This window comes from Neolamprologus brichardi, chromosome 2 (assembly GCF_056152115.1).
Source record: "Neolamprologus brichardi isolate AB-2024 chromosome 2, ASM5615211v1, whole genome shotgun sequence".
In the NCBI taxonomy this organism is placed as follows: domain Eukaryota; kingdom Metazoa; phylum Chordata; class Actinopteri; order Cichliformes; family Cichlidae; genus Neolamprologus; species Neolamprologus brichardi.
This window is the reverse complement of record NC_142105.1, coordinates 25,973,950-26,046,038: the sequence shown is the minus strand read 5'-3', so window position 1 is coordinate 26,046,038 and position 72,089 is coordinate 25,973,950. Positions and strand designations below refer to the sequence as shown.

At 37.4% G+C, this 72,089-nt stretch overlaps 1 protein-coding gene across 6 annotated transcripts; it reads left to right on the top strand.

The window, feature by feature from the left end:
• Positions 1 to 14,956: 14,956 nt before the first annotated feature.
• LOC118454476 (pregnancy-specific beta-1-glycoprotein 4-like) lies at positions 14,957 to 68,183 on the top strand. 6 transcript variants are annotated; one of them, XM_087849491.1, is made up of 8 exons: positions 14,957 to 15,073; positions 16,146 to 16,466; positions 17,815 to 18,135; positions 18,567 to 18,824; positions 26,169 to 26,489; positions 27,837 to 28,094; positions 28,351 to 28,473; positions 28,889 to 29,106. In XM_087849491.1, the coding sequence occupies exons 1-8, from the start codon at positions 15,025 to 15,027 to the stop codon at positions 29,098 to 29,100; spliced, it is 1,863 nt and encodes a 620-aa protein (XP_087705617.1). In that variant the 5' UTR covers positions 14,957 to 15,024; the 3' UTR covers positions 29,101 to 29,106. The 6 variants fall into 6 exon arrangements, with proteins under 6 accessions (XP_087705617.1, XP_087705580.1, XP_087705594.1 ...); XM_087849461.1 differs by lacking the exons at positions 14,957 to 15,073; positions 16,146 to 16,466; positions 17,815 to 18,135; ... (3 more) ...; positions 28,351 to 28,473; positions 28,889 to 29,106 and adding exons at positions 54,773 to 54,827; positions 57,083 to 57,403; positions 57,557 to 57,814; ... (2 more) ...; positions 67,254 to 67,548; positions 67,974 to 68,183; XM_087849454.1 differs by lacking the exons at positions 26,169 to 26,489; positions 27,837 to 28,094; positions 28,351 to 28,473; positions 28,889 to 29,106 and adding exons at positions 17,035 to 17,292; positions 20,161 to 20,405.
• Positions 68,184 to 72,089: the final 3,906 nt, after the last annotated feature.

Genomic DNA, 72,089 nt, shown 5'->3' with positions numbered 1-72,089 from the left:
CTCTTGTCGTTGAAATGAGCATGACAGATGAAGCAAAAGTAAGAGGCCTCTAAAATACACAAAAACTGGGGTTTTTGGATCAGGATATTAGCTGTAATGTACATAACAGATGGATAATACACTACTTTATCTGAAGATGTACCATCTGTACCTGCTAGCACTGCCTCAATTCTGCATGTTTCCACAGACTCCTCTGGGCTCTGTGCACCTAAAGAGAAGGTCACAGGCTAGCAGCACATGTATTTGGGATAATTCTTAATTTACAAACACCGCTGCAAAAAAATGCAATTATTCTCCTCCCATTACTGCTTCTCACTTCAAGAAATTGTCAAAATAAGTCATATGTTGTGACATCAGTGTTGGAAGTTTTTATTTAATAAAGCCTGCAGACAAACGGTGAGCGGCAGCTAACATCCTTTAACCAAAAAAGAACCCAAGCTTGGTGGGAGCAGCCACCAAGAACTACTTGCACAGGGCAAGTAGTTCTAAATTATAACACATAACATTAATTACAATGGGATGTAAAATCTTGTCTGCACAACACACAAACACCCTCTGTCCTTTCATCGTGTGTAATAACATGTTAAGTGAATTACAGTTTGAAGTTCATTTAAACCCAGTACATATGAACATGTTATTCCAAACAAATCTTAGACAACAGGAAGAAGCAAGTCATTAGGGGAACATGTAACATTTAAAATATGTTACTATAACAACTGCACAAATGAAGGAAACCAGACTATCACTTTAATATTGACATGTACATGTCTGTATATATATATATATATATATATATATATATATATATATACACACACACACACATGTCCGAAGTCCCATCATCCCATCATGGAAGGACAGGCCCCTGCACGGTATGTACCACCGGCAGATAGAGAAGGTGGCTGATAAAGACAGCACGGAAGCACTAATCATGGCAGCACAGGAACAAACACTAAGCACAAGATCCATTGAGGCTGGGGTCTATCACACCAGGCAAGACCCCAGGTGCAGGCTGTGTAAAGAGACAATCCAGCACATAACAGCTGGGTGTAAGATGCTAGCAGGCAGGGCATACATGGAACGCCATAACCAAGTGGCCGGCATAGTGTACAGGAACATCTGTGCCGAGTACAACCTGGAAGTCCCGGGGTCAAAATGGGAGATGCCCCCAAGGGTGGTGGAGAATCCTGTGGGACTTCCAGATACAGACGGACAAAATGGTGGTGGCTAACCAACCCGACATGGTGGTAGACAAACATGAGAAGACGGCCGTAGTGATCGATGTAGCGGTTCTGAATGACAGCAACATCAGGAAGAAGGAACACGAGAAGCTCGAGAAATACCAAGGGCTCAGAGAAGAGCTCGAGAAGATGTGGAGGGTGAAGGTGACGATGGTCCCAGTGGTAATCGGAGCACTAGGTGCAGTGACTCCCAAGCTAGGCGAGTGGCTCCAGCAGATCTCAGGAACAACATCGGAGATCTCTGTCCAGAAGAGCGCAGTCCTAGGAGCAGCTAAGATACTGCGCAGGACCCTCAAGCTCCCAGGCCTCTGGTAGAGGACCCGAGCTTGAAGGATTGACCGCCCACAGGGGCGAGTGGGGAATTTTTTTTTTTAATTTTTGGTCAGAGCAGTGAAGAGTGAGAGCAAAGCAGAGGGAGAGAGAGAAAGGGAAAGGCATGCGACAAAAGGCCACAGGTCAAACTTGAATCTAGTTCACCCGCTCATCCCAGTGAACTAAACTGGCACCCTTCTCACATAGTTTTTGACCGTTTGTATACTGTGTATGTACATCATCTAACCATAGGGTACATTTAAGTATGTACTAGATGGTCATATGTTGAGGGAGATTTTTCAGTTTGTGTGCATTAAATGTACATTGTGTGTTTTTATTCCATAAGCAGCTAAACATAGCATCATAACCAGCAGTTTGCCATAAAGAAATAAAACTCAAGCTGGCTTTAAATTGGATATACTTTAATACAGGGGATCAAAAACAATGGCTCACTAAACATCTTTATTATATTTCACTACAGAAAGTAATTTAATCTCAAATGTAAAGGTTTATTTTGAAAAACTGAGTGGTGATGATCAGCACTCTCAACTGGTTTAGGATACATTCCAGTTCTGTTTGTAAAACCCAACAACTATGATCTGTTTACAACTTCTCCAAAAAAGTTACTGTAAAATCAATATTTTTGTCTTTTGAAATATCAGTTTGATTGTGATTAAAGAAACCAGCTTCCCTTTACATTCAGAGCGTCCTCTTCAATGGACTTCTTCCCTTCCCTATGTTCCCTTCTGCAGAAAAGTGCTAAAATACCATCACTCCACGCACTGTACGCAGAAATGATTCCCGACACTGGACTCGAACTATCGTCCCTGTGATGGACCTGAACAGGTAAACAAAACTATTTTTAACTTATTGTTACTGTTTCTTCAAAAAGCTCTATAGTTGACAGTTACTGTGTAGATTTATAATGACTTTCCTGAATTGTCTGCTATGGGTTTGTGACTAGGCTTCTTGGAGGTGAGACATATGTCTCATGTTCAGTGGTTTTACCTGCTTCTAACACCTGCATCACCCCACGGAGATCTCTGATGATGACTCAAACTACATGGTAAAATTTAATACTGCCTTCACAAAGGACCAATCTCGATGTGTAGCTTCAACCGTCTGTTTGTTGAAAAATAGTAACGGACCGCATTTTCTTGTTAGTAACTGTAACGGCGTTGTAACGATAGGAATAGTAATTAGTTAGAGTCATTACTGAAAAAAGTAACGTCGTTAGTAACGCCGTTATTCCCATCACTGTATATAAATGAGTAAAAATGAACTCTGATAAAGGGGACGCATTCATGTATTTTTTTCCCCTTTCTATAAACTATGAGTGAAAACTCTACTGTGACTCTTCTTTCACAGCTCTAACTTGTCATAAACATTTTTGTGTCTAACACAGGTACTTCCTGGTTCATATTTGGTTTGAAAGCTGCTGTGGTAATTCTGTCATTAAGTGGGATTTGGATCTGGTTCACTTGGAAGAAAAAAACAATATTGGAAGGCCCTGCTGTCCCAGAAAAGGTGGAATCTCCAGATAACTCTGTTTTCATGATTGAAATGAGTCCTTACTCCAACACCTAGTGTCACCTTTCACCTGCTGTACATTTGTCACGTATCCGTGTAGGTGTGGAAATAAGGATTAGAGTGTTTTTCTTTTCCTTTTCATTCATTCCACATTTTTTTTCACAAGATAACAACTGTGTATAAATTTCCATAAAAATGTGGTTCTTCTTGTAATTTCTGCAATTTTATATTTAGGTCCTCTTAAATATAATCATCATCATATAAAAACTCTCTGTCCTTCATACTTTTTATTTTGCGTTTACATTTCAACTGTAGTGTTGAAGGACACATTTGTGTACAGATGTTTTCGCCATTTGTTGTTTGTTGCTGCATTTTTAAATAATCAACCATATAGCTTACAATGTGATGTCAGTGTGTGAATAAAGTGCCAATAAAAGAGTTTATTTCTGGTAACCATGCAGGAAGAGTCAAAGAAAAGAGACCATGGAGAACACAGAAGTAAGAACTTGGTGCTTTAGATTAAAAGAGAAAAAAAAGAACAAAAGTTAAACTTAAACATTGAAGTTAAAAGTGGATATCTTTTTCTCTATGTGGTAGTTAAGTAAAATTAACTTATTTAGCACTTTTCACATATAAAAAATCACAAAGTGATTCACAAAATGGTTTGGTGTGGAGCCACTCTGCTACCCCTTTTGTCGCTGTGGTGCTCCTCCTGTGAGCTAAGAACAGGAAATTGAAGACACAGACTGGAAGGGCTCATTAAAATACTGAAGATCTGGTGACTGTTAAGGCTGTCAGCAGATCTCAGTTTCTCCACCACTATCTTTGGGATGTGGTGGATTGAGAAATTCGTATCTTTGCAAATTTTTTAAAAGCAATATATTGTCGATTTGCAGGCCCAGTTGGCCTATACAGAAAGTTTGGTTCAGCTCTTTGTTGAAAATGTTTTAATCTCTGATCCTTTGAGGCTTATGATTCCTATCTTATGGAGTAGCTATTCTGACCTCACTAGGTGTAAAGTTGTGTTCTAGCTTGGAAGCTAGCATCACATTTGAAGAAAATGATAAGTAGAATTTATGATACAGTAGACAACAACAAGTTGCCTGCTTGACCCCTTCTGATGCAGCAGAAAACAGGATTTTGAGTTAGATTTCCATGTTAATAGATTAGAAAGAATTATACACTATGAATCACGACAAGTCTTTCTATAGCGATAAACACCAATTCTAATGCCCTTTGACAGTCTGACTTTTCATTTTCATAACTTGTCGTTTAAAGATATTAGTTATACATAGTCCTAGTACTGAACAAATAATCTTCAATAGAAAATAAATATTAAAAAAATGCTCCTAATCTGCATATATATTGATATCACGTACTTTTACAGCAGATGGATAAATATTAGGAGGGGGACTCGTTTTAAAAAAAAAATTATAAGAAACTATAGGATTTGTAATTAATCTCATTTAATCGCGCAACAAAATTGGCCCCAAAGCACAAATATATATATATATATATATATATATATATATATATATATATATATATTAAATTTGAAAGGGTTTTAGTGGGCAACAGAATCAAATAATAGACATGGACATGAATTGTCACAGGACCGAGTGGTCTGTACTGAACTGAACTCAGGCGCAGAAACCCAGAGCAGAGACAGTAGATGGTTTAACAATATTTTATTAGGCTTAAGCGCTAGAAACGTAGCAAGGACAAAAACAATAAGACGTAGAGTCTGACGTGGCGTGGCTTGGGAAACGTGGCTAGGACGAGGGAACGGGGCCTGAGATGCAGAATGGAGCTGAGCAGGGAACAGTCACACTGACGAGAGAAGACAGCGGAGTTAGGGAGGTAGTGGAGGTAGCTCTGAAGTGGTAAGTAGTAAGAATAGCAATTCTTACTTGCAGTAGGGACACAGAGTGTTGAGAGGCGAGTGACGAGATTCCAGGGGTGTTAGGTTTTGTAATGTTGATTGTCATTTATGCTTAGAAATATTTAACCATATATGCTTAGAGGTGTATAATTAATTGTGTAGTTATAGGATGTGTGATCCTTAATAGTCTGCAAAGGCTTTGTGCGCATTCCAGAGTGTTCTGGCATCCACACCCACACTCTGGGAGCATGGGAAGAGGTCGTACCTTCTCTTATTGTTTTATGGTAGGATAAACGTGGCTATATCTGTTTTAGGCTAAGTGCCTTTTGTTTAGATGAACTACTGGACTTCCAGACCAGCAGGTTTAGGGAAGTCATTTATGGGGTCACACTCTGACCCCACACACACACACACACACCGCACAGGCAAGGTACTCTTTGTTTGTATATAGGCGTCGTATGTTAATGAACCTATGCATATTCATGTAACCTCAATAAAAGAGCAGTGTTACGGGGGAGCGGACGAGAGCAACTGGGGTCAAGCGAAGGAACGGCGTTTGTCCGGTTCTCTCCCGTGCACGAGAAACATGAAGAACTTTGCCTACTTCGTGTCTTGCTTTGCTGTGTAATTATATTGTCTTCAACGTTCCAGCGAATAGGTTCAAGCTACAAACCTATCATTAATTGGTCCTTCGAGAGCCGGAGCCCTGGAGTCGACATTCACCGAGGGGAGAAGAGACACGTTGAAAGACTGACGTCAGCCAGGAAGTTCCTGTAGTAAAGTCCCGAGACGTGAGAAATTGTCATCGGGCAGGTGGATTGGCTGTCTGTCTTTTCTCCTCGATGAATGACGATCGGCGGGATTTGAGGCTACATTACACGCTAAGCAACGCCGAGTAAGTTGAGAGAGCGACTCTATAACCGCAGAAGTTGGTTAGGGTCCCAGAACTGGGTTAGTGTCCCGAAAAAAGAGGTTTTGGTAAAATCGCCCAAGGGCCCAAGCGTCCGGTGAGTGTCCGGTTTTGAAATCGCCCTGGGTTTGTGTCCCGAGCGTCCCTTCATTGGGTTTTGTCGCGCGACTGGGTTAGTGTCCCACAACTGGGTTAGGGTCCCGAAAGACTGGGTTAGGGTCCCGAGCGGTCCGGTGTGAGTCCGGAATAGGCCTATTTTGTGTTGTTGTTGTTGTTGTTGTGTTTGAGTGTGTTTGTGTGAGTGGGTGCGGAGCAGAACACGTGGTCTGTGACACCGGCTGTTGTTGTTATCATGGGTTCCAAAGCAACCAAGAGTGCGTCAGAGGGTGACAGACGTTTATGCTGGACTTTGCTCCTGGCAGCGCAAAGTATTTAAATAAAAGAGAGCGACGGCTCCTTAGCTGCGCGGGTTCACGCGAGCACGGTCGCGCGGGTTTCACGCGGACCTGAGCCGTGCGGTTAATCGCAGGCTTATAAATGGAAGAGATTCAAATGTTAGAAGTTTTCAGAAAACACACCAGCCTTGAAGAGCGTGTGGAGAAGGCCAGCCCACATCAGCAGCACTTAAGATATGCTCTGGTGAATGGCTTTCCCCCACCCCTTGCTGACACAAAATGTTTATTCTTTAGCTTGCCCTGATCGACAACAGCCTGTGCTCCAGACCATAGATTTAATTGAGGTGGATAATTGTTAAAAGAATCTGCATTAAGCTTAGGGTTGTTCAAATTAAGTACAATGACATATGAGATGAAGTGATATAGGCAAATATTTTAACTAATGACGTGCATAGAGGCACTTGACCTGTTTGGTAAAACTGTCATCTTAATATGAGCCATGTTTGAGATATAGAGCACACCTGTGAAAACAACTAATATGCTGAACCCTGTATGAAAGAGCTAAAACTACTTGATGGAGAAGCTGAATATGAAAGTGCAAGTCTTTGCCACTGTGTGGGGCAAAGCACGCAACCACTGTGTGAGGTTGCGTTGCGGTCTCTTCTGAGCTGATGAGCAAGCTACACATTATCAGATCGAGAGCTGTCTGAGAACTCATCAAAGAGAGGGAAACGAAACTATGATAACTGTGATAACTGGAGTGTGCAGTGTTTCCGTGAGCAGTTTTTCTGCATCTTGCATTATGTTTCTGTTTATTTGTTTTGTTGGGTTGAAAATAATTAAATAAACTTGTGATCATATTTATGGATCACCATGACACATGCCATTGGTCAAATGATTTATTTATGCAGATGAAAAAAGTGAGTGTGAATGTGTCTGACGTCACAGTGTTTTTGTGCGCTGTGTAAAAGTAATTGCCTCTGATTGTGAGAGCGGTGATTCTTCAGGTCACCAGCTATTGTAAAGGGGAAAAAAAGGAGTAAAAAAGAGACAAAATTTATATTGTAGATGAAAAATAATCTTAGGAAAAAGGTTTTGTGTTGATCAGCCAAGAACAACTACAATCTCATTTTCTGTGGACTGTTCACAAAAACAGAGAGCGAGAGATGTGTGTTGATTAAGCAGTGATAATAATAATGAAAATGTTTTAGTTTGTCACTTACAGGTGACAAGCAGACCTGAATCAATTTTCCACATGCAGCGGTCGGAAGAAAGTTATAGTTTAACATCATTAGAAACATTCAGGCCAAGTTTCTGGCTAACTTATTTACAGCACCATGTGTCTCTCAAACTCACAAGCGAGCTCTCACTCCTCCCTGAAGACAAGTAATGCAGCTCCAAAGAGCAATAACATGGCAGATAAAGAGACAGCAGCAAAGTCCTGAGCAAAGAGTCCCAGCAAGCAGCAGCAGTGTGGACAAACAGCATCAGAGAAGAAGAGCAAATCCATCATCCTGCCTGATTGGATGAATAGCACTGTGTTTCCAACAAGCTGCAACTTCACTGTGCATGTGACAAGAACATTTGAGGAGAACTGAGGAGACTGTTGGAGTTTGACATTTGCCACCTTTGGAGTAAAATGGCAAGAAGAGACAGTAGAACACAGGACAAAGCTGAAGGAGAACTGCCGGCTGTTGGACTGTTGAAGTGGGAGAGGACAACAGAGTGAGAGGAGTGGTGAGAACACATAGGAATTTTGTTTTTAATATGGGAAATCAAAATTTGGGTTAGCAAACCTGGGGAAAAGAAAACTGACTGCTTAAGTTGGAAAATTGAGAAGGAGTCTAAAACACTGCAAAAAAAGAAACATATACAAAATCACACACACAAGCAGAACATGCATTAACCCTACTAACACAAACACAAGAGAGCTCATGAAGATTAGACAACATCTTAAGCATGTGAGTCTGTTTACCATCTTGTCCAAGTCACTTAGTGTGATGAGAAGTGATGCAAAGACCAGTGGACTCATAGCACATCAGTTACAAAATGATCAAATAATAGCAGAGAAGTGTGTAGGAAAGGCAGCTTTAAGAACATGCCCTGCTGGAGATGCAGCTCCACAGACATTGATTAAACCTGCCTAATAACACAAACACACATGCAATGAAGATCAGCGTGTTGTCTCTCATCAGTGCTAAAATAGTGTCAATATAACAGACACTTGTTATCAAATGCTGAATTTATCCAATGCTGACAATTGACTCTCTAGGTTGCAGGACAACAGTTTAACTTTTGTGGGGGAAAAAAAGATTCTGGTTTGACCACCCAGTGATCAGATAATAAATTTAGTTGTTAATATAGTTAATTGGGAGATGCTTCCTGCTTGATTGATGCAGAACAAATAATTTACTGTATGAGGGAAATTCTATTTTTGTGATAACATTTTGAACATGCATTTCTGTTGTCCTGTCATCTTAGTGGGTTAATAGCTGATATGCAAATTAGTTGATCGTTCTTAGATTGAAGAAAGGTGACTGAATTCTAGCACGAGTGAATGGGATGTGTTGGAGTTTGTTGTGTGTTGAGTGGAGACTCTAAAACACTGAGTTTCCTGTTTTGATGTGCGAGTGAATCCTGTACCTAGATACACAACTCTGAATACGTCAGAACAAACTTCTTTTGTGAAGTGCATGACAACATGTCACATGTTTTATGATGAAGGGAAAAAGGAAAACTGAATAAAATGGGTGTGTGTGGCCTAAATGAGTGAAAAGCACAGACCTGGGGATTAAACTCCTAGCTAATAACATATTAGGCTTATGTTGTGTGTTGTGCAGCTGATGGTTGGTTTGGAGTGAATCTAGCTGATGATTTTTCTTTTGTTGTGAAGTTGAGCCTGCCAATTAGTATGATGGTATGATAAATCATGCTAATGGTATGATTTACCCTCCTGAGATGAGGAGCTTGTGTCATGACTCAACAAGGCCTTTTTATTTTGTTACTTTCACAGTGCACTGAAAGTTTTGTTCGATAATCTCTGTTTGAGCAGATCTGCACGATTAGAACAGAAAGCTCTATACGACACGTCGTCAAGAAAATTGTTACAAGTGAGTTTCTCCACATTAAAATGGGCTTGGGAGAAAGTCACTTATCTGGGACAATTAGAGAGTAAGTTCCTGTCCAAAAAGGATTCAGCGAGGTAATCCGATCTAAAGTTCTCCTTTTTCTTTTTGAAATGACGTCATTTTGCTGAGAGTGGAAACTAAATGCGACGATAGGTTCCACTATCAGCAAAGAAAGAAAGAATGAATGCATGCATGAATGAATGAGTGAAAGAGAAAAAAAAATCTTTTGGTAAAAGCTAACGAGACTTGACCACTACTCAAGGTTAACCTCCACCTAGACAGGACAAAGGGGTGGATGAATCTATGTGTGTTTCTTTTTACAGGAGCAGAATGATGACAGCAACATTCGAGGTTGCGTGATGGTTTAACCTTTTAAATGCCATTTTCTGTGTCTGTGCATCTACCAGGGGTGTTATTCACTACCTTGTGTTGCTCACAGAGGAAACTGTGAGAAAGAGTGTATACATCTGCGCAGCGCTAACATTTGCATTTTCTTTTCTACAGCATTACAGTTCTTCATGTGAATTGATCATGTGATTTATACCAGGACAGCTGGTTGATGTTTTTTCCTACTACAGGATTTCTGGGTTTATGTGTGAAGAAAACTGTGTTTACAGGTTATGAGTGGTGATGCTGTTACACTGTGTTTTTGGGAAAATGTGAAGGTTACTTTGATGATGTGAATAACATTCTTTCCACAGCTATGGATGGCTAACTTTATGGTCTTTTTACAGCACCTCTGGAACCTGTCGACCTGCGCCTGACCACCGGGATTGTCCATGTGTGTTACTAATGTTTGTTTTTCTAAGAATGCATATAGAGGATTCTGCAGAAGCGGACAAGTGACATGAGAAAAACAAATAAGAGATGCATTATTTATGGAATAGTTGAATATGGAGCTCATTAGCTGGCCACTTTTGGGCTCCTAGTGATACATGAGTGGAGTGACTTTGCTTAAGGGAAGTCACCGATTACATTAATGTTAACTGAGCACATGGGATGATCCATGTCTGAGGCAAATTATGGAAATAATTGTAGTTTACTGATTTGAGAAAACCTGCACATGACACTTGTCTTGCTGATGTTGAATGCTTTATTACTCTTATGATATAATTGTTTATAAGTGTGAAGTTTGATTTCACTTCCAGATCTTGTTTTCCAGGCCATGATGGTGTGTATGCAGGCTCCTGGCAGAGCCAGGTGTTAAGCAAACTTAATATGCAAAACACACTAACATCTTTTATTGCAGGGTTACGGAGCTACTCCGGAGGAGACACCCTGATGTTGCCTGGGACGTGATCTAGCTAACCTTTTTCTTTAAGACAGGAATCTAGGTTTGATGAGTTGACTCATGGGAGTATCCATGCGTCAAGAGGAGGGGTCCAGGATTAACATGAAACAATGTTTTCTATTATTGTTGCAGTAATTTGTGTGATTAACAGTTCATTTACAGGTATTAAACCTATGCAAGTGGTGCATTCAGGTTCAGATGAGGCTTTGATGGCCTATAAGTGAAGTTCACTGAACTAAAAAATGTGGTTTGATGATTGTTGACATGCTCTCCAAATAGAGGTTTTTCCTCCTAGCAAGGAAATATAGGTGCAGCAGTCAGAGTATTGCTGGAAGGAATCTCCAGAGGCCCAGTGAGAAACAAGAACCATTCCGGGCATGGCTGACAGTCCAGGCAGTGGTTGAGGTCAAAGGTCGAGCTGTTTGGGGCCCATCATGAGATCAGACTTTGGAGCCACAGCAAGGACCACGAAGCTGCGTTGGAATGAGAACTGTGCCAAGGGGGCTTTCCGGAGGCCAACAGAGGAGATTGTGGACAACAGACGGGCACCTGAAGGATGAGGGGAGCGTGGCAAGCTCCATCGACAGCGCAGAGGGAGTCCAAGGATAACATCATGATTCTGTGAAAAGCACAGGAACCAGAAGCTATGGTGGTGATGACAGCAGTTTCCTATGAACATCACCTAATGCTGTGTCACTGTATAGTGCATATGATGACACTCTGAAGACTGCTGGGATCATAACAGCAGTAAGATAACTGGACCCAGCACCCTTTCCACAGAGGGGTTTTTCTGCAGAGGATGGACAGTAGAAGAGTCATAAGTATCCCCCTCGCCGGACGAAGGCCTGAAGTGAGGTGATGGGGGTTGGTAGAGGCCATAAAACTAGAGTGCTGAAGAGGTCTGCAGCTTTGGAGATAACTGAGACCCATGTTGACAAACAACAAAACCAACTGGTATGTTTGAATTTCTATTCTACATACATTTGGACTCTGGTCCTATGGACAATGATGGAAACAACTGGAAGAGACATTCATGACGCCCTGCCGAACTAAAACCACTCTGCACAGATGATGGGTGATCACCGCAGAGCTGGGATGTTTTTGAAAATCTTACTTTCTTATTTTAACTATTAAATTAACAATTCTTTTGTTTGCTCGTAGGATGCAGTTTGCCATTGGATGAGATCAATGAGGAATGGGATAACTGCTAATACATTTGTTAAACTGTGTACTTTTACAGTAATTTATGGTGATTGACATATGCTGTGTATAAAAATGTTTGCATTGAAACTGTCAGACATGAGGTATTCATAACTGGGAACTTTTCTAGCATAAAGGTCAAAAAGGGGGGAATGTTAGGTTTTGTAATGTTGACTGTCATTTATGCTTAGAAATATTTAACCATATATGCTTAGAGATGTATAATTAATTGTGTAGTTATAGGATGTGTGATCCTTAATAGTCTGCAAAGGCTTTGTGCGCATTCCAGAGTGTTCTGGCATCCACACCCACACTCTGGGAGCATGGGAAGAGGTCGTACCTTCTCTTATTGTTTTATGGTAGGATAAACGTGGCTATATCTGTTTTAGGCTAAGTGCCTTTTGTTTAGATGAACTACTGGACTTCCAGACCAGCAGGTTTAGGGAAGTCATTTATGGGGTCACACTCTGACCCCACACACACACACACACACCGCACAGGCAAGGTACTCTTTGTTTGTATATAGGCGTCGTATATTAATGAACCTATGCATATTCATGTAACCTCAATAAAAGAGTGTTACGGGGGAGCGGACGAGAGCAACTGGGGTCAAGCGAAGGAACGGCGTTTGTCCGGTTCTCTCCCGTGCACGAGAAACATGAAGAACTTTGCCTACTTCGTGTCTTGCTTTGCTGTGTAATTATATTGTCTTCAACGTTCCAGTGAATAGATTCAAGCTACAAACCTATCAGTAAGTAGTAAGTATAGCAGTATAGCAACACAGAGTGTTGAGAGGCGAGTGACGAGATTCCAGGGGAGTTGACTGGCGTGGCAAGGCTGACCTGAGATCCAGGTTCTTCAGATGGAGTGATAACTAATTTTAATCAGTTTAATTAGCTCCATAACTGTTTTATTAATAATAAAATATGATGGAAGATGTACCATTTTTACCATTTTTATTTATTAAATCTATTTAGATTTTGGAAAAGCATTCAGTTATCTACAATGTAAATGTAATTTAAATGCAGTTTTCAGACACAAACAGCAGCAGTCACGGCTGGCAGCCGACGGCAGCAGTCATGTGGTGTTTGTTTGAAAGGACACAAAATGCAGGCACTTGCTGTGATGAGAGGGAGCTTTATTGTAAAAAGTGAAAATAACAAAGGCGAGGACAGAACTAAACATAAACCTAAACTGGGAAAACTAGTAACAAACAAAACCCGAAACCATAACTCACAGAACAACACGCAGGAAAAAACATACGGAGGTTACACAGGGGATGAGGAGCGGAGAATGAAGAGCAGAGAGACACGGATATTCACCAAGCTACACTGATGGAGCGACAACAAGCAAATGCAAACAGACACTATATATACACAGACAGGAGGGTGAGGGAACAAGGAACAGGTTCAATTCAATTCAATTTAATTTTCGAATCCAGAGGCTGAGTCGGAGGTCTAAGTTTGCCCTGGATTCCCAAAGGTGCATGTTTCAGCTCCCACTATGGTCTCATATGAACTTGTGCAGCATGGCTCTGGGCCAGCTGGAGGCTCAGACAAACCCAGCCAGCAGTTTTCATTGTCAGCTATGGGTTTACAATGAAATTTGGGTCTTCCTTCATTTGCTCCTCGCTCCAAGCTGACTGTGACAAGTCTAGGTTTAGCTAGAAAGGAGCAGAATATCACCAAGAACAATCATGGAGAGTCTCTGCATGGTAAAATTTGCATGCACACTTGTTGTTTGTATGGTAAAACTTATTTTGCTTCACTTCCTTCTGTGCAAAATAACTTCTATGGTGAAACTAATTAACACGTAACCTCAACATAAACAACTTCAGAAAACATTTTAAAACCTGTGAACAACAGAACAATCATTGATGTCTATGAATGTGTTTTGAGATTTGAAGTAATTTGTAATTTAAACTTAAATACAAATTGTAATTTTCATCATATCTGTGTTAAACTGGCTTCAAAATACATATTAACCTCCTACCTTTTATTAATTTCAATTTTATTTAGTTATTTTATTTATTTTAGTTGTAAATATTACAGTGTCAGTGAAACTGCATGATTAGCTAAACAAGATAATTACATATTTGGTTTGGAAGTATTAGTATGTCTAAACTGAAAGACAACTTCTCTCTTTTCTCTCTCTTTAGCTTCATTCTAATCACTTCCTGTCTTTGAGTTCACACATTCTTATCTGAAACTGATCACTAATGACAGCTGCTTTCAGTAGTCAGTACTGAAATACTGTGAAAGTAGTCACATTCTAACAGATCTAAATTTACATATTTTGATTTGAAGCTGATAACTAACAGGAAACATGGACAGTGTAAGTTGTGCCTTTTTGCATCTCAGTAAAATAGAGCAGTTTATCTGTGGGTTGCCAGAACGTGAAAGCTTCTATAAAAGTCTGTCATACTGTCATGCTCATAATCATCAGTAATGTAGTCCTATTTTAAATAATTAATTATTGACCGTGTTAATTCAGGTTCCCCTTTGTGGAAAAAATAATGATGATGGAGAAAAACAGCTATTATTAAGAATGCTTCAAGACAATACATTAATAATGAGTAATAGTGTTACTTTTCAGAACTTGCATTGCTATAAATAAAAAGTATTGGCAAAAACAAAAATTCAAACCACTAAATACCATAAATACCAAATCCCTGAACTTAAAATGAACATTTTTAAATGTTTTAAAAGTGTTTTTTTTTCTTCACGGATGTGTGTATCTTTGTATCAGCACCAAAATATGGACTTAAGATGGAATATACATGGGGCTGCTGTTGAATTGAATTAAACTACATGACATTGTGGTAGAAACTGAGTGATCGGCAGGATAGTGTTAGTTTGTTACAGACTAAAAATAGTCCAGTGACAGTGTGAGTAATAATTAAAAAAAATCTGCAAAGTAATGAACATGCTAGTTGTACTTCCTTTTTCACATTTCCACACACAGAGTGAGAACAGTCTTTCTGATCGTTCTTTAAGTATGTTGGTTTTGCTTCCGTTTCTAATGTGAGGAGCTTTTTAAAAGAAGCTGATCAGTAGCAGGAGCCATTTTTAACTGTTAACTGCTGGACATATGTGCATGTATTTAATAAAGAAACACACTGACCAGTGAGGAGACATGGAAGCTGTGCTGGGATTGATGCTGATTCTCCTGGGAGTGTCTCATGGTGAGCTGTTCTTTTTACATGTGGCACTCATTATTTAATACTTTTTTATCCTGTACAAAATATTTGACATCGTCCACAGAGATGTTAAAGCAGCACAAATACTTACACAAAATTACAATATCTGTACTTTGATTTATTTTATTAAATTAATGTAAGAATCTATTGGCTACATCTGCAGTACATGACCATTTGAGTAGAGCTTTAGTTCCTTTTTTTGTCTTTTTACCAGTTTTAGTAGCAGTGGTAAATTTTTAGCCCACTATGCACCTTGGCAGCCTTGTTGCAGTGTGTTTAAGTGAGTTCTGGCTTTTTAAAGGACTTTATTCTTTCCATCCTTATCAGAGACATCAAACTTATTTGTTACTTTGATGGACTGTCTGATTTTGAAGAATGTGTTTCAACTTATTGATTGGCTGTTTCTAGGAATCCATATCTTAAGTTATTTATGTCATGCCGTGACTACTGATATGCTGAAGAATGTATCGGTTGCATTACTTTTTCATTTATAAGGCCACCTTCAGAAATGGACATCTCCGTCCTGTTTGTTTCTTTCCTCTGAAATATGGGTTCCTGTTTTCTTTTTGACAAGCACCCATTTCTTTTCTTTTTTCACATGAAAATACTTTAGTTTTTGCATTCGTCTAAAATGTGGAGAATGTGTCTACCTGTATTTCTTATTTATATATATTAGTATATTAGTAAAGGTTGGACACATTCGTGTGTGATAACTTTGGGATTATAGATGCAGAATTTTGTTCTTGATCCTCTATTACCTACAAATTGCAAAACTGCTATCTACTCTGAGTTAAATATTAAGAGCTGACAGATTTATGGCAGTAGTGCTACTATAAATAATTTGATACCATTCAATTAAAACACTGGGTTATCCAAAACATAATTTGATATTAGGTATAAACATGGTAATACAAAAAATACTTTTTAACAAGTAAAAGTCCTCACATCAGTAAATTTTGGTTTGCTGACAATGTTAATCTATTTTTTATTGTCATTTATTTGGTAGAAACTAACAAATCACAAATGTTTTTCTTTTTTAATGTTTTAAAATTCGAAGGTGTGGAAACTCACTGTGATGGCAGACAGGATGGAGCTCAGTGTTATGGAGCTTTGGGAGGAACTGTGGACATCCAGCTGATGGACAACACCTCAGAAATGTCGAGATTCCAGTTGTTAAAGAATTCATTAATAATACTATATGTGAGAAATAAAAGGATTCTCTCTAATAACATAGAACACAGATCTCTTTTTTCCCCCAGTAATGGAACATTTAGGATCAATAACCTGAGCAGGACAGACAGTGGTGATTATACCCTTAAAACCTTTGATTCAGATGGATATTCATTGGGCGTGCGGACTTTACAGTTGTTTATTCAAGGTAAACATTGGGAAATTCAACCTTTAATTGATGTAAATGTAATATTGTTTTGGATATCTTTATAATATAGTATACATAATTTCAGATACGTATATTTTGTGCATCCCCTGTTTCGAATTAGCATATGAATTAGCCATAAATAATGCTAATGCTAATAACCTACATGATGCACACTACGTTCACCGAAGTATTGGGCCACATCTCTTAATCTTTCAAATCAGCTGGTTTCAGTTCCATTGACACAGATGTATGAAACCAAGCACCTAGCCATGCAGTCTGCCTCTACAGACATTTGTGAGTAAATGAATCAATTCTAAAGAGCTCACTGAATATGTGCATGTTACTGTAACAGGATACTACCTTTGCAGCAAGTTATTTTGAGATATGTCTTCCTTCTTAGATATTCCACGATGTACTGTAAGTCAAATAACTGCAGTGGAAAATTTTAGCTACTATGGAAAATCAGCCACCAAGTTACAGGCCATGTAAAGTTACACAGAAGGAAGCACAGTGTATGAAAGTGCATCTTATTATAGTATCTAAACTCATCTGTGTGTGTTTCTCTCAGCTCCTGTGTCCTCTGTCCTGCTGGTCTCTCGGTGTCTGTCCCAGGGAGAGATGAGGGTGTCCTGCTCCTCTGAGGGAGGGGACAGTCTTCAGTACAGCTGGACTCTGGATGGACGCACACTGACAGATGCTGAGTTCCTTTCTGTAAATAATGAGGATGACATCATTATTCTGAAACAGCACATCTCAGGACATCTGGTCTGCTCAGTCAAGAACAATGTCAATAGTGTCTCCAAAGAACAGAAGATATCTACCTGTGGTGAGTGAGAACATTTTGATAAAACAATATCATGACTTTGTTTATTATGGTCACTTTGTACATTTATTCATGAATTATATGTTTTTATGGATAGGCTTTATTTTCATCAACTGCACCTCAATCAATGGGACACAGGTGTCAGGGTGGGTGTATGAAGCCAATAGAACCTTGTGTATTAAACCAACAAGTGAACCTAGCTTTTTAACCTTACAAAATATCTGACTCGGTCCTCAGGGAAATTAAAGCACCACAAATACAAGAAAGTAAGATTTGTGTACTTTGATTTTTTATTTAATATATTAATGTAAGAATCTATTGGCTACATCTTCAGTACGTGACCATTTGAGCAGAGTTTTCATTCTGTTTTTGTCTTTTTACCAGTGTTAGTGGGAGTGGTAAATTCTTAGCTCACTATGAACCTTGGCAGCCTTGTTGTGGTGTGTTTAAGTGAGTTTGGACTCACTTAAACAGAAACTAATGAATCATATATGTTTTTCTTTTTAATGTTTCAAAATTGTGCAGGTGTGGGAACTTACTGTAATGGCAGACAGGATGGAGCTCAGTGTTATGGAGCTTTGGGAGGAACTGTGGACATCCAGCTGATGGACAGCACCTCTGAAATATCTAGATACCGATTATTAAAGAATTCATTAGTAATACTATTTGTCAGAAATAATAAGGTTATTTCTAATACCATAGTACATAGATATAGCTTTTTTCCCAGAAATGGAAAATTTAGGATCAATAACCTGAGCAGGAACGACAGTGGTGATTATACCCTTCAAACCTTTGATTCTGATGGAAGACCATCAGGTGTGCGGACTTTACAGCTGTTCATTCAAGGTAAACGTTGGGAAATACAGTCTTTAATTGATGTAAATGCAATTGGGTCACATCTCTTAATCTTGGAATTCAGCTGGTTTCAGTTCCATTGACACAGATGTATGAAACCAAACAGCTAGCCATGCACTCTGCCTCTACAGACATTTGTGAATTAATGAATAATTCTAATGAGCTCACTGAGGTTGTGTATGTTACTGTAACAGGATACTACCTTTGCAGCAAGTTATTTTGAGATATTTGTTCTCTCCAAGATATTCCATAACCAACTGTAAGTGAAATTTTTGCAAAGTGGAAGATTTCAGTAGCTACAGAAACTCAGCGCCAAGTGGCAGACCATGTGAGAGATTAGGGGCATCAAGTGCGGAGGCACATAGTGCATGAAAGTGCATCTTATTATGGTATCAAAAGTCATCTTTGTGTTTTTCTCTCAGCTCCTGTGACCTCTGTCTTGATGGTTTCTGAGTGTCTATTTCTGGGACAGAGGAGGGTGTCCTGCTCCTCTGAGGGAGGGGACAGTCCTCAGTACAGCTGGACTCTGGATGGACGCACACTGACAGATGCTGAGATCCTTTCTGTAAATAATGAGAGTAACATCATCACTCTGAAACAGCACGTCTCAGGAAATCTGGTCTGCTCAGTCAGGAACAATGTCAGTGATGTCTCCAAAGAACAGAGCTTAAGTACTTGTGGTGAGTGAGAACACGATGAAAAAAATAATCATTATATTATCTGTAATATATTGTCTGTGCACTTGCAGCCATAAACAGTCTGTCTTAAACCAACAACAGACAGTGGTTTTGATGGCAATTCCTCTTTTTAGAGAACCGGCTCTTTTGGCTCGGCTCACTAAAAAGAGCTGACTCTTCAGCTCCCAAGCAGCTCTTTGGTTTGTTTTGTTGCTTTAATTAATTTAATATCAACAACAATATAAAATTATACACAAAATAAATTACTAATGGAAAAACATGTTTATTATTTATATATGTTTATTATTTACATATGCTTTTATTTATTCACGCCACATAAATTATAAATGATAAATGTTAAATATCAAATAAATTATAAAATACAAAAAAACAACTATTTACAATTAAACTTTTAACCCTTTAAATTTTCTGCTTTTTTCCTTTTAAACAAATTTAAAGTGAAACATCACAAAACACTGCAAACCACAACACAATAAAATATAGATTCAAATATGCAAAACAAAAAGAAAAAAAAAGCATCTTCTCATTGCACTGATTGGTGGACAGTTCTCAGGTGCCTGTGCAGGTTGTTTGTGGAGCCGGCTCTACATGCTATTCTTTTCTTGCAGACTCTACACTCTACCTTTGTATTGTCAATAAAATTGAAATGGTTCCAGATTTTGCATCTTTTCTTGGTGTCACTCATTTTTTTCACTATAACTTTCTAATGTGTCGATGTTGTCACTTGTTGTTGCCCCTGGCTCTCTTTCTCTTTCTCCCTCCTGCTCGGTTCATGTGCTACTGCTGCTGCAAGTGTAAGTATCGCCCTTTCTCCCTCTGCTCAGCGTCATTCACTTCAAAGAGTCAGCCCTACGAGCCGTTCCGTTCATGACCACCTAACACTAGACTGTGTGCCTGCAAGTCTTAAAGATCACAATCAACAAAAAATAGTGGCATCCACCAATGATACCCCTCATCCTCCTAGTAGACACATCTATGTTATCTATTTCACCATTCTTGACGCCTTTGACAACTGGAAAAGGATTTAACTAATGTGAACCATAGTAGTGGCTGAATAGTGTAGTGGTTTGCACATTTGCCTAATGACCAAAAGCTCTTTGGAGGAAACAAAAATCCCCTTGGGTTGCTTCAGAAATGGTATCTGGAATGATATATGTAAAAAAGAAAATCTTACAAATCAAATACATGCCACTACCTGGTGTGATGAGTCGTTGTAAATAAAGAGTCAGCACAAAAGTAGATATGAACCACAGTATATAACTGATAACTCTTCTGTCACATCATTAACTTTGCTTGTGATTTTTGTGTCTCTGAACAGATATTTCCTTGCCTATATGTGGTTTGAGAGCAGTCGTGGTAATTGTCTTATTAATTGGGATTTCCATCTACTTTACTTGGAAGAAAAAGAAAAATGAAAAAGTTGAAGCCTCTGCTGTCCCGCAAACAGAATTCCCAGAAAACTCTGTTTTGATGGTCGAAATGAGAAATTCTGCAACTTAGGCCAACACTAAGTTGCAAATTTCATCTGGTGAAGCTATGAGTATTTTTGGATTTGGATTCTGTGGAAACTAATAGAAAAAAAGATGTAAGATAAGTAGTCCATAGTCATTTGCCACTTTTTTTTTCTAGGTAAAGCTGAAATTAGAAAACGCTATAAACAAAAAGAATCAGCCCACTTGTTACTGCTGTTTATACTAAATTTTATTTCAGGAATCTTAAACCTTTTTTTTTAATGATGCTTTCTGCCTTTTATTTGGGAATTTGTTGAAAAAATGTATTCAGCATTTTGGAGAGTTAAATATGTTTTTGCCAGTGTATTGACAAATAAATAAAGATGTAAATACTCTTCTCTTACTGAAGTGAAAATCCTATATCGAAATATGATGTTATAAAATAAGTTTACATTGTACTAAAGATTGCATTTAATTTAGTAAATATTCATATTGTATACTTTGCTTTTACTTCTGCTTCTACACTGTAAAAATAATTTTGTATAACATATTAACATTTATAGTGAACATTAGGTGATTTACAGACATAGTTGATAGAACAAATATTTTAGTTGACTAAATAATCATGCATTAAACAGTAAATGATTTTTGTACTCAGTCTGTTTCATGCTTATTGTCACTGCCAAAAAATTATTAAACTACATCAATCCATTCTCTGCCATTATCCTTTTTAGCCTATCCCAGCTGTCTTAGGGCGAGAGGCACGGTGCAGGGGCAGGTCGCCAGTTGTTCACGGGGCTAACACATAGGCACAGACAACCATTCTCACCTATGGGCAATTTGGAGTTTCCAATTAACCTATCCTCACTAACTCCATGTCATTGGACTGTGGGAGGAAGTTGGAGTACCCGGAGAGAAACACTGGGAGAACATGCAGACTAGCACAACAAGACCCCAGCCTGATGGTGGGAATTGAACTCTCTCTGGAATTGAACGCACTTCACTAGTTAGATGACAAAGCATTTGGCTACCTTAAGAGAATCATAGTTACTCTCGCCATTTACCCGTGCTTCATTGAATTTCTTCACTTTGACAGAGCACTGGTCAGAATTCACATTGTGCCAACATCCACCATGGGCCTTCCCCTGGTTTGCACCAGACCACTTTGCCCGGTGCCGATCAGGGGCCCAAGTCCAAGTCCTTATTAAAATAACTAAACTTAAAGTTTTTTTATTTAGCTGTTTTAATGTGTAATAAAAAAAACTGTTATAGCTTTACATTTAGTGAGCTATCTTAGCTATTTTAACATATGGCAGAGAGTAATGATGGGTAGATTACTTCTAGTGGAGTGTATCGCTCAATACCGACATCTGCAGGACAAAAGAAGTATTGCCGGCAAAGTGGATAAAGGTTGTGCCAAGGAACTGAACTAGGTATATTTATTCTGACATCTGTTTTCCTGTTTACAAAACCAGCTGATGATAAAGTGTTAATCTAAATGAAAGAGAAGTCTATATATTCCAAATAATTTCAATATAATAAAAAATAATATAATTGACTAATACAGTGTGTAATGTTTAGAACAGAAAAATACTTTATACTTTATTGTTATTCAAGGAAGTATGAGAGAAAAATGTGAAATAAAGGGGAAGTTTGGTTTAGGAAATATAAGTGCTTTTGACTGTGTGCTTGTGTACTTATGTGTGTAAGGGGAAAAGGCAGATTTTTATTAAGAAATCAGAAGCTTTTGTTTGAGATCAGTTCTCCTGCTTTGGAAAAACACTCTTCCACATGGTACTGATGAGGCAGGAATACATAAGCATAGGAGCGGAAAACATGTACCTTATTTAACATTATGAGATTACAATGATTCCAGACTGGAGAAAGTGTACTTTTTTTTCTCTCTGGTTCGATTGTAACTTTTTTTTTTGCTGGGCCCCCCTTTATTTTACAACATTGCCAAAATGTCATTATTAGAAGTGTTTGTGAACTGAAAATCCATAATGTGGGATACTGTTTGTCCGTGATTTGGACAGCCCAGCACGTGCTCCCAATGCAGGGGAAACAAATTCTGTCAGTATACCTACATTGGCACCGTCGTTGTGCAGGTGAAGCCCAATACAAGATGTGCATCATCATATTTTCTAGCCTTTGGCTTGGAAGGGAGTTGGTTTGGAAGCATATTTTGCAATGCTTCAACCTCTGCTTTGCTTTTATGTGAGAGCCCCCATTAAAAACCTGTCCATTATGCTAGCAGTATTCTTTTTTTTCTTCTTTTTTTTCTCTCTGGACAGAGATCTTGAATATTGATCTGCTGGAGCCACTCACCTAGCTTGGGAATCACTACACTTAGTGCTTCGATTACCACTGGGACCACTGTTACCTTAACCCCCTACATCTTCTCAAACTCCTCTCTAAGCCCTTGGTATTTCTCAAACTTCTCATTCTCCTTCTTTCGGATGTTACTGTCATCGCTACATCTATCACTACGGCTGTCTTCTTCTGTTTCTACATCCACTATTTCCGGTTGGTTAGCCAACACCATTTTGTCTGTCTGCAGGACAAATCCAGGTGTGGGGCATTGAGTCATAAACCCTCTTGTAATCAATCCAGTGCACAGGTTGGTTAGCATAGTCTTGCAATCTTGGCTGTCTGCTCGGTCTACCAGGAGCTAATGTTTTGTGCCTCTGGTATTCTTGCCATGTGCCTGTTCATCTTAAATGGACTGGTCCCATCCAACTACCGGCAAGGCAGCCGGTAGTTAGATGGGACCAGTCCCTTCTGGGGGTCCTTGAGGATCAGGGCTGTCCGGCCTTTCTGAGTGTCTCCCATCGACTAGCTAGTTCATATGTGCTGCCAGACGCACAGTTTGGATTCGGGAGACAGACACTATCTCTACTTTCAAGATTAGGCTTAAAACTTTCCTTTTTGCTAAAGCATATAGTTAGGGCTGGACCAGGTGACCCTGAATCCTCCCTTAGTTATGCTGCAATAGACGTAGGCTGCCGGGGATTCCCATGATGCATTGAGTTTTTCCTTTCCAGTCACCTTTCTCACTCACTATGTGTTAATAGACCTCTCTGCATTGAATCACATCTGTTATTAACCTCTGTCTCTCTTCCACAGCATGTCTTTATCCTGTCTTCCTTCTCTTACCCCAACCGGTCGCAGCAGATCGCCGCCCCTCCCTGAGCCTGGTTCTGCCGGAGGTTTCTTCCTGTTAAAAGAGTCTTTCCTTCCCACTGTCTCCAAAGTGCTTGCTCATAGGGGGTCATATGATTGTTGGGTTTTTCTCTGTATCTATGAAGCGCCTTGAGGCGACTTTTGTTGTGATTTGGTGCTATATAAATAAAATTGAATTGAAGTAACTATTGCACACTTTCTGTAAATCCTATAAACGTCATTTCACTTCTCAAATATCACTGTGTTTGTCTGCTATTTCATAAATTGCTAATCCAAACAATGTTTTATGAAGGAAAATCATGAAAGTTATCAAGGGTGCCCAAACATTTGCATAACACTGTATATAAATGCAAGAGCTAAGTGCTGAGGATCTATTGTTGCCTTCACTGATATACATAGCTTGATATACATAGCCCCTGTAAACAGTTCCCTGCACTAGTATTTGTCATTTACATTTAAAAATTACATCTTTGTAAATAAACGTTATTCACGCCATTTTTTTGAGCCTCTTTGTTTGCATCTGTATATAAGGTCCATTCTGCCCCTTGGCCTCAGCGGCATTGACATTATTCTTTACCAAGAGATGGTGCTATTTTGCAGCATGCTATTACTGGATTAACTGTGTTTTAGTGGCTTATTGGACTTTAATGCTTTAAGATTTGTACTATTAAAACTTGAGATTTGCCAAGCTTTAAAGATGACCTGTAATTATTTGTATAAGTATAAAATATATCAATTCATTGCATAGTGTTTAAAAAGTTAGTGGTCATCCGGAGTGACTTTTTTTGAAAGAGAGAGAAAATTTATTATTAATAAAAACTAAATTATTATAACTAAAAACTAAATTCTGTAATACAGGTGAACTGATTTCTTAGGAATTTAAGAAATTATTCTCAAAACCTCTTTTAGTATCAATGAGATGTTTCCCTCTCTTCTTGAAAGCTAAAAAGGAAGAAACACTGATGCCACCTCCTTCCATCCCCTCATCAATAAAACCTAACACAAAGAGTTTTGCGCATTGCTCTCTGAGGCGGTTCACCAACAGGACACAGCAGTCTGTTCAGAGCAGCATACATTGAACTGAAGCTTGAAAGCCACTGTCTGGATCAACAGAAGCTGAACCTTGAGCAGACATGGAAGCTGTTGTATTGTTGCTGTTCTTTCGAGTGTCTCATGGTGAGCCACGTAACATTTCAAAATTAATACTTAATTCTACATTTCAAAATAGAATAACATGTTTTACAGCTATGGGATCCAGTAAAGTCAGTGAAAAGGTTTGACTTTTTTCTTATGGATGAAGAATCTCAAACACAGAAAAAATCAACAATAGATCTGTTGAATATAATTACAATTACAGAATGCTTTAACTGTTTTTAAATTACACAGTTTGGTTCCTTGTAATAATAATATCAAATTCTGATATCAATTTCATGTGGATATGCACTAAAAGTACATACAGTTATGGAAGAAGAACTGTTTAAATAATATATAACTAATTTTAATCACCTGAATTAGCTCCATCACAGTTTTATTAATAATCAAATATGATGGAAGATGTACCATTTTTAGAATTTTTTTATTTATTTAATCTATTTAGATTTTGGAAAAGCCCTCAGTTATCTACAATATAAATGTGTTTTAAATGCAGTTTTCAGACACTATCAGTGTAATATCAGTGCAAACACTGTTTATTAGAATATATCATATTTTTTATTTTGGGTATCTACTACAACTATGGTATATGTGAACAGATTTCACATTAACAACAACTTGTCATAATTATGGGGGAAAGTTAACTGAAACATCAAAGTGTCGGAACTGTTCATTTTTGTCGCAGCAGGCACCTTTACATTTTGCAGAAAGACCACAACCATTTAAAATGGCTCTATTTTATGGTGGAGTGCTAAGAGCCACATTAAGAAAAAAATATTACTGATTATTTCAAGAATAATGTCCAAATTGTGAGATTAAAGAGGAAAATCTACTTCAAGTCCAAATGAGGAGAGTACACTTGTTTTAAGACAATCCGCTAGACTAGCTATACTCACTGAGTTAGTGAAATCATACCTTGGAATCGAGGAAGGAAATGATTCCCCTTTTATTTCATAAACAGTGGTTTGTGGTGATCAGTATAAGGACTTTGAAAAGATGGTGCAGAAAGTTGTATCTGATGGAAAAACAATCCAACTTGCTGGAGTTGGCTGGAAAGGAAATGGCTGGTAATGGACAGATGCAAGGCTATCGATGGTTGCACCCTTGTCCAATAAAGAGGATGTATGCTATGTGATGTAATACGGTGATTAGTTTGTTTCACTAACTCATCTACACCAGGCATTTTGTAGAGAGTCTTGCAACCGCGTAGCCAAAACTATAATTGATCACCAATATATATTTTTTCTTAATGTGGCTATAATACTCTGTTGTACTATCTGAAGTATCACAGTAGATGATTCAGTAGTAATGATAAGCCAGCATGTACAAGCTGCAGCTAAATTAAAATCATTCTACTGTTTGGACTTCCAGACAAAAATGTCAAAACGTGACACTAATTCTAAAATAGTGCTGCTAGCTGAGCCTTAACACAATGTGCTTCACTCACAGACCTGTGTAATGTTAATCTGCATGCCAAAAAAATGCTTGTTCACATAGTGTGAACTGAGACAAATATTTATTAATGTTTCAAAATTTTCAGGTATGGGAACATCCTGTGATGGCAGACAGGATGGAGCTCAGTGTTATGGAGCTTTGGGAGGAACTGTGGACCTTCAACTGATGGACAGCACTGCAGAAATACCTAGATATGATCTGTCAAAGAATTCATCAAAAATACTAACTGTCAGAAATAATACGTTTTATTCAAATAGCATAGAACATAGATATCTCTTTTTTCCCAGTAATGGAACATTTAGGATCAATGACATCAGCAGGAATGACAGTGGTAATTATACCCTTCAAACCTTTAATTCAGATGGAAGATCATCAGGTGAGCGGACTCTACAGTTGTTTCTTCAAGGTAAGTTTTCCTTGTTGGAAAACAAAGCACGAATTAAAATTTTTATTTACTATGTATATAATATATCCCAATAAATTTCAGATCCATGCATTTTGGACTTTCCCTGTTCTTAATTTGAGAATGTAATATATACTCTTGTTGTAGTGAAACTATATACAATTTAATTTAATACAATTTGACCAAACAAAGCAAATAGGCAGAAACATAAAATTATTACATCAAAATAAAAATTGTAGAGCATGATTAAAGGTCCTACAAGATACACACAAAGAAATGCTTGCAGATGTTTTTATGCAAACAAAAAATGAATGCACACAGCATAATTGGTTTGAGTTTGAAACAAAAATTGGAATTCAGGTCAAACACATGGTTTAAATGAGTACTGTAAGGCTATTGTTGAATATAATAAAGACATTTATAAATATCTTTATGTGTGGAAAATAACCTATTTTTTTTATATATTTTTTAACATTGGATTAAAAATGATATTATTCAATTAATGAAAAAGCAGAATCTTGAATTACAAATACTAAATTATGCACTGATATTCTCATTTGTGGTTAGGGAACAGTGAATTTCAAAGACAGACAATTTTATGTAGTTGATACACTCTGAGAACAGATATGTATAATACAACTCACAACTTGTTACATTTGAACATGTGCTTATTGGCCCAGAGATTCACTGTTCACACACATTTTGTGTGAATTTTTGAACCAAAAAAATTTCAGAAAAAAGCACATGAATAAAATGTATAAAGTGTTGGAGGAGATAGGTCTGTCAGCAAGATAATGCCCCAAAACATACAACCAAGGCAGCAAAGTAGTGGCTAAAGTAGAATGTTAAGGTCATGAAGTGCCTATCTAGTATCCAGACCTCACTACTGTAAAATATCTGTGGAATGACAGGAAGCTTTCAGTTTCCAAGTAGCAGCCAACAAACCTAAAATATTTAGAGAGTTTCTGTTAAGTGGAGTTGACCAAAACCCCCTTGTGAGATGTGTGCAAACCTGGTGACCAACTGTAAGAAATGAATTACTGTTGTGCTTGCTGAGAAGGGTTTCTCCACCAAGTACTAAGTCATGCTTTGCTTGAAGATCAAATACTTATGAATGACATTCAATCATTTTAAATCAAATTCTAACTTTTATGTAATGTGTTTTTTTCTGGATTATTGGTTCTCTCTTCATTATAATAAAACTACCATAAGAATTAGAGACTAATCATGTCCTGCAGGTCTTTGAGTGTCCGTAAGTGAGCAAACTTGCAAATTTAGCAGGTGATCAGAAAATTATTATCAAGATCCTATAATAGTAACATAAGTCATTTGCGTGTGTGTTTCTCTCAGCTCCTGTGTCCTCTGTCCTGCTGGTTTCTGAGTGTCTGTCCCAGGGAGAGAGGAGGGTGTCCTGCTCCTCTGAGGGAGGGGACAGTCCTCAGTACAGCTGGACTCTGGATGGACGCACACTGACAGATGCTGAGCTCCTTTCTGTAAATAATGAGGATGACATCATCACTCTGAAACAGCACGTCTCAGGAGATCTGGTCTGCTCAGTCAGGAACAACGTCAGTAATGTCTCCAAAGAAGAGAAGATATCTACCTGTGGTGAGTGAGATTATTATAAACAAAAGGTAATATTCGGTTTGTATTGATTATGACCACTTTGTACAAATGTCATAACTCATCTAATTGTTTGCTGCATTTTTTCCCCATTGTTTGCACCTGGGACATTAATGTGAATGGCTCTTTTTTTCCACTGTATTTCCAAATACATTTGTAAAACCAGCAAACAAAACAAACAAAAACAAAAAACGTGTTTACTGAGTTTTTTTGTTTTGTTTTCGTATGTCTTTCATTTTAGGAGTAGCAGCTTTGCCCCTGATCGGTGCTGTTCTCTCAGCACTGGTATTTTTCTTATTTGTGGGTGTAGCTGTCATCTGTGCTCAGAGAAAAAAACAGAACAAACTCTCTGCAAAACAAAAAGGTACAAAACTTCCTTTAACTTACTTCAGTCTGACAAAAAATATTTTCCTTTATTTAATATTACCAAGAAAGTTGTGATTCTTTTTGATCTTTTTGATACCCATTTCTTTAACTGGGTTTAAATGGTTGGCAATGGCCAGATGCAAGGATAGCGATGGTTCCACCCTTGTGCAATAAAGCGCATGTTTGTTGTTGTCTAAACCAGGTATTTTGTTGAGGGTATAGCAGCCGTGGCAATTGTTTTGAAACAAGAAATGTAATTTGCACATTTTGACTTCATTCTCAAAGTGATCAGTAATATATATGTGTGTCTAATTTATTTAACTCTTGTTAAGTTGTTGTTAAGTTTCATGAAACGTCAAACTATTGTTTTGATGACTCACTGACTTTATTTGCTCAATTTATTTTCTCTGCAGAGGCAGAAAAAGATGATGACCAGGAAGTCACGTATGCTGATGTCAGGGTTATGCTGCAGCAGCAGGGGAAGCAAGTAGAGCAAAGGTTGGCGGCAAAGCCAGAGGTGGAGTACGGCCAAGTCAAGTTTTCAAAGCGACTTCGACACACTGAACCAACAGGAGTTGATTGTATCTATTCCACGACCACAAAAGGTCCGTGTCAATATAGCTAAAGGTGATTTCCTATCAGAGAAATACAAACTATTAAATCTGATGAATATTTTGAGAAAATGCATCAAGTCTTAAGTTTCCTCTATGTTTAAATACTACCAGTGTCAGTGTTTTCTGCATTTTTATTCTGTTGAAGCTCTGAACAAATGTTATATGGTTGCAATGGAGCAGTTTCTCTTTTCAATTTAACTTTGTTCATCATTTGTTTCACTTCCATGTTTTATTATCATTATTAATGTATACATCTTTATAATTATTAAACATTAAATACTTTTAGTTGACTTGTTGGGTCATTACTTAAAATAAATGTTACTGGGTGTGGAACATTAAGTATCAATAAACTAAGCAGGTCAGACAGTGATGACTATTTGTTTCAAGCCTATCAGGCCCAAGCCTTTATATTTATAGCAAAGCAGACAGTAGATGTGAAATAAAAATTCCAATAGTTTATTTATTCTTGAAGTAAATCAAATGATGAGACAAAGGAAAACAGATTTAAAAAAACAAACAAAAGAAAACCAACAAAAACAAAACAAACAAAGAAATTAGTAATATCATTGATGGTATGAAATATTAATTCATTAATGTCACAAATTTTTAAAAGGCCAAAATCCAAAACCTCCAATGCCAAAACCAGCAGCTCAACTTAACTTTAACAAAAAGGAAGTAGGGAGAGGCCACTTTTTAGAGTTGGGGAAGAAAAAGTACGCAAAATAAAGTCAGGTATTTTACTGCCTTGTATTATTCAGACAGTTTCACTGCATGCCTCTTAGAGGTGTTAAGTTCCATCTCTGTTCTGTGATGCAGGAGTTGTTTTGTCTAACAGATGAGTTTTTGTCTGTTCCAGCTGTTATTTGTGTATTACTGCTTCTATCAGTGCAGAATCTGCAGTTTTTAATTTTACTACATTCAAAATGACTGTCTGACATTACTGAAACTTTCCACTCACTGATTATTATTAGCAGCACTAAATGTGTGCTACAAGCTGTGAAAATGATGCATTATAGCTGGTGTGGTTCTGTCACAGGAAATTTGCGCTCGTTTCATGGGTGTCTAACCAGCTGGGGTGCAGTATGGTGAGGTTTAGCAAAGTACAACAAAGAAGACATGAACTTAATTCACTGAGCACTTTTTTACTTAACAGGATGGTTCAAAAAAAGAATAAAAAGAATTAAAAAAACATTAACAAAATAGACTTTATAAAGAGATCTTTTTAAGTGAAACTTTCTTTTGATAAATTAATCAAAATGTATTTCACTCAGTGTTTTCCCTTTCAGTCAGGAAACTTTTCCCTCTATTTCATTTTCTAAGTAACAATAAATTCAGTGAGGAAACCAAATCCAGTGGTATACAAATGTTTGGGCACCCCTGATAATTTTCAGGATTTTTCTTCATAAATCATTGTTTTTTTGGATCATTTAAATATATCATATAGCATACAAGCATAATGATATTTGGGAAGTCAAACGTTTATAGGATTTAAAGAAAGTGTGCAATAGTTACTTAAACAAAATTAGCCCGGTGCGTAAATTTGGGCACCCATGATGTTTTATTGATTTGAATATCTTTAGCACTAATTATTGGAACACAAAATTTGTTTGGTAAACTCATTGACCCTTGACCTACATACACAGGTGAATCCACTTATAAGAAAGGGTATTTAAGGTGGCCAATTGCAAGTTTTTCTCCTCCTTGCATCTTCTCTGAGTGGCAGCCTTAAAACAACTCTCGAATGACCTGAAAACAAAGATTGTTCAACATCATAGTTTAGGGCAGGGGTGGGCAACTCCAGGCCTCAAGGGCCGGTGTCCCTGCAGGTTTTAGATGTGTCCTTGAACCAACACAGCTGATTTAAATGGCTAAATTAGCTCCTGCAGTTCTCCAGAGGCCTGGTAATGAACTAATCATGTGATTCAGATTTAGTGCCCAAATTTATGCACCAGCCTAATTTAGTTTAAGTAACTATTGCACACTTTCTGTAAATCCTAAAAACATCATTTCACTTCTCAAATATCACTGCGTTCGTCTGCTATATGATATATTTAAATGAAATTGCTCATCCAAACAGTGTTTTATGAAGGAAAATCATGAAAATTATCAGGGATGCCCAAACTTTTGCATAACACTGTAAAATAGTTTATGCAGATAGTACACTTGTTTTAATTATAACTATCAGGACTGCATGTTAATCAGTCTGGTTTTAACTGACTGATTTTTTTTAAACTAAAATTTCAAGACATAACAGAAAAAAACTGCATGTGTGACTGCAGTTTTTATGTTGACCTTTTGTGAGTGTGTTTCACTTCCTTTATATAGTCTCTGGGTACAATAAAGATTTCTCCTAGTATGGTGAAACCAGGCGTGTCGTTAGGTCTGGGCAGATCATTTCACGACACTGAGGCTCTCGGTGCTTCTAAAATGTTTCTTGATAGAAGTCACACATTGAGTTAAAGATGCACACACTTCTCATGTTGTTTCACATGTCTATTTTTTCATGTAACTGAAACACAAACTTTTTTAAATATTTTTTTTATATTAGCAAGAAAGAAATGGCAAGAAACAACCAGATGTCTGTCACTATGAAAACACCATGCTTGTCTCGGTTAAACAATAGCATGGTCGCTATCCTTTTGTGTTCTCAGAATGTGTGCACACATTACCACGCAAGGATAAATAAATATTGTTACAGGGGGACGCTCTTTGTTGCTCTGCAATTCAGTTCATGATTTCCAACAATCTTAGGTTATTCAGTTGATACAAAATCAAGAATTTAAGTACATCAGCGCTGAAGCCTGGTGATATGGCTGTGAACATGTGATTCAGGGACACAGGATCCATTAAAAAGCACTAGAATGTTTATTGACATGCATCTATTGCTGCATCCAGTAGCAAACTTCGGTGACTATTTAACTCCTATAATAACTCTCATAAATTAACTCTCATAATGTCAAATTATGCATTAGTAATTTATTTTTCTGCAATCCGATCTTTGTTGATGAGCTGAAATACAGTACTTTATAAAGGTCTTGAACTGTCCCTCATTTCTTTAGGTGGTCATACCAAAAAAATGACTTTTAAGTGCTTTAGAATTGTGCAAACTGTCTTTGCTTTCTCTGCGCATGTTTGCACATATTTCAACAAGTCACTGCACCTGTTTCTCATTATCCTACCTCATTATATGAAGACATTAGGAATGGCTAAGGAGCTTTATACATTAATTCAACCAGGACTGTGCAAAGTTAAAAAAATAAAAATAAAAAAGCTAAATGAAAAGGGTCAGCAGTATGAAGTTAGGTCATGCTTGAGATGTCAGGGGCTTTTCTTTCATTTAAAAAAAAAAATAACCACAGACTTGTGTAAAATCGACTAAAACATTAGCCTTTTGAGTTTAGGTCTAATTTACAACAGTGAACATATAGCCCACTGTTCACTGTTATAAATAAGAGTTGTCATTTTTAATGTAAAAAAAATCTATATATTTAAAGGTTGTTCCCTTACTATTGTGTAATTCTATTTTCCTTTTCTCAAAGCAAACGTAAAAAAAAAACAGAGTAGAGACCTGTCAGGTGATTTTAGCTTTAATGAGCTACTTTTACAATCACAAATCGTAGCTTAATTGTATGTTGAGCATTTTTTTTTTAGATTGGAGTAAAATTCCCGTAACAGTAGTAGGTGTAATGTTTCCCCCTGTTGGTTCATTGAGGTTCTGCAGTCACACTCATTCAAAGTGAACAGTCTCATAACTGACGTAACACATAAGCCTTAAATAAAACAACAACAAAACAAACAAACAAAATCAGGTGTTTTTGCCTTTATTGGAAAGTAGAAAGGCAAGCAGGGAGTGTGCAGAGGACACTCAGCAAAGGGTGAGGTTTTTTTTTTTATATAGTTACCTCCTCACCCTGTGAGCTAAACTGGTGCTCTAGACAACAGTAACAGGAGTCGCATCTGACTTCCTGCCAATATGCTAAAGAAATGTAGCTGCACACTTAAAGACATGTAGATGTGATTGTAGTGTGATCTTTTAAAAATGCCAGCTCTTGTTTTCTCTACCATGAAGATCATTTCCCTCTTCATGTCAGTCCAAACGGGTGTCTCAGAAATTTCCAATTCTTGTAAGTTTAAAGAGGAAGTAATGTGTCAACTGCTTTTACCCCTTTTCAAACAATACGCCGAATATAACAATGCTCTTTTTGGTCAGAGTTTTCACACATCCTCCTGTGAGGCTGCTCACTAACAGGATGCTGTTGGAGGCTGTTGCTGACGGTGTCAACACACACTGAACAGTGAGAAGGCAAAGATATATTTTTAATAAGAATGCATTTAAGCTAGGGCGACCATGACCAGTGAGCTTGGTTACTGACACATGCTTATCAGATTTGGTGAAGTGATGACGGGTGTACTCTCTAGTTGTGCAGTCACCGGTGCTCCAAAGGAAAAAAACTAAATGATGAACCCAAAATCCAACATGTTTTACTTGTATTTATTTCTCTCATTTAATTTATTTTCAACAATTACAGATGTAGATATAGTCAGGCTTTAAAACTTAATCACCAAAATATTTAATTTAATTGTTACATTTTTCATAATTAAACCGCCAAAATTAAACAAAATTTCATGGCCAATGAGGCAGGCTCGACTCAAACATACGTCTTAAAGTAAAAGATCAGTGTGTTTATTCACAATGAAGTCTATAATGTTAAACACAGTGCACAGTGCTCCAGGGAGAAAGGGAAAGGAATACAAGCATCCAATAATCCAAATACATGTTTGTTTGTTTTTAAATAAAATGGATGTTTCTTTTTCTAAACAAACACAACAGCTCACAGCCCTTTACTTCAAAAACATGGATTAACCAACTGCAGACACTACACTCTTGAAAAAAAGAGAAAAAGACAGCAGGTATATAGTGGAAGCCTGGTTGTCCCAGGTTTCCACTGCAACTTGAAAGCAGCTTACATTTGTGGATCTGTGGGAAGCTGGCAGCATTAAATGTTACTCAAAACCCCAACTGGGCATGCAATGTGATGTGCGTCTCAAGCTATTTGTCCAGACAAATTTAGCGTTTTTTTAACCGAGAGCAATGTTAATTATTTGTACACACAGAAAGGTTTGGGATTGGTGAGCTGAACCTAATAAAATAATGAGTAGTTATCCAGGTTTGGATTTGTAAAATAGTTTCACTTGTGGTCAAATTGCTTCATATTTGAGTGTGGATTCAAACACATGCACGTGACTCCTCAAAAGTTACACACAAATCATAGCACACATTTGTGAAGCTTAGTTTATGCAGGTGGATCATATCATACACATGTGTAACCCTTTAAAGACACATTTCTCTCCATAGTTTCCAGCATTGTGGGGAACATTAAGTCATTTCTGTTGCCTTCAATTGCCTGTTTGTTCTAACCCAGTTTCCTCTCAGTTCTCCTAATTACTTCCCCGTACTTCTACAGAAACCTTGCCAATCTGGACAACTACTTACCTGCTGCTTGCAAAAACATTTATCTCTATTTTCAGTTCTGACACCAATTCTCTGTAAATTGTTACAAGAAGGACTTCTCCACCAACTCTCTGATAATTGCCAGGTGCCTACACACTACCTCCAATACATTTGTAAAGCTTAGTTTACGCTTGAGGATTATGTCATAAAGATTTGGAATTCTTTTGAGACATATTTGCCTTCGTTGCACCCAGGATAAGTCCCACCTGAGCGCAGCCAACAACAACAAGAGACAGACAGAAGCCCAACCTGGGGAAGTCAGCCAGGGAGGACTGAGGGACTATGGCAGGGTTGTTACATTTTACATATTAATGATCATGAAACTGAACTTGTGGCAGGCAATGGTGCTAGTTTCAGTCATCATGTAGCTGTAGTGTGTTACAGCTGAGAATGAGCAATGAAACATTTCTCTCACAGAATGCAGGGCTGTATTCTGATTCTGGTATGAATGAATATTGGCAACAACAGTCATGAAAACCACTAATCACCCTATAAACTACAATGCTTAAAATGGTGATGTTAATTTTTAAAAATGGTTTAAGGTGTTTCTGCTTCCACTGTGGATGTAAATGCATTTACCTGCATGAGGGACATAAACTACATGTAAGTCACTAAAATATGAACTTTAAATGAGACTTTTGTTGAATTGGATTAAGCCAGTGGCTGAATGTAATAGAAAGATAGTGCTAGTTGGTTGCAGATCTAAAAATAGTCCAGTGACAACGTAAATAATGACTGAAAAAGCCCTTGGAAGCTCTATGAGCTCCCTTTTATTTCTGCCAAATAAGGTACGTGTTGTTTTCACTTCCTTTTTCAGATTTACACATATGCAGTGAGAACAGGTTTTCCAAGGAGTCATTTATGACCATTAAGTATTGGAGATATGTGCATGCCATTTAATAAAGTACTCTGACAACTTCCAACTATGTCAACACACATTGAACAGTGAGGAGACATGGAAGCTGTGCTTGGCTTGATGGTGATTCTACTGGGAGTGCCTCATGGTGAGCTGATCAAGGTGTTTTTAAAAAATATAAATAATTAATAATATGTTATATATAAGCAATGTGTTTTGACGCAATACCATTTTTTAAAATAAGGGATGTTAAAGTAACTCTACTAATACTTGAAAAAAAATTGATTTGTGCTTTTATTTGTTTTAAAAATTCAGGTTATATTCTTTTTGGCAAAATCTACAGTTTGTAACCCTTTGAGCAGCGCTTTAGTTTCTTTATGGCCATGTCTCTAATTTTAGTAGCAGTGGCCCTGAATTGGATAAAGTGAAGAAAATGGATGAATAGGCATTAGGTTCATTGGTGACACTACTGTACCTGCAGTGTAAATGTGAGCAATAATTGCATAGGATGGATAGTAGCAGTGGTAAGATAAACATAATAATGAGATATTTAAAAATTTAAGACTGTTCTTTGTTTCTGTTTCTTTCTTCTTTTTGTTGTTTCTGTTAAATGTTACATTGTTCATATAAGCACTTTATGTTATTGTGCCATTTTTGTATCTATTTGTATTTTTTCATGAAAATATTAGCATTTCAACTGACCTACTGAGCTCTCCATAACTATCTATAGGTGAAAAGAGTCTGAAAAGTTCTTCTATAGACATGGTATCCATGTTTTAGTTTTAATTGCCCAACAAATTTTATGGTGTTCGCTTTGGCCAAAACTGTGGAGGATCTGTTTAACTGTTTATCTTGGTTATTAACATGATTGCACTGTTGGAAACATTACTGTGGTGATTACTTGCACCTTGGAAAACTACTTCTGCAAAGTAGTCTGAGATCATATATTTATGGCAGTAGTACAATGCTCATCATTTTATACACACCTAATCCAAATAATGGATTATTCAATATGCAGTTTGGTATTACGTTTCAATGTGGTAGTTCAGAAATATTTGTAACACGTAAAACTATTTAACAGAAACTAATGAATTACAAATGTTTTTCTTTATTAATGTTTCAAAAGTTCCAGGTGTGGAAACTCACTGTGATGGCAGACAGGATGGAGCTCAGTGTTATGGAGCTTTGGGAGGAACCGTGGACATCCAGCTGATGGACAACACCTCAGAAATATCTAGATACCAAGTGTTAAATAATTCATTAAAAATACTAGATGTGAGAAAGAATAAGGTTATTTCTAATACCATAGAACATAGATATATTTTCCCCAGTAATGGAACATTTAGGATCAATAACCTGAGTAGGTCGGACAGTGGTAATTATACCCTTCAAACCTTTGATTCAGATGGAAGATCATCAGGCGAGCGGACTTTACAGTTGTTTATTCAAGGTAAATGCTTCCCTGTTGGGAAATTAAGCCATTAAAAGATCTGAATTTAACCTTGTTTTGGTCATCTATATATCTCACAAATCTCACATTTTACATATTTGTGTTTTATGCTTTATACTTGGTTTTCATTAGAGACTACAACGAAGGACAAAGATCCTGATTTTTTTTTTTAAATAAAGATCATCTGTGTGTTTTTCCTCAGCTCCTGTGTCCTCTGTCCTGCTGGTCTCTCGGTGTCTGTCCCAGGGAGAGATGAGGGTGTCCTGCTCCTCTGAGCGAGGGGACAGTCCTCAGTACAGCTGGACTTTCGATGGACGCACACTGACAGATGCTGAGCTTCTTTCTGGAGATAATGAAACTAACATCATGACTCTGAAACAGCATGTCTCAGGAACTCTGGTCTGCTCAGTCAGGAACAACGTCAGTAATGTCTCCAAAGAAGAGAGGATATCTACCTGTGGTGAGTGATAGTAGGCGATAATCACAACTTTGACAATTAATGTCACTTTTTAAAATGGTCATGAATTATCTCTTTTGCTCATAGGGTTCATTTTTATTAACTGCACCACAGTCAATGGGACAATGATATCGGGGTGGGTGCATAAAGCCAGTAACACCCTGTGTGTTGAACCAGCACAGATTTTTAAGGGTAAGGAGAACGGAGCTGCCATAAGTGATGACATATGTGTATTAGAAATTGAAAACTAACTACATCCACTGGTGTGATTTTCTTATTTATCCCCATTTAATTTTTTCATAAAATCGTGTTTTCTGACTCAAATAACAGCTCTTTTTTAAAATTTATGAAACAGGAAATTTGCCACTAATTGGTGTTCTCACGACGCTCATCATTTTCTTACTTGTGGGTATAGCAGTCATCTGTGCTCAGCGGAAAAAGAAAAACAGCAAACCTAAAAAACAAAAAGGTACTAAACTTCATCTTTTTCCTCACTCACAATGCTCAGATTAAAAAAATAATAATTATTGGAAATTTTTAAATGAAACTTTTTTGATGACAAGATATGTCAGTTAAATACATGGATAGTGTTTAACCAGCTACCATTACCACAGAAGACAGATCTGTCCTACCATAAAGTCTAAAGCTTGCTGATGAACCCATTTCAAAAGTCATATTTTGTGTGAATCATTTTTACATTATTTCCAGTCTTTGTGATAAAACTAACCAACTTTTTCTGCTGCCCCACCCCTCTACTTGCTATTCCTCAGAGGAAGAAGATGACCAGGAAGAAATCTTTGCTGATATTAGGGTTGTGAAACGGCAGGCGAAACAACTGGAGAGAAGAGCTGAGCTAGAGTTTGGCAAAGTCAAGTATTCAAAGCGTCCTCGGCAGACGGAACCAACAGGAAATGCTTGTTTGTATGGCAACGTCCATAAAGCCATGTAATTTAAGTGGTCAGTGCCTATACACAGACTGCACAGCTGAAAGCTGATGGAGTGAGGAGCTGCTGTCAAGATGTTTTTTGTTAAATGTGATTTCCCATCAGTAAAATATAATATATACTATCAAAGGTAATACTTACTGATATAAATACTTACTGATATTTACTTTTATTGCGCTTCCAATCTCTTGATTTAGTATGTTGCACAAATACTGTGAGTTTTTTCTACATATATTCTGTGGAAGGTCTCATAGAACATTGTTATTTATGAGGGTTGAGGGGAGGATCTAATCGTAAATCCAAGATGGCGCCAGTGTGCTTGGCAGGCCGTCCTCCTGGGCACTCTACTATTTGGAGTATCAGATCTCCTACCACTGTTATGCTGACAACATTCAAATCCATTTCCAATTGTCTGATGACCTGCCAGCTTCATTGAATCGTTTGTCTGACTGCTTGAGAGAGATCACAGAGTGGCTGTCAGCCAATTCTCTCATTTTAAATGAGAAGAAAACTGAGATTATGGTGTTTGATAGTCACACTCCACAAGATCAGCTAGCTGCCCGATTTGGTCCCTTTGCTTTCTTCTTACCGATACTGTAAGTAATCTAGGTGTTTTCCTGGATAGTTCATTTAAACTGGATAAACAGGTTTCCTTTGTGGTTAAATCTGGCTTCTTCCAATTGCGCCAAATTTCCAAGGTCAAACTTCTAATACCGTACAAAGATCTTGAAAAACTTATACATGCCTTTGTGACCTCCAGATTAGATTACTGTAACGCTCTCTACTCTGGACTCCAACTCGCTCACCCCCAATGGTTACAGCTTGTCCAGAATGCTGCAGCTCGTCTTCTAACCGGAACTAGAAAGTTTGCCTCCATTACTCCTGTGCTCTCTGACTTACATTGGCTGCCTATTAAATTTTGTATTGATTTTAAAGTTCTGCTGCTTACTTTCAAATGCCTACACAACCTTGCGCCTGACTATCTCACCGACTTCCTCAGTCTTTATTCTCCCAGCTGTTCTTTGTGATCGTCTGGTCAGTGAGTAGGGGTGATTGTGCCATTGCCTCTGTAGCACCAAACCTCTGGAATAGTCTTCCTGCTACCATTCATGTTTCTGAGTCCATTCAATTCTTTAAAGCACACTTGAAAACTTACCTATTCAACCTGGCTCTTCTGACTTGCTAATTCTCACCGTTCACTAACTGCTGTATTGTTACTCATTTCTCTGGATTATCATGAATTCTCCCTATCCCTACTTACTAATGCCTTTGTTTGTTTCTCTGTTTTAACCTTGTTTTAATGACTTGCTGTTCAGTGTAATCATTTTTCTGTTTATTCCTTACTGTGAAGCACTTTGGTGTACACCCTGAATTTAAACTTGCTATATAAATAAAATTGTATTGTATTGTATTTTTCTCTTTCCATTTGAATTTGACTTGTTTTTGACTTGGTAGAAGTTGGACCAGATCATCCAACTCAATTCAGTTTTATTTATATAGCACCAAATTACAACATGTTGCCTCAAGGAGCTTTATATCGTATGGTAAAGACCCTGCAATAATACGAAGAATCCTTAAAACACAAATAAAGTAAAAAGGCTGAACATTTGGATGTTTATAAGACATCCAGATATCAACAATTCGGCAAATGTGTCACTTTTTCATCTAACCATGTTTCAAATTGCTTTAACTTGGATTTTACTTGGATTTGGCCACTGATATTAGTAAACAGAGGGACACTTCCAGGAGCTTTCAGCCTCAGAACAGGGGGATTGTTAACCTGCTGGTCTGCTGTTGTGCACTTTTTATAAGATGGTTGTTATCACAAAATACATCAGAAATTTGTTTAGCTCATCTTGAAAGTTGTAACATTAGTGGTGATTGAGCTATATGACTTCAGTCTACCATGAGATGGCTGGCCATTTAAAGAAAAAAAACCCCTCATTATTATTCATTATTAGTCATCATTATCACAATTACCTGGGTTTACGCACGTCTTAGAAAAAGAAGGTTGTTCACAAACTCGTGTTTTTTTTCTCTCTGTTCTTGTTATGACACCAAGCTCAATTTTTCACACTACACTCCTCTTGTTTGCGTTCCTCTCATGTTGCCCTGCACTTATACCTTAACGGTTTATTTTGCATTACTTGTTTTGCATTGGTTTACTCCTGCAACCATTTTTATCCCATTATTTTCCTTAAAGTGGTGTACTTGCACATTTTTAATAAGGACCACACTTAATATGTCAATAACTTCAATCTACAATCGTCACCCTGTGAAATAGGAAAGGAAACTTCCCATAAACAGGAAGGGAAAATTCATGCTTCTTCTTTTTGATAAATCTAAAATTTGCGTTTACCTTGGGTGTGTGTGTGTTTCCCCAGTAAAGCAACAGAAACAGTGCACAAACAATAGAAGGTCGCATGAAGTGCTTTTTATGATTTACTGCATAGAAAGTATAAAATGTCAACAGGGAGTAATAAAATTGGATGTTTCAAAATAGAAAGCGACCATCCTACTTTTATTTCAGAGTTCAGTTTTTAAATTCTGGCTGAACTCAATTCAGTGCAATATCATTTTATTAATCCAGGTTCCAAATCCAAGGTTGGCCCTGGAGGACACTGGGTCTGTGTTAGTATACATGCGTATGTGTGTGTGTTCCGTGTTCAGTTGAGAGAAAGTGTCCCTTCACAACAACAGTCTTGTTATCTAAGGGAGAATTTTGTTATTTCTGCCAGCTTTTGCCTTGAGCAACCAGGTGGCACCAGGGGGGCCGCATGAGTTGAAGATGGTAGTTGTTTTGGTTAGTGCGAACAAACTGCATCCAATTTTACAGTTGGTCTAATGTCCATCACTAGTCACAAGGTCTCTCAATTCCCGTTGCAGAGCCGTGAGCTTCTCCAAGATTTTGCCCAATGTATTCAATAAACAGTCTGAACTGTGTTTTAGTCCATTATAGTCCTTCAATTTTAAATAAATAAGATGGACCATAGTATTATTTAATTTTCCCCTATCAAGCTTTAAACAAAACTCATCAAGGTTTAATGGGACATTCAATAACATTTGATTTGAGGCACCAGTGTATTGGAAAGTAATAAATAAAACAGTAAAAACACAACAAAAATAAAGCAACAACCCTATAATGGGAAGGAGGCAAATAAAGCTCAAATTTATAAGATAAAACCTATAGGTAAAAAAAGGTAGAGTTCATGAGGCAAACAGTTAAGGTAAAGCATGAAATCCAAACATGATGAAGAAGATAACCAGCAAGTGTTTTCAATTGCATTGCCACATGTATATTAAATCAATCACCTAGCCATGCAGTCTGCCTTTACAAACATTTCTGAAAGAATGGCTCATTCTACAAATCTCAGTGAAATTATGAAATAGTGCAATGAAGAAAACTTTAACAGCTAGGCTTGTGAGGGAAAGCGAAATGGATTAAAAAAAAAGACAGTATAACAACTTCCCTTCAACAAGATTAGGGAATCAGGTAAATTAGTCTGCCACTACTATACAGCCTACACTGAGGAATTTCCACAGGCCAAAAGTAAAAACTCGTGGAAGCACAGGAGCACGTGGAAGAAAAAAAAAGAAGAGAAAATGCTGAACAACCACAGGACTTTCCTCTTGTTTAAAATAAGAAGTGCTTTTACTAAACTCACTGTCAACTGTTTATTTGTTTCCTTCTGCACAAATCTGTATTACATCTTATTAGGTCAGTATGCAATTCTGTATAAAGCTCTGTGCATGCTTTCTGTATTTGTTTGATTTTATTCATTTGTAACACTTGAGACACATTATTTGGTAAAGGTGTGATCCTTTTAATAGAAACAATGATAGCAGTGTAAAAAGTAGAATGCAAATTAGTTTAATGAGTAAAGGAGCTCACGTTGGCCTTTGGTACGGCTGACCACCGCATTCTGCTTGGAAGGCTGAATATTGGGTCGGTGTATCTGAATCTGCCTTGGAGTGGTTCTCCTCATATTTGTATGTATGATGCTTTTCTGTGGCGGTTTCTAAGTACAGGTAATCTTCCACTTCCATTACCTATGGTGTGTCACGTGGTTCTGTATTGGGACCTTTATTGTTTCTAATATATCTACTTCCTCTTCAGCATACTTTGACCCCTTTAAGGACATTTGCTATCACTGCTATGCAAATGACATTCAGTTATACATTTCTTTTAAGCCCCAAGATGTTTCTAAGCTGTAGATTCTAAATCAGTGCTTAGAATCCATTAAAGGTTGGATGGCTGACAACTTCCTTCAACTTAATGAAGGAAAAACTAAAGTCCTTGAATGTGCTCCTGACAGATTTTCACCTAAGACAACGAAAGCTCTTGGTCCCCTTTTGACATTTGTGAAATTGTCTATCAGCAACCTATAGGTAAACATTTAACTTGGCTCTCACTTTGGATGTTTATGTCAAATTTCTGCTTCGGTTTTGCTTTTATCATCTAAGAAACATTGTTAAATTGAGCCCTATTGTATCTCACACCAAACTGGAGATTGTTACACATGCATTCATTTCATCACGTTTAGACTATAGTAATTCACTGTTTATATGTCTAAGCAAAAACTCCCTGGAGTGTCTGCAGGTTGTTCAAAACACTGCACACACAGCATACAAGGTGGAGAACTAAGGGAGACAGGGGAAAACTTCACCCTGAGAAACCCTTTGCCACTGTGGCCCCCAGACTGTGGAACGCTCTCCCTCTGAGCTTAAGATCTGTGGACTCAGTAGTCTCTTTTAAAAAAAATAACTAAAAACTCATCTTTTTACAATTGCTTTTGGTTAACTTTCTATCTGTTTTTGTTTTATGCCTTGGTATTTCTGTGTGAAGCATTTTGTGATCTTTTGTCTTGAAAGGTGCTATATAAATAAAAATTTACTTTACTTTACTCCAAGTCCTAACAAGAATATTATTTGTGGTTATTTTTAATACTTGAATATAAGCATAGCCATAGAAAATATGTAACTATCCATTTTAAATAGGGGTGGGTTTTGATAATCGATTTATCGATTAAAATCGATTCTGGCTTGGATAACGTAAAATTGATTCATTAAAATCCTGAATCGATTTTTTAATATAAATTTATTTTGCCCGAAATGCCAGAATCTCTTGTGAAATCTCACAAAATTTCAACAACCACCAAACAGCTAAGACAGTAAATGAGAGCAGGAACACGGATTCTGCACAAAGACGTAAACACACAGCGCGGACCCGCAGATCAGAATCAGTTAGATGTCACCTTTCTCACAGTCGGGGCTGAAAGCCGACAGCTCGCTGATTCTAATCTGTCGGCGGGTCCGCGCTTTGTGTTCACGCCCTTTATGCGCTGATTCTAAAGCTGTTAGTTTGATGTCTCTCCAAACAATATTGACCGAACCAGCAGCAAAAGAAGATCCAAACTATGCTTCACATAAACATCGTCATGTATTCACTCTTACTTTTACTGTTTTGCTTAGACCATGATGCACAGCTCTCTCTCGCGCTCGCTCTCTCTCGCGCTCTCTCTCGCTCTCTCTCCCTCCTCCCCCCCCTCTCTCTGTACTGTTTTCTGCATTATTCGCTTGCTTGTTAGGCACAAGTCTACCATTGTTTACAGCGCTGTTAGCTGACGTTTTTTTTCGTTTTATATACTTCCGAGAAGAAAACCTAATTTCTGCCGTTCAATACTGAACAAATTTAAACTTTTTAAAATTATGCAAAATGCAAAACGCTTAGCCGTGTCTCTAATAAAACCGCTGTAACTTCAGAGGTAATGTTCATGTGTTGATTAATGGTTTTCTTTCCTTTTTGATGTACTGCAGAATATTTTTATAAAATCCCAGGCCAGGAAGATCGCCTTCATGTTTTTCTGTGTTTTATCTTCAGCTACTTTGACACAAAGGCATCTGCTGTGATGCTTACACCTTTGATAATGTGTCAGCTTTCTTTTTATAGATACAAAAATATGTAAATGTACTGATCTGAATTATAATATTTCTGACTGTCAAAATTTCCCAGATTCGAATCGAATCGAATTGAATCGAATTAAATCGAATCGTGGATCGAATTGATTCGGGACCTTGGGAATCGGAATTGAATCGATTCTAGAAATCAGTGACGATACCCAGCCCTAATTTTAAACTAGTTGAAACCTCACAATTTTACACAATTATATACTCATGTATTTGTCTCATATGATTCTAATTACAGATGTAGGCCTTTAAATATCATTATTTTAAACAGTAATGACATGAAACATTTGACAGAATTAAAGTAGGAACTTTAATTGAGTTTTTTCTTGTTCTGTATTTAAAACATTTCAGTTAACTGTCCTTCTGATGTCCTCCACAAATTCATTTTTTAAGCTTTTGCTGCCATTTTGATAAACAGCTGTTTAAGAAAATGTAAGAAGTGAACAGATAGGTATGAAAAGGTGTGACGTTTCCCTCTACTGGTTTACAGATGTGTTACTGTTGCTTATTGATCATTATTATTAGTTAAATATAAAACATACATTTCACCCCCACATTTCTTTTTATAGTTATGAGTTCAGTGTGTTCTTTGAGTCTAACAAGAGTGACAAACTTCATGAACTTCATAAAACTAAACATGATGCCTTCCACCCAAGAATGAGCTTTGTTTTCCACTCCAATCGCTCATCTCTGCACCCCTGTGATTTCAAAACAGCCAACAACAACAACAACAACAACAAAAAACCTTTCTGTACATTAAAATCAATCGGCACCAAACTGTTGGCAAGAGCTACCCACTGTTGCTGTGGATTTGATGCTTTAGAGGTGACCCATACAGACTGGTTGGCTATCCCAAGGTAGGTGGTTTGTAGTGCATAGAGTTAATTATTTAAAGCAACAGTGAGTGTTTTGTTTTCACCACGGATAGCCATGTAGATTGTTCTAGATCTGATGTAGATCTGCGTGATTTGGCACGATGGATAGCTACACCAATGTATCCATGTACTTCAGCACCATAGACAGCTACACCATGGGTTTTAGTGCTATGGACAGCTACACCAGTGTGTCTGTGTCTTTCAGTACAGAGGATAGCTAAAGCTATGTGTCTCTCTTTCTGCAGCAGTGTGTGTGTTTTTGTTTCCTTTTTTTAATTATTAATGCAATCTAGTCTATCATCTTGCAAAAAAGATAATCCTTCACAGGTTGCATTTGAAGACTGAGTCGGTGTATCTTTGTGGCCCAACCTATCCCAGAATTCATAGCGTGGCTCAGCCAATTCCAGTTTCCAACAATGGTGGATGCTACTTAGTTTTAATATTACTGCTTGGTTTATCAAGACATCACATATTTTCAAAAGTGCTCCGACGTTTTCAGCGACGTCTGTTACCCACCAGCTGATCAGGAGGTCGAGGCCCACTAGAGCTGGGGGGAACGCCGCACTCCCAGCACATCTCGCAAAAGTTTTGCGAGGTCTCGCAAAAGGTCATCTTCATTTTTTTTTCTCCAATGTCCCTTGTGGGGCTCCGTAGTAGACCCCATCCATCTGGTTGGATTTTTTTTTTGCGTTCCACACAATATTATCCAAGCTGCTCCTTTTTTACTGTAGGAAATGTATATTGTTTGCAGGCTTCAGGGTTATTCACAGAGGATAAAGGGATTCTGAGGTACATTAAAGTGGTCACAAAAACCTCCTGCCCTCTCAGTGGCTTTTGTTTAATATGTTTCAGTGGGCTGAATATATTATTTGAATATCTGACTGTAGTCTTAAGGTAATTTGTTGGCTGATTAAACCGCTATGATGACCAATAAGAGTGGAAACACTTTAGCTAATAGTGAAGCTCTGACATGAGTCATGAAAAAAACTACAACTACAAAACATATCCCACACTCATTTCTCTCCCTGTGAAATAGACTTTAATCAAGCAGACACACTATGAAACAAACTGCATACAAACAGTTTGTGCATTTACTGAAGTTTGTGGAGCTGATGTATACATTTACATTTGAAATTACGTGCAACTTAAAAATTGTTTCTGCCTTTGCAAAAGCTCCTCTTCTGTAGGGCGAGCTAGATGCTGAAGTGCTGTTAACACAACTTATGAACTCCTGCACTTATTAAAAAAAAAGATGTGAGCTAAAATAAATACTCCCCTCAAATGTCAATGAGCCTACTTTGAAAATGTAAGGAGTAGAAGGTACAGATATATGTTAAAATATGTAGAGAGCAAAAGTAAAAGTTCTCAGAAAAAATAAATACTCAAGTTAAGTACAGATACATGTATATTTAAGTACAGTAACAAAGTATTTTTACTCTGTTACTTTCCACCTCTTAACCACTATATGAGTTACCAGGATGCTAGTAACTAGGTCTGTGAAAAGGATTTCCCTCTGTTTAGTTTCTTTTGTTGCTCAATCTGAAAAAAGGTCTTTTTTTCTGTCTTTTTAAAGTGTTTATATAAATTTGTTTTACTGCTATACTTTCCTTTGTACATACAAAATGATTTGAGCTGTTTTTATTTAAAGTAATAAAAAAATGCTCTTCTTTCTCAGTCACTATTTAGTAAGGAGAGCTGTTACTGGTGGGTCTTTTCTTATATTGTGGGGCTATATAGTGTGAAGTTCTTTGTGGTGAACTTTGCACACTGACAGATGCTGAGCTCCTTTCTGGAAATAATGAAACTAACAACATCACTCTGAAACAGCACGTCTCATCTCAGGACATCTGGTCTGCTCAGTCAGGAACAACGTCAGTATTGTCTTCAAAGAACAGAAGATATCTGCTTGTGGTGAGTGAGGGCATTATTAATAAAAGTTTTGTTAATAAGTGGATTAAACATCTTTTGTAAATCATCTGTGTATTTGCCCACATGCTTCATTTCATTACCTGCACCTCAAACAATAAGACACTAACATCTTAATAATCAGTGTTGGTCAAGTTACTTGAAAAAAGTAATCAGTAACTAATTACTGATTACTTCCCCAAAAAAGTAATCCAGTTACTTTACTGATTACTTATTTTCAAAAGTAGTTAATTACTTAGTTACTTAGTTACCTTTTAAAAACATGATTTACAACCTGAATAGGTGATAAAGCGATAGATCTTTCAGCCCAATTCTACTTTTTCTACATAATCCATCATACAAAATGTAATCAAATGGAAAAGTCTCTTTTTAAAACTTGTTTTATTAGTTTTAATCTTTTAACTTTATGCATCAAGCAAAAATGTAATTATATGCAACATTCTCTGACTGGAAGAAATTTGTTTAATATTTAAACCTATTTTCTGCACATTCCAGCACATAAAATAATTTTCTTTTGTGTGTGTTTACACTCACTCTTTCAAATAGATGCAAGTAAAACACAGCAGAAAATAAATAAAGTCAAAGACTAGCGGTCCTTTTGCTCTATTTTCACCTGTAAAGCAGGAGTGGTGTAGGCGGAGGTTTACCCTGGTGCAGGTGTGCCGCAGCGGTCAGTGGAAGAATTGATAAACAGCTGTTTTTGTCACTTTTTATGGAATCAAATAATACCAATTTATGATACTTGGTCATCAGTCTGGGATCACAGGGACAGCACAGGTTCAACACTGTCGTAGCTTATTTGTACTTACAATACCCCTGGGGCAAGTTTAACACACATATCTGGAGTTTTGTTGTTGTTCAGAGATGCTAGTGTTTTTTAAATCAGCATCGGTACAAATATCAAGGAAATGTTCAAAGTCAGAACAACATTTATGGAGCCCAGTCCCGTGTCTGTAATCATGTTGCAGACTTTTCTTTGTTCAGTTCATACGTTAGATAAACAACCAAAGACACATTTAAGCATAAATGTAGTGACAGTGCCATTATTCTGGTGTTAAAATCTCTTTATGACATTATAAATAAAGCTTCTGTTTTATATTTGCTGAATTTTAATTTACTATATATTAATACAGTTTGCTTTTGCACAGACATATATTCATAAATACTGATGACTTTGCTATGGTTGAATGATGCCATTAATTAGTTGTTCCTCATCTCTTTGTAGTCTTTTTCACTTCAATAGTTTATCCACATAATTGATAAAAAAAGTTTTAAAATAATTAAACATTTATTGCTTCTTTCTCTGCATTTCTATTCTAGTCACATCCTGCCTGGTCTGAGTTCACACATTCTTGTCTGAAGATGATCAGTAATAACAAGAAATGGCAATAATGACAAATGCTTTCAGTTAGTACTGAAATACTGTGAAAGTAGTCATATCCTACCAAATCTAAATTTGCATGTTTTGATGTGAAACTGGTCACGAACAGGAAACGTGGTCAGTGTAGGGTGCGCCTGTTTGCATCTGTGTAAAGGAGAGTTTGTCTGAAGGTTTCCTGTTGACTTGACAGAGAAACATGGAACCTGTGTTTGGACTGTAGTTGATGCTATTAGGAGTCCTTTAATTACCCCAGTGGTATTAGGAACAGCCCCTGAATAGATTTTGATGTAGACTGTTAGGGTCATAAGTTAAAAAAGTAATGTATTACACTTTACTCGCTATTTTCCTTAAAAATAATGCTGCATTACTTGATTACTCCCTGCATTAACAATTCATTATAATTTTTACTTTGACATACAAAGGAAGAGGATATTTTTTTGGTGTAATTTTGACTGTTTATGAATAATCGCTCTTTCTCCTTAAACTGTCACTAGTGAGGAAGCACTCTGACACTGCTGACTGCATCAGCACACACCGACCAGTGAGAAGAGATGTATTAAAAACAGGAGCTTTAATATAGTTGTTTCCTGTTGTTTTTGTATTTAGAAACCGTTCAGAAAATTGTCATTTAATGTGTCAATTGAACTGTTTGCCCAGTAAGACTTTTTGGTGTCAGGTTTCCCTCTACTGGTTCACAGAGGTATTGCATTTGCTTACAAATAAGTTCAGTGAGTGAGTCAGTGAATCTCTTCTTTCTTTCTTTCTTTCTTTCTTTCTAACGTGTTCTTATTATTATGAAAACAATGCTTGCAGGGCAAAGCTTCACAAAACCTACATGCAAAGCATCATGTTTCTCTAAATCATATAAATAGTATCGGATGATTTAACCAGAGGAGAGCAAGTGAGGGGAGCTTCACAACAGGAACATTACAGAGACAAAGCATGACATTTAGACAAGTGTGAAATGGCAGCACAGTGTGGCTGTATTGTGGTGTGAAGGCACAGACGACACAGGTGCTCTAGCTTTTTCCTCTGACTTTATTCACCACCAAACATGAACTGAACACACAGTGCTCCAGGGAGGGATCCAGGGAATCCACAACTCCAAAAAACAAAACATCTGAAAAACAATGTTTAAATAAGGACATGGCTTCACATTGCGATGAGTGTGGAATTGATGGTAACACATTTCAATCAAGCTTCACTGCATTTCTTAGATTGAACTAAGAGTGTTTTAGATGATTATAAGTCTTTATTACCAAAATGGGTGGCGAGAAGGAGAGAGAAAGTTTTTAAGACCTGTGTAATGCTCATCTGTATGGCAATAAATACTTGTTCGTATGGTCTAAACTGAGACAGATGGGAGCCACAAAACCACTATTTCTGTTTTAGGTCAACATTTGCATCCGTTACCACAGTCATTCTGGTAAGAACTGAACACTCAAAACTGTGACATTTTGTTGTTCGCTTTTTGTCATCTAGCCATGTTTGATCTTAATGGCCTTGAATAAAGATTCAAGGTTTAAAGCTAAAACAAATCTGATCTACACTACAACAGCACAAATGACACAGACAGTTTGGAGCCTCAGCGAGGATGGAGGTGTAGCTTTTTTTTTTTTAGTTTTTTAGGTTCCTTATCCTGCCAATTAAGTGCATAAGGGGCCATTTGCAACATCTTATAAGGGGATTTACCACTCTGAGTCTCACTGCACACTGATTTAGAGACAGTATACTAAATACAAGCAAGTTTAAGTGGTTTAAAGCGTCACAGGAACCATGGCATTACAGTTCTGATCAGTTTCTCAATCATGAGCCTGCTTAGCCTGTACCTGACCTGTGATCTGATGATCCCTAACCAGGTGGAAAAAAATCCAACTTTTATTGGCAGGTCTCCTGTCCTTCAACAGGATGTACATGACATGCCTAAACCAGGGCGCCTAAAGAAAACCTGTCAGGTTTCATCCTTCATGAGGAGTAGACATTTTTGCATATGTAAATCATTCATTAATCTGTTCTCCTTATAAGCAGGCCTGCTAAAGTGCTGTAAAACACCTCACTGAGAACAGTCACAAAGTGAGCCTCTCCAAATTACAGTGGGATTCAGAGTAATTAACCTATTTGGGTCATGTGATCACATTAGATGGTAAGTCCCTCTGTCTAAAAAGGACTGCAGCGATTCAGTCCATTCCAAAATCACAAAGACAGTTTTGGACATAAGATCATATTGCTGACAGTGGATGCCCAAATATGTTGTGCGACAGGCTCCACTATCAGCAGTGATTCTGTATACAAATTTCACAGCTACTTGACTGACAAATTCTTTTGGACTCCTGCACTTCTGTATAGCAGCTAGACTGCTTCATACAGTGATGCCAGTTCCTGACACCTGAGAAACTTGAGCATCATCCTCATTTCCCTTGTAAATATAACAACTACAGCTGTAAGTTCCTTTGTTATATCTACTGATTTCTGACACATTGAAACTCTTAAAGAGAATTTTGTGGTCATTTCACAAATGACCACCAGATTAAACCTTCTTTCAAAACTGCATTGTAAATACCTTTAGGATGTTTTAAATATCTCAACGTTATTGATGCTGTTATATCAGACAGATTTCTCCTGTCTGAAAGGGAGAGGCAGTACAGGCTTAAGAGAGAAAAAGACTCAGTAATAATCAAAGGGTGGAGATTCAGATGAAGAAGAGTGGGTAGGATCCACGGAACAGTAGAGACATCATTTAGGGACCAGTGAGTGATTTAATTATTGAGTATGCTTAAACAACATTTTGAACTTCTTAGGGTAACTCTCCTGTCTGAAAGGAAGACACAGTACAAGTTAAGGAGAGAAAGGCCTCGGGCTGAGTATCACACCTGGCTGGGAATCCTGGAGGGATGAGTTAAACGATAAGCATGATTGGGATTCACAACTGACATTGCGAAAGGAGGGATCTGTTAGAAATAAGTTTGATTATGTTTCTTTTTTAAATTAATTGCAATTTATACTCATAATAGAGTTAATACACTCCTCATTAGAAGGATACAAGCACCCCACGGTGTGAAGGGTAACAGGTAAGAAAGTTGAGTGTTTTTAGGTGAAATTGCTACACGCTTACACAACAGAAAGGGAGAGGATGCCTTGGCCTTGTGCGGGGGTATAAATTGTTGTTCCAGTAACGATGATGGCGCAACAACAAATAGAAACTATAAGGTGTCAGTTAAAGCTGACATCAGCGAGGAAATTAAACATGTCTGGTAACAAGTGCAGACTTCCTGTGTTGTCTCACACAAGCAGCGCTTTCCACACCTGCCTTGCATATTGTAATCAGCTGTGGAGTATTTCATATTGAAGCTTGCAGCAGTTCTCATCATAGATCATTGTCTGTTAAGAGAAATATGTCTCATAAGCATTGTAAATGTGTACGATATGACCCACAAGCGTAAACTAGGCTTTACAAATGTGAACAATGATTCATGTGTAAGTTTTAAGGACTCACATGTGCGTGCTTCAATCCACATACAAATCTGAAGCAATTTGGCCACATGTAAAAATATTTTACAAATGCATACATCCAAACCTGAATAAATACCAGGGGCAGATCTGCTTAAAGTACTTGAACTTAATACATTCTGGGTAGTGATTAGTATTCATTCAGGTTTGAGACATATTTCTCTCAATAGTTGCCATAATAGGGAACATTAAGTCATTTCTGTTACCTTGCCTGCAAATGCCTGTTTCGGGCTAACCCAGTTTTTCTCAGTTCTCTTAGTTACTTCCTTTGTAATTCCACAGAAACCTTGCTAATCTAGGTGACCTTAGACTACCTCCAATGCTCCATTCACTCCCAACTCAAGTAAGACTCTTAACCACCCACTGGCTTTTTAAAATTAATTACATCGACCTTTCGGACGCCATTTAATCGCTTCATTCCCCTCTAACAAAGCTCCTGTGTGTCAGTCTGCAGTGCTGCAGAGTTCCCCCATACACTGCCTTTAATCCAAACAAACATGACAAAATGCACAGTGGACTCCAACACTCATCTGACAATCCATCCATGATCTGACCTTTCTAGCCCAACTGCCTGATCAAAAGGGAGGGTGAGCAAAGCAGTACACATTACTGACTGGTACCCCACACTAATGGGATTATCAAGTTGTGATGAGTCCCTCACTGAGAGGCTTGATGGGGATAATGTGTTGGAAGCCATCAGTGAAGGAAAAGAATCACCCAGGCTGGAGATCTTGTACAATATCAAACCTTTGTATAACTATGCACGCACTGGCTTCCTGCAGAAATGACATGGGATTTGGTATACAGTCAGGAAACTAAACACTTGAGTTCAGAACGCCATGCTTTGAGTTTTTGCGTGTTTATGATCTCTTGTGGTTTTGAAGAGGGATTTGTTCTAACTCTGTGTTGGTTATGGTCTTCTGTTCATTCATATTCACTGATACTTTTTGGGTTTCTTTGTTTTTGGTTTCTTTAGTTTCGTGCTGAGTTTTGGATTATTTTGGGTTCAGTAGTTCCCTTTTGTGATTCCTTTCTGTTCCTCCAGTCTTTTCTCTGCGGTTGTGTCAGCATGACATCAATTGTAATGACATATACCAAACTTAATTTCCTTTATTGGGATTGTCCTTAACTATTCTGTTTACATTTTTTCAAACTGAAGAGTATGAAATGTATAAATTGTATATCTCATATCTCAATTCTATATCTTCTATGCTCAATATATTTTCAACTTCTTATTTGGGAAAACAAGACGTTTTGTCGACGCGTATGCATAAACATAGTTCTCACTTCCATTTTTAGGGCAGAGTAAGAGGAAGTATGTAAAACAATAGTCCTGCCATAACATTCGGACAGTTTCATTGCAACCCGCTCAGAGTTGAAGGTTCCAGCTTTGTTCTATAATGCAGAGACTACTTATGCAGGGTTTGCTTTTCTCATAGATGATTTTTCACATTTCCAGTAGAGTGCTTATGTATGACCTCTCTGCATTGAATCATATCTGTTATTAACCTCTGTCTCTCTTCCACAGCATGTCTCTTATCCTGTCTTCCTTCTCTCACCCCAACCGGTCGCAGCAGATGGCCCCGCCCCTCCCTGAGCCTGGTTCTGCCGGAGGTTTCTTCCTGTTAAAAGGGAGTTTTTCCTTCCCACTGTCGCCAAAGTGCTTGCTCATAGGGGGTCATATGATTGCTGGGTTTTTCTCTGTATCTATGAAGCGCCTTGAGGCAACTTTTGTTGTGATTTGGCGCTATATAAATAAAATTGAATTGAATTGAATATGTTGCTTACTTAGGCTTTGCTGATGTGTGCATCCATTGCAACATAAGTATATCATGTACATCCTATGTTTCTTGATCATGAGTCTTCTTCTATCCATGTTCGCCATCACTCCTCGTGCTTACTGAGAGTAATCAAAAGTACGTGAAAAATTGCAAAGCCTCCAGTGTGCAGAGTCTGCAGTGTTTAATTTAAATACATTCAGTGACATTCTGCTATTTATCACTGAAAACTTGTGTTATTACACATTCATTCTAAACACATTACGAGCCGTTTACAGAGAGAGATTTAAATTTGCATTGTTTTCATTTGTTTTCTTTATTCAAATACTGTAAGTGAGTTCTATTACTTTTGAGTCTGTTTGCTTTGATGGGTAATTTTTTTTTTTTTTTTTGTCTAGAGGACATTGTTTCACAGTTTCATGTTGTGGCATTGATTTGCATCCATTCAGTATTTACACTTTACACTCTTTCTTTATTGTTTATTTCTCTTTCTTTCAAAAAGCAAACTTACGCAAACCTGCAAACATAAAAAGACGTCTCTCCTGCACACACTGTAAAGACCATGAAACAACAAAGCTCTCCCCACAGAAACCTCTGGTCTATTTTGAATTGCTTTCTGTTTTTTTTTTCTTAAAATATATATATTAAGACCATATGTGAATGCTTTATTGACACTTGAAAGTTTTACCCCAGTAAAGAGTATTGCCTAGATTGCCTATAGATTGCATAGGTAATTCCCCCAAATTATACCAGTTGAGGGAAAAAGAATCATTAACATTTGAGGATATTTCTTGAGATCAGTTCATTACAGCACACAAGCAAAAGCTTGCCTCACTTCTCTCTATGTCACTTCTATTTGTGTGGGCAAGTGGAAGTGAGTCACTTTATTTCCTGCTCTTGTGAAAACACCCTGTCTGTATCATCTACTGTTTGTTGTCAGTTTGCCTGAGGTTCACAGGAGGTTCAGCATTTGTTAATATTTTTCTATTATCTTTATTTTTTTTTAAGATTAAATCCACAGTGTTGATATATGAAGAGGATGGAACAGTTTTTTATTGTTGTGTTATTAGCAGGAGGAACTCATGGTAAGATTGTCTTCATAAAAAACACCAAACATTCACATTTGTAGTGTGATTCATATAAGCTCATGTTCTTTTGAATGCATCTTTTTCAGCTTTCTTTCCAGTTGATGAAACTACATGTGATCTCAATGCAAACAGATGCCCATGCTCTCCTCTTCTTAAAGGAACTGTGTATATCCAATGTGATGTGATGGCTAATGCTAGTGGCCGTGATGTGAAGTGTTTGAAGGTGCTTCCCAGGGTGAACATAACTGTGTTCAATCTAAAGAAAGAAAAAATAACAATAGACAAGGAATTTAACAACAGACTACAGTTTATGAACGGGACACTCAAGATCACAAACGTGAAGAGGAATGATTCAGGTCAATACAGCATTGAGGTCTTTAATTCAAATGGAGTCCAAGAGAAAAACATTGTTTTCACCCTGGATGTTAAAGAAAATGGCAAAGTTGAAGGCAAGTTATATAACTTATTCTTTATTGCATAGTTTTCATGTTATTATAAAGATAATCAGACATGTAAACATTATATGGCAGTAAAACTGTTAAACAGTATACATCACTTGGGCAACAAAATGATAGAAGATGAAATGACAAAAAATAAGCATATGCACAGAGCAAATGTACAGTGAACAGAATAGAACAGAACATTTGCTGATATATTATTTGTCTATCTATTGATTATTCCTGTTATTTTTGCCATATGTGGACCACTACTCATATTCATAAATTAATCATCTTTTATTTCCCAGTAACTACCATGTAAACTTAAAAGGCACACTTTCCACTTGGTAATTGATTATTATTAGTTGCATTTAATTTAAACATTAAGGTGGGGAAAAAAAGCACTGTAGAAGATGTGGTTCTATCGCAAGTTTTCAGTATGTTTTTTTCTTCAGTGTCTAACACAGCTGTGTCCGCTATAGTGTGATATGGTGAGGTTTAGCAAATAATTACAATAAGAACAATAATCTTTACTAACATAGCAGCCTTCTTAACAAGGAGCTCCGCAGAAGATAAGAACATGAGTAAATCAGAAACCATTAAAAAGCAAAGAAGAAACAAAGCTGAAGTTCTCAATAACTGGGTTCACAAAATAGGGTTGGAAAGAATAACAGATGAGAACAATAATAAATCAGAAACCATTAAAAAGCAAAGCTCGCGGAAAAAGACGTACTTGGAGTGTATCAACGTGGATTTCCTGACACCTGAATTCAGGTCAGATAATAAAGTATTCGACCCCAATGTAAACTGCGTAACGGTAGCTCAGGAAAACCACACAGGCTGATATGATTGTTGCATTTTTAACCTAATTCTGCAGCCTCAAAACCAAGTGGCTCGTTTCACATTTGAAACTTCTGTTGCAAACGCATAGACTTAGTTTGTGTTTGAATAAAAGTCTAATCATCTTCACATACAGGCTAATATTTTTTTACTGAACCAAACTGATACTATTAAGCTGCACATAGCTGTAAAAGACAATGACGGTTTTAGTAAACTTTGTATAGGGCGGTTCATTTAACTCTGTATTCACCAGCTCTTTGTTTGCTTCAAGCACTAAAACCACTTGATTAATTTTAGGAAAAGATCCTGGTTTGGGCTAGTGGAATACATTTTAAAAGTAACCTTCCCATCACTGCATGCTCAGTGCCCAAGTGCTGTGTCAGCTAATGTGATGTGTGTTGCATCTTTCCACTTACTTGCTTGCTTTTCTTTAAATATTGATGCCCCTTTCTGAGATCCTTTCAAAATGAATATGCTGTAAAAAACAGCTTTGAGAAATTAGATCATTAAATAATCTGTAAAAGGTCAAAATACAAAAGATTACAAGAGCTTTGCTTTTCTCAGTTTCCATTTTGGAAAAATCACTTAATAACGGATTAAAATAGCCTTATTTTACAGCAGGTATTTTAAATGCTTCTAGAAAAGCATGGGTTTAGTGTCACATCCTCATTATCATCATGGTGTGACAGTAACTCAACATGCGATGTTCATGTGATTTTCAATTTTCCAGTTAGAATTTCCAAATTTTCATTTTGAAAAAGATCAGCACAAGCAAAAGTCATAAACCTGTGTAGTGTTCATCGGCATGAGCACTAAATATTTCTTCACATAGTGTGAAGTGAGACAGACAGTAGGCACAAAACATCGACGATTGTTTTAGGTAAACATTTGCAAAAGCTGCTGCAATCCTTCTGGTAGGGACTGAATACTCCAAAATTTTACAGTTTTGCTTTTGTTTACTTTTTTTATTTGCAGGTTTGGAAACTTGCTGTGACATTAAACAGCATGGAGCTCAGTGTTATGGATCTTTAGGTGGAAATGTGGACATCCAACTGATGGACAATACCTCAAAGACATCAAAATACCAATTGATGAAAAATTCATTAAAAATACTAAATGTCAGAAATAATAAAGTTCTTCCTAATGCTGAAGGACAAAGATTTGTCTTTTTTTCCAGTAATGCAACATATAGGATCCGTAACATGAGCAGGAATGACAGTGGTAATTATACCCTTCAAACCTTTGATTCAGATGGAAGAGCATCAGGCGAGTGGACTTTACAGTTGTTTATTCAAGGTAATTCCTTTTATAATGGTTTCCCTGAAGGGAATTAATTAAAATTAATAGAAATTTAATATTGCTTTAGTAAGCTTTAGAATTTTCTGCTTTTGCTGTTTTTCATTAAAGGCCAACTTAAAGACTTAACTCATCTGTGTGTGTTTCTCTCAGCTCCTGTGTCCTCTGTCCTGCTGGTCTCTGAGTGTCTGTCCCAGGGAGAGATGAGGGTGTCCTGCTCCTCTGAGGGAGGGGACAGTCTTCAGTACAGCTGGACTCTGGATGGACGCACACTGACAGATGCTGAGCTCCTTTCTGTAAATAATGAGACTAACATCATCACTCTGAAACAGCACATCACAGGACATCTGGTCTGCTCAGTCAGGAACAACGTCAGTAATGTCTCCAAAGAGGAGAGGATATCTACCTGCGGTGAGTGAGAACGTGATGAAAAAAGGTTGATAATTAGTTTTTGTTGATTATTTGTACTTTCATAAATCCTCAGACTGTTTGAGGTACATTCAATTAAAATGAGCAATCAGTAAAACAGTGATATCACATCAGTAAATCAAGTGGTCAGCGGTAATGGTACATTAGTAAATTAGTAAAAACATGCATTTGTTTACTTGTTTGTTTTTTATGTCACTTTATTTCAGAAGCAGGTATTTTGCAAGTGATCGGTGGTGTTCTCTTAGCACTGCTAATTTTATTAGTTATTGGTATAGCAATCATCTTTGATCAGAGGAAAAAACAGAACTACAAACCTACAAAAGAAAAAGGTACAAAACCTCCTTTTTACTTACTTCACTCAGAAGTATCATATTCTTGCTAAGACTATGTTGATGCAGCTGTCATGTAAATTCCAAAATGGATAATAAAGGCATTGTGTTTGTGATTTTAGTCAGAATCAGAAATGACAGTGAAAATCAGAAGTCAAACTAATGTTTTAATTTGATCTTACTACTCTGCAGATGAAGAGGATGACCAAGTGGAGCTCAGAGCAGCAGTGAATTTGCAGGCTGAGATTGAGCTGGAGTTCGAGGTGGAGATTGAGAGTGAAGATGAATATGAGGATGAGGGTGAGGGCGAGGATGAGGCAGAGGCAGAGAAAAAGGTGGAAGTGGAGTATGCCCAGGTCAAGTTTCCAAAGCAACCTCGACACACTCAACCAACAGGAGATACTTATTTATATGCAACAGTCCGTAAAATGAGGTGATTTAAATGGTCGGTGTCTTTATACAGACTGCACCACTGAAGGTCCACATGAGGAGGTGACATCAAGACACCTAAAGACACTTTTAATTATCAGGCAAATACACAAAGCTCAGCTGATTAAAACAGAGCATCAATGCATCCAGTTTTAGGTTCCTTCCATGTTTAATTACAAGCAATATGTGCGTTGTCTGCATTTGCATTGTGTTAAAGCTCTGATAGATTTAAGGTCACGATTGTAGTGGAGAAGTCTCTCTTTTAATTTCAACTTGACTACTTTTTGACCTTGTAAATGTGGAATTCAATCATCCTTTAAATGAAAATGATTAAAGTAAAAAGTGTGGTGAACATTTCTATGAATTTCTGTGCAGCAAAAACTTGAAACATTGATAAACCATCAATGTAAATAAGGCCCAGCAAAGGCTCTTTAGACTGCACAGGCACAGGACAGAAATGACATGGCCAGGGTAGTGAGAACAGCACAGGGCGCTGTGGAAAATTTTCTCACAGATCTGGACCTTGTGTATGCTTGCTGTGTCCAGAAGAAAGCCAGCTGCTTTGGTGCAGATCCCACGCACTTGAGTAAATGACTGTTTGTCCCTCTGCCTTCTTGAAGGTGGTTTAGGACTATTTAAGCAAGAAGCATTAGACTGAAGCACACTTTTTCCCCTAGAACAATGAACTCTATCACCCCTGTGCACACACACACACACACACACACACACACACACACACACACACACACACACACACACACACACAGGGCAACTGCACTTTGGAACATGTAACTACAATGCTACCGTTTTTTCCTGTTCTGTATATTTATATATTATGTATCTTTCTGTGCTTTGTATACTAGTTGGTGTTAAGCTGACCACACGCAATTCCGTTATGTGACTGCATAATAAAGGAAACGATAAAGGATCTTTGACTCATTTAAATCTTTGAATCAGCCATTCAAAACAATGGACAATGCACAACAGAGCTGTAGGTGAAAGTTCAGTCAGGGTGGAGAGGGTGAAGACGAGTGTCAGGGTGATTTCTGAAAGAAGGATATTGGAGCTAGAAGGAAAGGGACGGTTTCCAAGATGGTAGTAAGACCTCCTATGATGGATGGAGTGCTGATTTGGAGACAGAAACAAGAGACAAAGCTGGAGGTGGCAGAGTTGACAATATCAAGATTTACAATTGAGTGTCCAGCATGCACAAGATTATAAGTAATTATATCAGTGGGGCAAGAAAAGTAGATTTAGAATGTAAAAAAGTAAACTGTGAATTTGTTTTAAGAATAAAGTGCTAACAAAAATGTTATCTGTGATGTGTGATGTGCTTCTTGATCTGGTCCCTGAACATACCTGCAAAGGATGCAGCGTTTCGAGCTCAGAGTAACTCTTTATTACAAACTATGAGCAATGCCTCCGATGTTGTCCACTCAACTCAACTGGTGTAGGGCACCAGCTCCTTACTGTTAGCTTATCTTCTCTGCCACACACACCCTGGTCACAGCATACTCCTGTGTACTGTGAGACCAGGACATTGCAAGTGTTGATCTTAAGCTTTAAGCCACTATAAATAAATTCATATAAATAAATTGTTGTGGGAACTTATGAAGATGTGTTTTCACTCAAGGAGTTTGTAAAAGCTGCAACTGAATGTTTGGTCTCCCAAAGAAGAACTAACTGGCTCTAGTGATGCTTTCATTATTATTTTTTTTGGATCTGCTTGAATGAAATACTGCTTATAATGTGTAACCAAAATGAACATTATAAGTTCAAAAATATTGGCTGGTTCCATTTTATAAGCTATAGCTGTGAGTATGTGGAAACAAGTGTGTTTATTATCAACTGGTAAGGATTATTTCACAAAATCAAAATATGTTTACTTGACAAAGATAAGAAGTTGAAATCGCAGAAGGGAATATGCCATTTTGATTCATGCAAATATACCTATATACATACATATATATATATATATATATATATATATATATATATATATATTTTTTTTTTTTTTTTTCTTCTTTTTTTTTTCTTTTCACCGAAGCACTTCCAGCTTAAAATATCACAATGACTCAAATCATATGTTAGTCGGGGATGCTGCTAGCACTTTCGCAAACGCATCACCCAGCTTGCGACAAACCACTCACGAGCATCAGGGACTCAGTAAGTCTACATCAGACATATTGACTGACACAATTGTCAAGTGGATTGCAACAAACTGCAGACCTATTAATATCGTTGAGAACACGCGCTTTACATAGCTTTGGTTTCAAGGACTTGAAGTGCCTCCTCAAGAGTGACAGAGAGAGTGGAGAAATGTTTACATATTTTGTTAACATGAATGTTCAAGATGTTCAATAAACATGTTAAGTGCAAATATTTTCCCTTTTTTCTCAAGTCTGATTGCTCATGCAAAATGAGGTGCAATTAATATAGAATAAAAATTCATTATATTTAATCGTGATTAATCAAAATTAATCCACAGTAACCCTGTGATATATATATATATATATATATATATATATATATATATATATATATATATATATATATGTGTGTGTGTGTGTGTGTGTGTGTGTGTGTGTGTGTGTGTGTGTGTGTGTGTGTGTGTGTATGTTCTGTTTACATCTCCTCCAAAACGTAAACCCTAATTTCTATGCTTAATATATTTCGGCCTGATTATTTGTAAAAAACTGGTATTTTTGCCAGATTGTCCCAAGGTAAAAACTGATGAGATGCCCAGCTGTACACAAGTATGCTGCCTGACATGTGCATAGACATAGTTGTATAATTGTAACTTTTATTACCGCTTTCAGAATAGAAGATCCCATCCTTGCTCTGTAATACGGGAAGTACCCATGTAGGTTGTTTTTTTTCTCACGAATGAGTGTTTCTCAGTTCCAGTTAAGTGGTTGCATGTGTATTACTGCCTTAGCTTGTTCATCCATTCAAATGTAAGTAAGTTATATACATCCTTCTTTTGTTGATGTTCACCATCACGTTTTATGTTTACTGTGTGTAACTGTACAGAGTCTGGAGTATTTAATTACACTACATTCATACAGACTGTTTGACATTTAACTCAATGTTCTGTGTTATTACATGCCTATTCTATTCTATTAGCACATTTCAAGTGATGTAAAGCTTAAAATATACATTTTAATTTCCTTTTATCTGTAGCAAATAATATTTTTACAGTCTGCTTTGATGGATATCTGTGTTTTAATATTATCTGGACAGCATTGCTTCACAGATTCATGTTGGGGCAAAGATTTGCATCCTTTTAACAAGCTGCTTTTTACCCGGTTGTCTACATTTTATTCTTTCTATGTTGTTTATTCCCCATCCTTTCTGAATAAACATGTCTCTTCAGCACACCCATAAAGCCTACTAAGCAGTATAGCTCTCCTCACAGGAACTTTTGGAATACTTACGAATGAACTTGTGATTTTAGCTTTTGTGTGTCGTTTTCAAAAGTATACATTATGTGAAGACCAATTCAGTGTTGTTTAAACTTAGTTATGTATATTGAAATAGTGGAGGAAAATGATTTGTTCACATGTGGTAGATATTTCTTTCAGTTTGCTACAGCAGCCTATATCAGTATTCTCTGTGCTGGCAAGTAGAAGTGATAGTTTCTTTTCTGTTTTTGGGAAAACATCATGTGTTGTCACCGATTTACTTTTTCCTGTCAGTTTGGGTTTAGGTTTGTTGCAGATTTATATCTGGATTTGTTCATAATTTTCCAGTCGATAAATGAAGAGCATGGAGCAGTTTCTTATCATTGTTCTATTAGCAAGAGGAACACTCGGTAAGGTCTTCCTCATAAAGATGACAAACATTTAAATTTTTAGGATGAATAATTTATACTTGTGTTTTTTTTCATGCTTTTTTTCAGCTCTGGTTCCAGTTGATGAGACTACATGTGACCTCAGGATGAACACAGGTCCATGCTCTCCTATTCTTGAAGGAACTGTGTATATCCAAGTGATGAATGATGCTAGTGGCCGTGAAATGAAGTGTTTGAAGGTGCTTCCCAGTGTGAACATAACTGTGTTCAATCTGAAGAAAGAAAAAATAATGATAGACAAGGAATTTAGCAACAGACTAACATTTATAATCAAGAACGGGACACTCAAGATCACAAACCTGAGGAGGAATGATTCAGGTCAATACAGCATTGAGGTCTTTAATTCAGATGGCGTTCAAGAGAAAAATATTCATTTCACCCTGGATGTTAAAGACAATGGCAAAGTTGAAGGCAAGTTATATATTTTGAAGTTATTATAAAGTTAATCAGAAATATAAGCATCTGTCACAACGGGACTCAAGGGACTCAAGCGCAGGCTCTGGGTCCGGAGAAATAAAGAGTGTTTATTTACAGAAACACCCGTTGAGCTATTTACAAAGTGAGGGAAAAGACGGATTCCGGGAATACACACGACCAGGGAAAGACGCTTGCACCAACACACGCTCCTAGGTCCACACTCCGTCCACGCTCCACGCCACAGGCTCCTCTTCACTCTCCACCAATCTACAAGAAACACAAAGCTGGCTCCAATTCTCACACACTCAGTCACACAGGTAACACATGGACAGGTCCAGGGAAATATATTCACAAAGATACGAGAAGATTGCTACGGGAAGATCACTAGAGGTACGAGAATAAACAAGGCCGGGGTTAACACTGACAAGAGTCGGCAACGGTCCAGTGACGAGAAACACAGAGCTGCCAACCTATATAGTTACTGGAACATTGTCAAGTGATGAGCCACAGGTGTGAGATTACGAACAAGTGCGTGGGCCAAGGGTGGGAGCCCACAGGTGAGCTCTGCCCAGGCAGTAAGAGGAAGGAGGGACAGTGAGGGAGGGAGAGAGAGAGAGCAGGAGCAAAAAATCAATACACATGTAGCTACACTGAGCCGACCGGGTAGAAACACGGACCCTGACAGCATCATGCTGGAGTAAAACTGCAAAACAGTACCCATCACTTGTGCAACAAATGATAGAAGATCTACTGAAAAACTACAAAGACAGATGCAAATGTTTCATGATGCTTGATGTTTCCAAATTCTTGAAGAGAATGAATGGAAAATTTTGCAATATAGTATTTGTCTATCTATTGGTATTGCCAGTTATTTTCACCACACATGGGCTGGTATCCATTTTCATAATGTAATCTTTAACTTTAAACTGTAAAGGGACACTGAATTTTTAAACATGGTCACTGATTAGTGTTAGCTGCACTAAATGAGTACTTTAGGCAGTGAAGAAGAAGTATTATAGTAGAAAATTTGCCAGGAACGAAGCCAATCATTTCCATTTGAAGTGTGAATAATTTAAGCTCATGTTCTTTTCAATGCCTTTTTTCCAGCTCTGGTTCCAGTTGATGAGACTACTTGTGACCTCAGGATGAACACATGTCCATGCTCTCCTATTCTTAAAGGAACTGTGTATATCCAAGTGATGAATGATGCTAGTGGCCGTGAAATGAAGTGTTTGAAGGTGCTTCCGAGGGGGAACATAACTGTGTTCAATGTAAAGAAAGAAAAAATAACGACAGACAAGGAATTTAACAACAGACTACAGTTTATAATCAAGAACGGGACATTCAAGATCACAAACCTGAAGAGGAATGATTCAGGTCGATACAGCATTGAGGTCTTTAATTCAAATGGAGTTCAAGAGAAAAATATTCATTTCACCCTGGATGTTGAGGACAATGGCAACGTTGAAGGCAAGTTATATATGTTGAAGTTATTACAAAGTTAATCAGAAATATAAGCATCATTTTGCAGTAAAACTGCAAAACCGTAAACATCACTTGTCCAACAAATGATAGAAGATCTGAGGAAAAAAACTACAAAGACAGATGCAAATGTTTCATGCTGCTTAATGTTTTCAAATTCTTGAAGAGAATGAATGGAAAATTTTGTGATATAGTATTTGTCTTTCTATTGGTATTTCCAGTTATTTTCACCACACATGGTATCCATACTCATAATTTAATCTTTAACTTTGGGACATTGGACTGTTAAACGTGGTCATTGATTAGTGTTAGCTGCACTAAATAAGTACTTTAAGCAGTGAAGAAGTATTATAGTAGAAAATTTGCCAGGAAAGGAGCCAATCATTTCCATTTGAAGTGTGAATAACTTAAGCTCACGTTCATTTGAATGTGTCTTCTCCAGCTCTCATTCCAGTTGATGAGACTACATGTGACCTCAGGACAAACACATGTCCATGCTCTCCTATTCTTGAAGGAACTGTGTATATCCAAGTGATGACTGATGCTAGTGGCTGTGAAATGAAGTGTTTGAAGGTGCTTCCGAGGGGGAACATAACTGTGTTCAATCTGAAGAAAGAAAAAATAACGACAGACAAGGAATTTAACAACAGACTACAGTTTATAATCAAGAACGGGACATTCAAGATCACAAACCTGAAGAGGAATGATTCAGGTCAATACAGCATTGAGGTCTTTAATTCAGATGGAGTTCAAGAGAAAAATATTCATTTCACCCTGGATGTTAAAGACAATGGAAAAGTTGAAGGCAAGTTATGCAACTTACTCTTTATTGTATATTTTTGAAATTATTATAAAGTTAAACAGAACTATATAAGTATCATTTGAGGGTCATTTGATGTGGTTTTTGTACGGAAAATGTGTGCTTGTTTCACAGACGTTTTCAGTGTATTTTTTTGATTGGTGTCTGACACTACCAGCTATGGTGGTGTGCTGAGGTTTAATCTATATAAGAACAATACACTTTATTTACATGGCACATTTATTAACAAGGTTATTCACAGAAAGGGTTGGAAAGAATAACAGATAAGCACAATAACAAATCAGAAACCATAAAAAAGCAAAGCACACTGGAGAAACCAACTTTGAGTGTATCAGTGTGGATTTCCTGACAACTGAAATGGTTAATCAAGTATTGAGCCACAATGTTAACTGCGCAATGGTAGCTGAATAAGTGCCAGATGCATTAGTTTTTGCACTTGTAACCTGGTGCTTCAGCCTTATATCTGTTTCATATTGTGTTGCACACTCAGTGACATCATTTTTGATGAGCACCTTTGTAATTCCAAAAAATGTAGGTAATGCTTTATAGTAAATTGGTTAATAAATAGTAAATTCATAGATAAGTAAATTTACTTATTTTATGTATCAAAAGAATGATAAAGATCTTCATAAATACAGAAATAATTGAAAATATCACTCTAAATAGCTAGTAGTACATTTAAAAGGAGAGAGGAGGGTGGAGGAGGATCACAATACTTTTAGTTTTGCTTTCTCTAAGGACTAAAGTTACAGAGTTAAAAGAAAAAAGAAAAACATTCTACTTTTGGTTAAAAAGCATTCACTCAGCACCCTGCAACTTATAAAAACAACACTTAAGAGTTCCTAGTGGGTAGGGGTTTGGTTCAAGCCAGGAAGTATTGCACATGTTCTACTCATATCACTTGCTTTGCTGTGAACATTAATGTCTCAATCTGCAATCATTCCAACACAAATATGCATGTAAAGTAAAGTAAATATAGTTCTCATTAAACTCATTAAATAGTACATAAGAGAAAAAAAGCAGACTATATTAAATGAGCTTCCATTTGCACAGTCGCCTTCCTTTGGGAAAACAACTGAACAACCTCTATTAAACCATTAAAATGTAGTTCACAGATGAAATGTAAAAACGTGTTCTGACTTGTAGAAAAAAACTGGGAACCTGCTACATTTAAAATGGCTTAAAAAAAGTACTAGCTTTGAAATATACTCAAAGTAAGAAAGTAACACCAACTCCTTGAAGAATATTCAAAATTTTAACTTGTGAAGCTAGAACTAAACAAACAAAAAACCTAAAACACAGGGAATACATCAAAACAGTTTGGAAGAACCAAGAAAACACAAAGACACAAGGAAGGATAAGCAAACGCACTGAAAATGGATGAGGGGAAACTGACATAATATATATATGAGGGTGATTAGGGAAGAAGAAACACATGGGAAGCAAAACCAAATGCACTGAACTCGGGACGAAAAACTGTCAAAATGAAACAGGAAGTACACAAACACGTGACACAGAAACCTGGAGAAGAGCGGGGGAAGAAACAAAGAGACAGTAAAGACCACAGGCTCACACAAGCGACACAGGGGTGTGACAAAGACACAAGAGGAGCCTCACTAAACAAGAACACAAGACTAAAGCTGTATAAACTTGAACTTAAATCATCATTATAATACAAGGACCTAATAAATCTGATTTAAAAACATGAGGACTTGCATGTAAACTTCCAATTTCCAATTGATCAAATACCACTGAGCAGTCCTTGACTTTATATCTAACCTCTCTTCTTCCTCTGCCACTTGAACCCTTGACTTGCACACAGTTGTTCCTCTTTGATCTCTTTTTATGCGACATCCCCTGGTGATTAACACACAAACTGGATTGTATTCCATGCATTACTGTTTAGGCTCAAATCGGTTTGATGTTTGAAGGCATGCACTGATGAGAAATAATAACTCCTCTCAAATGTGTTAAACCAATAGTAAAAAGCCTGTGTTGAAAATGTAAGGAGTAGAACAAAACATTTTCAGAAAAAAACGATTCAAGTAAAGCACAGATACCTGATAATTCTACTTTAGTACAATAACAAAGTGCAAATACAAAACTCATCTGTGTGTGTTTCTCTCAGCTCCTGTGTCCTCTGTCCTGCTGGTCTCAGAGTGTCTGTCCCAGGGAGAGATGAGGGTGTCCTGCTCCTCTGAGGGAGGGGACAGTCCTCAGTACAGCTGGACTCTAAATGCACGCACACTAACAGATGCTGAGCTCCTTCCTGGAAACAATGAGACTAACATCATCACTCTGAAACAGCACGTCTCAGGAAATCTGGTCTGCTCAGTCAGGAACAACGTCAGTAATGTCTCCAAAGAACAGAGGATATCTACCTGTGGTGAGTGAGAACAACACTGATAAAAGCTGATTCTTAGTGTAATTATTTTTTTAATTAAGTTATCTCTTTATCTGCTCATAGGCTTTGTTTTCATCAGCTGCTCATTACTTAATGGGACACAGATGTCAGGGTGGGTGCATAAGTCCAGTAATACCCTTTGTCCGGAACCCACAGGAGACCCTACCACGGCCACACAAACTGCAGTGGGTAAGGAGAATAACATAGTGACAAATAATCCTCTTTGATTAAACTGCCATCAGTAATGACCCAAGGTATTATTAAAGAGGGAAGATTAACTCTGATGAAGGGATTAATTCATGTTTTTTTTCCCTTTGTCTTATAAAGCATGGTATATAAGCAAAATTCTACAATGACTCTTCTTTCACCGCTCTAACTTGTCATAAACATTTTGTTTTTCTGCACAGGTGCTTCTTGGTTCATGTTTGGTTTGAAAGCCGCTGTGGTAATTATATCATTAAGTGGAATTTCGCTCTATTTCGCTTGGAAGAAAAAAACAATATTGGAGGGCTCTGCTGTCCCACAAAGGATGGAATCTCCAGATAACTCTGTTTTGATGATTGCATTGAGTTCTCACTCCAACACATAGTGTCACTTTTCACCTGTTGTACATTTCTCATGTGTCCTTATAGGCTTGTAAATAAGCATTAGTGGGGTTTTTTTTCATTCCACATTTTATTGACAGCTTAGTATATTTTTAGTATATGTCAATATGTTTTTTTTGCGTTTTTATTATTCAAGAACAGCAATCCAGCAAAATATAATCGAAGTGGAAAATCAGAGAAAGATCTTTGTTTCCTTCTTTCATGTATTATTTATGTTGCAATTGTATTTCATCTGTCTACTTGAAATATATTCCAAAAAGACATTAAGCACATATGCTAGTATTTTTTTTTTTTTGTCATGGTGGCTGTGTGGGTGGCAGAGGTTGGACACAAGACTTAGGCTATGTTCACACTGCAGGCGAAAGCGCATTAAATCCGACTTTCTTGACCCTATGCGACCCATATACGATCATGGTATGACAGTGTGGACAGCACAAATCCGATATTTTCAAATCGGACCTGGGTCCCTTTCGTATGTGGTACTGAGTCCGATACACATCTGATGTTTTAGAAAGCGACTGCTGTTTGAATGGTCATGTTCATGGTCATTAAATCCATCTTTTATGTCACTAACACAAGACAGACGCCAATTATCAGCAAAGACAAATGAGAAAGCATGGCGGCGGAAACTGGAGACGGAGGGAGTCAATGGACAGAAACTGAGGTTTTGGACTTGATTACCATATGGGGAGACAATTCTATTCATGCTAAATTTGAAGAGTCGTATCGTAACCGGGCTGTGTTCGAGTGCATTGCCAAAGAAATGGTTGAACGAGGGCAAAGGCGAACGTGGCTACAGTGTCAGAGGAAAGTGAAGAGCCTCAGAGCCAAGTTTAAAGAAAACACAAACCGGACGTGATCGAGTCACCTGCCCGTTTTATGATGAGCTTGGCCGTGTTTTGGGCGACAAACCCAGCTGTCAGCCAGCTGTCACCCAGCTGTGCATGCAGGCCGCTTTGAGGGCCGTGAACCGTTCGCACTAGAGCGCGTTTGCTGTCACATTTTAGTTGTAGTTTTAACAATGAGACAAAAAAAATGATCAAAAAAAATCGGAATTGAGCATTAAGACCTGCAGTGTGAACGTAGCCTTAGAGATTAAAGGAGTAACTAAAAGGCAGTTTAATTAAACTCTTTTTTTTTTTTAAAAAAAAACGAAAAGTAAATAAAATTATATTAATAATATTAAATAAATGAGCTGAATTAAAAGTCTTGAGCTGTTTATGTTTAACTGTCAACATCTACAATTAAAATATTAATGGAAAATGAATGTGGAGTGTTGGCGAAACATCTGGTTACCGTTTTACATTCAGTCAACCATGTGATTACTCAAAGAAGCTCATCTACAAGTACTGCTGAGATTGTCAGAGCTTTGTACTAAATTAGTGATTAACAACTTTTCACACTGTATCTTCTCTACGTCACACATGATGCCTAAGATGTTTTGTATGATGAAACTCATTCGTAGCATGATAAATCACTGAAGCTTGTTTACTTCCTGATGCTACCTGTATTTCCATATGAAGTGCAGGTCAGAACTGATCTCAGAACAGTGAAAGCAGAGCCACTGGAAGCCTGTGTGGCAAGCTTCTACCAGATCTACCATCAGTTTACAGACCAAAAGTTTATCTACAAAGTACATGCACAAACAACCAGGAACACATTACTGACCTCTCAGTTTGCCCAGCTCCAGTTATCATTCACAGGAACCAGATTGCGCTACACTTTGCTATGAGATGAAATAAGCACAGCTTTGACAGATGACTGTAGCCACAAGGTGGCAGTAATGTCAAGGATAGATGCACTTATTAACTGACAGGCAAGGAGCTTTATGGCAGTGCTTTCTGATATCAAAGAAGAGGGATTGCTGTTTTCTAGTTTTAAATTGCTTTGCTTTTCCTGACAGAATACTACTGATAAAATATGAATTTATTAATTAACTGCTAACAAAAATATTATTTGTGGTTATTTTTGGCCTGTTTCTATCAATATTTCAAGCAGTAATGATGTGAATTCTTTGACAGCATTTTATTTCCTGTTCAGTTAACTGTCCTTGTACTGTGTCATCAGCTTATCCTGTTAAGCTTCGCTGACATTTCAACTGTGGGCTGTTTCATTGAACAAAAACCTATCATCAGTATGCAGAGGTGTGAGGTCTCCCTCTACTGGTTTACCGAGGGGTTACTGTTGTTTATACATAATGTCTGTACTCAGTATAACTCTTTGTTAATAACATGCCAGTATTTGAAATAAATGATACCTACAGAAGAAAAGCTATGTAACACTGAAATTCAAAGCATAATATGTCTTCAAACCATAGACAACCAGTGTTGGGTGAAGGAATTTAACCAGAAGAGAGCGAGTGAGTTGAGCTCTCCAACAGAAAAGTTACAAAGCAAAGGCATGGGTGTTAGACAAGTGTGAAATAACACCACAGTGTGAAAGTATGTATTTGATCACTTTGCATGTATATTTCTTGTTTCTGCTAAGAAGGCGTGAAGAGTTTCCTTTGCCATTTCATAAGGTTGTGAATTATAAAGGAACATTAAATCAGCAATTTCACAAACTAAAAATCTCAAAAACATTATTTGAAATTGGTACATGGATTAACACTGTGTTCTGATCATTTTAATTTTTCAGGAAACTCAACATTAATCACAATCAATAGAATTTATGACATGACTAGAAAATCAAGAGTTGTTCTTTTTGTTGTCAGGACACATGAAAACGTATTTTCACTATTAAGCCAAGGTGCTACAAGATCGAGTTGTAGTTGTAGCTGAAGATGTTCATTCTCTCAAGGGAGAACTGACTGGATCCTCTGACATTTTGATATACAGCTGTGAGATTGCGCAAGTCGGTGTGTTTACTGTCATACTACTTCAGTTGTTGCATGTTCTTTCTCAAAAGTATATGTGAAGATCGTTCTAAACTACAGATAGAGTGTGAAAGTATACTATGGTGAAGGGTCAGAATATAAGCAAGAAGAAACATACAGAGGCTCTTCGTGGTAAAAGCTGCATCTGAGCTTGTCATGTGTGTAGTGACCCTTACTGTTGTTTCATTTCCTTGTGGTTACAATGACAATCTTTTCTTTTATGTTAAAACCTAACATCTAACCTCAACACAGAGGACTCACTGAGCAGTACAACAATCTTAATGTCTGTAAATGTGTTTTGAGCAATTAAGCTCAGATATATCAAATAAAATATTTATAGCTTAATTATACATTATAATGCCTGTCATGTCTGTGTTAAATTGGCATCAATTTGTTTGTAAACTTCTTTTTTGGGTTATATCTATTTAAAAGAAAATATTACAGTCTCAGTGAAACTGCATTAGTTGGAGTATAAAATGACACGACTGGTTTTGGGAGTTTAAGTGTCACTAAATTGATACACAACTTCTCTCTCTGCAGTTCTATTGTAGTTACATCCTGCCTCATGTGAGTTTATGCATTCTTATCTGAATCTGATCAGTAACACCAAGCAATGGAAACTGAGTACAGTTTATTTGAAGCTGATCACTTACAGGAAACATGGTCATTCTAAACTGGGCCTATTTGCATCTTGGTAAAATAAAGGAGCTTGTCTGAAAGTTGCCTGCTGAGTCCACAGAGGCTGAATAGTAAAGAAGCATAGAAGCTATGTTTGGAGTGTAGGTGATGCTATAGGAGACTCTTAAGGTGAGCTGTGTTTAATTATTTCTAACCTGCAGTCAGTGTGACAGGACAGTTACTGAATACATTTCGATATCCTGTGTTTTCTACATAAACACAAAGCTGAGAACAAAAGTTGAAAACCAACTCAAAGCTACTTTAAAGTCATCACCTCAGTGATTCGTCAGTAAAAACATGAACAGGGTTTGCTGGTGAATCAGCCGGCAATTCCAAAAGTTGAACAATACTGCTTCACAGTTCCA

Excerpts from the sequence above, each read along its gene's own strand:
- LOC118454476 (XM_087849491.1), top strand. The coding sequence starts at position 15,025 with ATGGAAGCTGTGCTGGGATTGATGCTGATTCTCCTGGGAGTGTCTCAT. Across the intron at positions 26,490-27,836 it reads TCTACAGTTGTTTCTTCAAG|CTCCTGTGTCCTCTGTCCTG; the intron begins GTAAGTTTTCCT and ends TGTTTCTCTCAG. Across the intron at positions 28,474-28,888 it reads ACTCTCTGCAAAACAAAAAG|AGGCAGAAAAAGATGATGAC; the intron begins GTACAAAACTTC and ends TTTTCTCTGCAG.